Genomic DNA, 72,089 nt, shown 5'->3' with positions numbered 1-72,089 from the left:
TTGGCTGGGTCCTTGCTACTCTGCCCATATGTGCAGGATGGGGGAGGAGGGGTAAGGAAGAGGTCACTCTGGGAAAGGAAAAGCCTTTTAGGGACGTTGGGGCGATAAGAGGGAGGAGTAATGGGAATTGAGGATAAGGAAGTGGTTTTTGGAGGTGTTTGTCTGCTGGATTTGGGTGCAGGTGGATGGGCTGTATGCTGTTGTGTGGTGGTTGGGTGTTGGGTGTCTGAGTGCTTGCGTTTGTGTACCTTAGGAGGGGGGACAGACATGATGGGAGAGGACACAGTGGACTTGTGCATGGATGTTGTGGAGGTGTCTGCCAGTGAGGTGTGTGTTCTGCTTGGTGTGGTGATGATGCTGGTAGAGGACGATGACGTAGTGCATGCAGGTGTGAGTGGGGACGTAACTTGGTGGGAGATGGAGGAGGAGGAGGAGGAGGGATAGTCAGTGGAAATAGTGGATATTGTTGTGTCTGCAAATGAATGGTGTTTGTGTGAGTGGCTGTGGGATGAATGTGGTGCTTGTGTTTGTCTGTGACACTCTTGGGTGTTGTATTGTGTGCATGCTCATCTGCCTGTGTGCTTGAGATGAGTTGGGGTTGAGGAGAATGGGACAGGGAAGTGGTAGTTGGAGGGGGGACGGTAGAAACAGGGACAATGACTGCCATCAGAGAGGAGGCCAGAGCCTGAATCGATCTATGTTGGGCCACCAATCCACTGTGAATGCCCTCAAGGAATGCATTAGATTGCTGCATCTGGGCTGCCAGCCCCCGGATGACATTCACAATGGTTGTTTGCCCTACAGAGATGGATGTCAGGAGGTCAATAGCCTCCACACTCAGGGCAGCACGGCTCAATGGGACAGGGCTTGAGGTGTCTGGGGCCAAGGAGATGCCCACCCTCCTGGGTCAGCAGGTGTGGGCAACTCGCTGAGGGGCTACTGGGAGGGCGGTGCTGGTACGGGGGTGGTGGCTGTACCTGCAGCTGGGGTGGTCACAGAGGTGTCCGCCACCACCAGGGAGCTTCCATCGGAGGAGGTATCCGAGTCTGTATTGTCCCCTCCAGTCTCCGCTGTGGTGCTCCCCTCACCCTCTGTCCCACTGGTGCCCTCAGCATTGGGGGACTCTGCCTCACAGGTCCTGTGGGAATCAGCTTCCTCTGTGCCTCTACTCCTCTGCCAGATGAGGCTAATGCAAATAAGGACAGGATGGCAAAACAAGAAAGTGGGGAGAGAGACAAAGGATACACTGGGTCAATGACTGCACCAACACCACCATTGGCGTACACAGCACCCTCACACACAGGGAACAGGCCGACACACTATGCATGGCCCTTCCAGTGGGATGGCTACTCAACAAGGAATGAGGAGGGGAACACACTGCCAACTGCAACACAGCTGGGACCCACGCAGTCCTGCCCAGTAGTGAATACTAAGAACCTAGGTAAGCAGTATTTCACAAACAAACCCTTGGCCACCAGAGGACCTACACTGCTATGTCTGGCTTGGCCTAGCAGCACCCACTGACACACAACCACCACTCGAATACTAGCCCTCTGGCCATGAGTTTCAATTATAGCCACTGTACTCATCCCCTTGTGGCTGCTGTGATGCCCTCAAGCGCCCATCCAGCTCAGGGTAGGCCACCGCCAGTATGCAGGCCATCAGGGGGGTCAGGATCCGATGGGCACCTCATCCTACCGACCCCTGGTGGACTTGGCTACACTGGAGGACAGGCACATATTAATTACCTATAGACTGGACAGGGCCACAATCACAGAGGTGTGTGCCCGATTGGAGCCGGACCTGATATCTGCTGTCCGTCATCCCACTGGGATCCCCCCTGGTGCAGGGAAGCAGCTCTGCTGCTTCGCAGAAGTTTCTGGGTCTTTGTTGAAGGCAGGCAGGCCTCTCAGGCTTTTGGAGGTACAGCAGCTTTGGTGAAAATCAGAGGGAACAGCAGACAGACTGGTAAGGCTGCGACCAAGTCAGATGCATCTTCCTCGGCTTTACTTTTGCATTTCTTGGGTGTCCTTCTTTTTTATAGGTCATCAGGGTTCCTGCTTTCCTGGTGGCAGGGGCACCCCTAAATACTGAACGTAGGGCTGTTTTGGGGAGCATAGGGTAGTAGCCAGTGAGCTACTTACCCTGGGGGTCGCTATACTCCCTATATGACCCACTTTCTGTGGGAAGTGGGCATAATCCTGCTCCAGAGTTCCTAAATCTGCAAACATCAAGATGGCAGATTTTTAAATGTTGTGTCCACACAAGGAAGCTCACCTTGGGAGTGTGACTGATCTGAGGGCTAGACACACCTCTGAATACTAACTTTCCCACCTGTCCAAGTGGCAAATGGGCCCCGGAGCAGTGGGATGGGCATCTCTCCTGTGAGTGAAGCCAGTTCTACATACCAAGGGCAGTGGGCTTCTTTGAAGCCCCCATACCTGGAATGCAGACTCGTAGGTCATCCTGTAGGGTTGGGTGTGTAAACACCTCTCCCGGTGGAGGCTGGGTTTATAACCGCACTAAGATCAAAGGCTCTCACCCTGGTCAGTCCGCACACAGTAGATGGTAGGTTTTCAGGGGGCACACCTAAGGTGCCCTGTGGGTCCATGTATCAATAAATCCATCAGTGAACGTTTAATAATACCAGATTGATGCCAAACATCCCTATTTACAGTGAAGTGATCATGTAGCTGGGAAACTGGTAGTGACCAGTATCCAGCACATGTACTTAAAATGGCTTCCCTGTTATCTCACTATGGTGGTCATTACAACCCTGGCGGACGGTGTTAAACCGGCGGTAAGACCGCCAACAGGCCGGCGGTAAAAAAAATTGCAATTACGACCGTGGCGGAAACCGCCAACAATGACAGCCACTTTAACACTCCGACCGCCCCAGCGGCAGTCACCTCCAACAGACAGGCGGGAAACAATGTACCGCCGACACTATTGTGACAGGCCAATCGTCCACCTTTTCTAGGGCGGATTCACCGCGGATAAAAACACAGCGGAAACAGGAATCCCGAAGGAAAAACGCTCACCTCTACACACCCCACGAGGAACGAGGACGCCATGGATACGGAACTCCAAATTCAACCTGCAATAGTCTTCCTGCTTCTCTACCAGGAGCACGAACGCCGGCGGCGAAGACCACGGTGAGTACTGCACCTACGACACAGAGGAGGGGGGAGGGAAAAAACAGGGACATACACACGCAACACCCCCACCCTCATCCACTACAACACACATACTAATCCATATCAATACATCACAGTTACACCCCCCAAACCCTTTGGAAGAATGCAAAGACAATAGAAAATGAGTGTAACCATTGTAATATATTAAAAACAAGTAGGCAGAAAAAAAAATATATATATATATATATATATATATACACCATGTACAAAATATATTCCAAGCATAGTAGTCCAGGTAGTGCTTTAATAAAGTCCGTGGAACACTGGGACCACACGATATGGGCGAGGCCCACACAAGATCCCCGACCATGACAGAGAGAACACTGCAGGGGCATCAGAGAGCAACTAAACAGGGACCTCAGGGGGAGGGAAAGGGGGGGCACCTCAGCCGCTTGAGTGCACGATGCCAAATCCACGAGGGGGCCACATGCCCACTGTTACATCCTGGGGAGTGCAAAGCCACAGTCTCTCAAGTCTCTAAAGTGGGTGGTTTGCCCACTGTTCAATCCTGGGGAGTGCAAAGCCACAGTCTCTCAAGTCTCTACAGTGGGTGGGTTGCCCACTGTTCAATCCTGGGGAGTGCAAAGCCAAAGTCTCTCAAGTCTCCCAAGTGGGTGGTTTGCCCACTGTTCAATCCTGGGGAGTGCAAAGCCACAGTCTCTCAAGTCTCTACAGTGGGTGGTTTTCCCACTGTTCAACCCTGGGGAGTGCAAAGCCACAGTCTCTCAAGTGGATAACAGTCTCCACTGGTTCTGGAGGGGGCATGGTGCCCAGAGTGCTTCATCCTGCTAAGGACAGAGGTAGTGGATGACAGTCTCCACTGGTTCTGGAGGGGACATGGCGCCCAGAGTGCTTCATCCTGCTAAGGACAGAGGTAGTGGATGGATCTCCCCACTGGTTCTGGAGGGAGCATGGTGCCCAGAGTGCTTCATCCTGCCAAGGACAGAGGTAGTGGATGGATCTCTCCACTGATTCTGGAGGGGGCATGGTGCCCAGAGTGCTTCATCCTGCTAAGGACAGAGGTAGTGGATGACAGTCTCCACTGGTTCTGGAGGGTGCTCTGTGCCCAGAGTGCATCATTCACCCCTTGACGGACTCAGTTGTGTCAGTGCCCTTGCCGCTCATGGGCCAGCGGTGCTTGAGACATCGGTGCCCTGTTCAGTGGTGCTTGAAACAGCGGTGCCCTGTTCAGCGGTGCTTGAGACGGCGGTGCCCTGTGCAGCGGTGCTAGAGACGGCAGTGCCCTGTGCAGCGGTGCTTGAGACGGCGGTGCCCTGTTCAGCGGTGCGTGAGACGGCGGTGCCCTGTGCAGCGGTGCTTGAGACGGCGGTGCCCTGTTCAGCGGTGCTTGAGACGGCGGTGGCCTGTGCCGCGGTGCTTGAGAAGGCGGTACCCTGTTCAGCGGTGCTTGAGATGGCGGTGCCCTGTTCAGCGGTGCTTGAGACGGCAGTGCCCTGTGCAGCGGTGCGTGAGACGGCGGTGCCCTTTTCAGCGGTGCTTGAGACGGCGGTGCCCTGTTTAGCGGTGCTTGAGACGGCGGTGCCCTGTGCAGCGGTGCTTGAGATGGAGGTGCCCTGTTCAGCGGTGCTTGAGGCGGCGGTCTCCATTGCAGGGACTCAGCTGCTGGTGGTCTTTCATGGCCCAGCGGGGCTTTTGCTGGCGGTCCTTCATGGCCCAGCGTGGCTTGTGCTGGCGGTGGCCACTTGGGCATGTGGGCTGGTTCTGGCGGGCCCCTCCTGGGCAGGTGGGCTGGTGCTGGTGGGCCCCTCCTGGGCAGGTGGGCTTGTGCTGGCGGGCCTGTCCTGGGCAGCTGGGCTTGTGCTGGTGGGCCCCTCCTGGGCATGTGGGCTTGTGGGCCTGTCCTGGGCAGGTGGGCTTGTCCTTGTGGGCCCCTCTTGGGCAGGTTGGCTTGTGCTGGCGGGCCTGTCCTGGGCAGCTGGGCTTGTGCTGGCGGTCCTGTCCTGGGCAGCTGGGCTTGTGCTGGCGGGCCTGTCCTGGGCAGCTGGGCTTGTGCTGGCAGGCCTGTCCTGGGCAGCTGGGCTTGTGCTGGTGGTCCTGTCCTGGGCAGCTGGGCTGGTGCTGGAGGTGGCCTCCTGGGCAGTGGGGATGATGGCGGTCTTCTCCGCCATGCTGCTCTTCCCAGACTTGCCGGGTTTCTTGTGGCCCTTCCCCACCTTGGATGGTGTCACAGCTGACTCCACACTCCCACCGGGACCCCTGGGAGCGGCTTTGGTGGCTGGAGTCTTCCCCCTCTCCCGCCGGGCACTGGCCAACTTCTGATGCTGCACAGGAGGGGGACTGTCTGTGCTGTGGCTTCGTGTCACACTGGCTGCCCTGGTGGCCGGTGCACTCCAGATTCCAGTGACTTCAGGCACCACTGGTCCCAGAGATGTTGTGGGTGAGGTGCTAGTTCAGGACCTAGGAGACGGATGGGGTGGGGGAGGTGTGGGAAAGAGGTCAAGGTTGGACAGGAAAAGTTTTTTGGACACACTGGGACGGGTAGCTGGAGGGGGTTTGGGAGTGGAGGAAGAGGTGGTGGTTGTAGGAGGGGTTCGTTTGCTGACTTTGGGTGCAGGTGCATGCGCTGGAGGCTGTCATGAGGTGGATGGCTGTTGGGTGGGTGTGTGCCTGCGTTTGTGTATCTTGGGAGGGGGCTTCACAGACACACTGGGAGAGGACACAGTGGACGTGTGAATGGTAGTGGGGGTGCTGACTGCACGTGAGTGGGGTGTGGTGGTGGGTGTGCTGGAGAGGGACGTAGTGGCTGTAGAGGTAGTGCATGCAGGTGCGAGTGTAGACGATACTGGGAGGGAGGAGGGAGACGAGGAGGAGGGGGACACAGTGGAGGCAGTGGATGTTGGTGTGTCTGCATGTGTGTGATGCTTGCGTGAGTGCCTGTGGGATGTGTGGTGCTCATGTTTGCCTAAGCTTGCCTTGTGTGTTGAGGTGTGTGCATGCTGGTCTGTAGGTGTGCTTGGGATAGGTTGAGGTACAGGGGATTGGGTTGGGTGGAGGAAGTTGGAGGGGGAGGCTTGACACAGGGACAATGGCTGCCATCAGTGCTGAGGCCAGAGTCTGAAGAGCTTGCTGAAGGGCCGCCTGGCCAGAATGAATGCCCTCCAGATATGCATTTGTTTGTTGCAACTGCCTTTCTACACCCTGGATGGAATTCAAAATGGTAGACTGCCCAACAGTGAGGGACCTGAGGAGGTCAATGGCCTCCTCACTGAGGGCAGCAGGGGTGATGGGGCAGGGCCTGTGGTGCCTGGGGCGAAGGAGATGCCCACCCTCCCGGGTGAGCGGGCACGGGTCGAAGGCTGAGGGGCTGCTGGGAGGGCGGTGCTGGAAGGGGGGTGGCACCTTTACCTGTAGATGGGGGTGGCACAGATGATGCCGCCGGCACAAGGGAGCTCCCATCAGAGGACGAGTCCGTGTCACTGGTGTCAGCTCCTGTCCCTGCCGTGGAGTCCCCCTCGCCCTCCGTCCCAATGGTGAAGTCCGAGTCCGTAGTCTTGCCCTCCAGGGCCATGTGGGATGCAGCTCCCTGGTGCTCTGGTGCCACTGCTCTTCCGCCTGATGATGATAATGCACACAAGAACAGGGAGACCACAAAAAAAGGGAGGGGGATGACAGAAGAAAGACATGTTGAGTGCACGACAGACACAGAAGCCCCCTGCACTACGCCGCGCTCTTGGGCTCCACTGTTCAATTCCTGGGAAATGGCCTACAAGGCTATGGATGACATCTGCACACATAGATGACACAGGGGCATGACTAGGTGTACTTGGCACTCTACAGAGGTGGGTTGGGGTGCCACATGGCCTGCCTTACGGAGGGGCCTTGCCTACGGAACTCGCCCTGGCCTAGGGAAACCCACAGCCCACCTCCCCCACCCAGACACCTCCACTGCGCGCAAAGTCAGCAGAATGAGAGTGTACTCACCCCCTTGTGGCTGCTGTGATGCCCTCACGTGCCCATCCAACTCCGGGTAGGCCACCACCAGGATCCTGTACATCAGGGGGGTCATGGTGCGATGGGCACCCCTCCCACGTTGGGAGGCCATCCCCAGCTGAGCCTCCGCCGCTTTCTTGCTCCAGCGGCGAATGTCCGCCCATCTTTTCCGGCAGTGGGTGCTCCGTCTGTGGTAGACCCCCAGGGTCCGGACGTCCTTGGCGATGGCACGCCAAATAACTTTTTTCTGGTGGGTGCTGACCTACATGAAATGTACAGGAGGAAGAGTAAGTAATTACCAACTGCACCGTCAAATTGATTGGTCCCCATCCCTACCCTTGCCATGTGGCACATGCATTCACCGTCTTTCATGCACGCAGCACTCTCCCCCTTCCTTCTTACATCCAGCCCTCTCCACACAGGCACAGCCCATACAATATGCTCCCTGTGTACGTACCTGTTTGTCTGGAGGACCGTAGAGTAGCGTGTACTGGGGGCAGACCCCATCCACGAGTTTCTCCAACTCCTCCAATGTAAAGGCAGGGGCCCTTTCCCCAGACACTCGAGCCATTGTCTCTTCCAGACCGAGGTCACAGCAGCACTTGCAGTGTAGGTCCTCTCCTGTCGAAGATCAGGTATCGAGTGATTGAACAGATAGAAAATGGCGGTCACGTCCACGGCGGTGCGTACCGTCACCGCCGGCGTACATCGTCATTGGCTCCTGGGACCCATATGGTCCAATGTTAACCAATGCAGCATTGAGCCGCGATATTCGACCGCCTACCGCGACGGTGTACAATGCCAGCGCAGTTACCTCACATCCTATTGTCCCACTTTAGAGGTCAGGCAGCCGCCATTTCAGGGGCCCACATGGCTTCATTTTCAACCGCGTCACACATACCTAGGCCTAGACTCAACACACATACAGGCCACCTTTTGTGTATGAATGGTGTTCTGGGTAAACTGTGGGTACGTACCTCTGACTTGTTTGACTCTGTGCCCGCTGTTGTCCTTCATAGGCACCGTCCGCTGGGACATGTGAGGAGATGGCGGCATCCTCCGGTGTACCGACCATTGGTGGACCTGTCGACAATGGAGGAGCGACATGTCATTATCACATACAGGCTTGACAGTGCCACAGTCCAGGAACTGCGTACCCAGTTGGAGCCAGACCTGATGTCAGCAATCCGCCATCCCACAGGAATCCCCCCTCAAGTGCAGGTGCTATCAGTGCTCCATTTCCTTGAAAGTGGGTCTTTTCAAACAACAGTGGCCATAGCATCAGGGATGTCCCAGCCTATGTTTTCCAACGTATTGTCCAGAGTGTTGTCTGCCCTTCTGAAACACATGCAGAGCTACATCGTTTTTCCTCAGGTGGAGAACTTGCCTACAGTGAAAGGTGATTTCTATGCCCTGGGACATATCCCCAACATCATAGGTGCCATTGATGGGACCCATGTGGCTTTGGCCCCCCCCCACAGGAGTGAACAGGTGTACAGAAACTGGAAGAGTTATCATTCAATGAATGTACAGATGGTATGTTTGGCAGACCAGTACATCTCCCGTGTGAATGCCATGTTCCCTGGCCCAGTGCATGAAGTCTACATTCTGCGGAATAGCAGCATCCCTTATGTGATGGGTCAACTCCAGAGGCACTGTGTGTGGCTATTAGGTGAGCACCTGGAAGCCAGACAGTGGGAATGGTTGTCTGGGTCTGGGGATATCCCTACAGGTTAGTGTGTGTCTAACAGTTGTCCCTCGCCATTTGCAGGTGACTCTGGTTACCCCAACCTGTCATGGCTACTGACCCCAGTGAGGAATCCCCAGGACAAGGGCAGAGGAACGCAACAATGAGGCCCATGGGCGAACTAGGAGGGTGATCGAGCGGACCTTCGGCCTCCTGAAGGCCAGGTTCCAGTGCCTCCATATGACAGGTGGATCCCTATTCTACTCACCAAAGAAGGTGTGCCAGATCATTGTGGCCTGCTGTATGCTTCACAACTTGGCTTTGCGACAACAGGTGCCTTTTCTGCAGGAGGATGGTCCAGATGGTGGTGTTGTGGCAGCTGTGGAGCCTGTGGACAGTGAAGACGAGGAAGCAGAGGAAGAAGACATGAACAACAGGGACTCAGTGATCCAGCAATATTTCCAGTGAGACACAGGTAAGAGTATAGACCTGACTACTACATGTACTTTAACACTACTACCTCCCTACTGTCTGTCGTTTTCACCCAGTGTATGGTCACTGAGTTGTCACTTTCCCTTACGATTTCACAGATGTGGGTCCCACTGTGTGACATCTGCTTAGATTCCTCATGGACTAGAGCTGTGTGACATAGGTATGTTGACATTACAATTGAAAGAGCATTTTGTCACTGTAATTGCTAATACACTATTTCGAAATCACAGACAGACTCCAGATTGTTTTGTGCTTTAAGTGTGTTTATTTACGTGCTCAATTTGCAGGGGGTAGTGAAATGGTGAGGGGTGATGGCGGAGGAATGTCCATGGCAGAGTCCAGTCTATTAGTCTCACAGGTGCATTGCCCATATGGGCGTAGGAAGTGGAGCTGGGGCAGTTTAAGTATGGACAGGGTGACAAAGTGGGACAGTAGGATGACAATCAAGGTGGTCTCATTTCTTGGTGGGGGTCTTGGCATCGTGCTCTGTCTTGTTCCTGGATCTCAGGGACCATTTGCGGGGTGGTTCTCCCTCTGCAGGGGGTGGGGTGCTGGTGGGGTGGTCCTGTGGCGGGGCGTCCTGTCCACTAGTGCCGGCGGAGGTGGTGGGCAGTTCATTGTCCATGCTAGCGTCAGGGGCCCCTTGTAGTGCCACAGTGTCCCTCCTGGTGTTCACAAGTTCCTTCAGCACCCCTACGATGGTGCCCAGGGTGGAGCTGATAGTTCTGAGTTCCTCCCTGAAGCCCATATACTGTTCCTCCTGCAGGCAGTGGGTCTCCTGAAACTTGGCCAGTACCGTTGCCATCGTCTCCTGGGAGTGGTGGTAGGCTCCCATGATGGAGGAGAGGGCCTTGTGGAGAGTGGGTTCTCTTGGCCTGTCTGCCCCCTGTCGCACAGCATCCCTCCCAGTTCCCCTGTGTTCCTGGGCCTCCGTCCCCTGAACCGTGTGCCCACTGCCACTGCCCCTAGGTCCCTGTTGTTGTTGAGGTGGTGGGTTAGCCTAGGTTCCCTGTAGTGGTGGACACACAGCTGATTAATGTGTCCTGGGGACGGAGGTATGGGCCCGCTGGGTGGGTGCTGTGCTGGTGTTTCCAGAGGGAGGAAGGTCTGTGGTGGCCTGTGACTGGGTGAGGGGAACCGACTGTTCAGAGGTCCCCGATGGGCCGGGCTGGTCATCTAGATCCAGTTGGACAGAACTGCTGTCATCACTGTGGGCCTCTTCTGTTGGTGGTGTGGACATGTGTGGACCCTCCTGTCCGGTGACGTTGGGTAGGGGTCCTGCAGGGGTATAAAAGGATGGTTATTACATCTGTGTGTGTCATGGTGTGCAATGGGTGGGTGACCGTGTACCCCAGTGATTGCATTCTTGTGTGGGACCTTGTGTGATGATGGTTTAGGGGGTTGTATGGGTATGTGCAGTGGGCATGCTTTAGTGATGGGTATCCATGCTTTGTTGTTGCATGCAGGGCTTGGTGTTGGGATGGGTGGTTTGTGATGTTGGGACATATGTGAGGAGTTGGAGTGCTGGGGGTGAGTGTGAGGGTGGGGGTATGTTCTGGCATGCAGGTTGGGTGGGGGATGTAATAGTTAAGATTTGATTTACCAGAGTCCATTCCTCCACCTACTCCTGCGAGGCCCTCAGGATGCAGAACCGCCAAGACCTGCTCCTCCCATGTTGTTAGTTGTGGGTGAGGAAGTGGGGGTCCGCCACCAGTCCGCTGAACCGCCATGTGGTGTCTTGAGACCACGGAACGCACCTTTCCCCATAGTTCGTTCCACCTCTTCCTGATGTCCTCCCAATTTCTTGGGTGCTGTCCCACTGTGTTGACCCTGTCCACTATTCTTCGCCATAGCTCCATCTTCCTTGCAATGGATGTGTGCTGCACCTGTTATCCGAATAGCTGTGGCTCTACCCGGATGATTTCCTTCACCATGACCCTGAGCTCCTCCTCCGAAAACTTGGAGTGTCTTTGCTGTGCCATGTGGTGGTGTAGGTGATGTGTGGGGTGGAGTGTGTGGTGATAAGTGTGCTGATATGTAGTGGGGTGTTGTGTGAAGTGCGCGGAAGTTCTGTGGGTGATGGTGTTGTGTGCCTATGGATGCTGTTGTTCTTGCTGGTGTTGTCTCTCTCTGGCCTTCTTTCTGAATTTTTGGCCGTAGGGGTTTGTGGGTGATGTGGGTGTGTGTTTTATATTGTAATGGGTGTGTGGGAGTGGTGTGTGTATGTGTATCAGGTGTGTGTATTTGGAATTGTCCAATGTGGTTGTGTTTTGTAAAAGTGTGTGTATTTTGAGCGCGGCGGTGTGTACCACCAATGGAATACCGCGGTTGAAAGACTGCCGCGTAGATTCGTGTGTCATGACAGTGTGGGCGTATTCCTGTTGGCTTGACGGTGGAGGTTTTGTTTTTGCCAGTTTATCACTGACCTTTGGTGTGGCGGACTTGTGTGGGTGTCTAGATTTTGGCGGATTTCGAACTGTGGGTCATAATAGCTGTGGCACAATTCCGCGGCCGCGGCGGTGTGTTGGCGGTCTTCCGCACGGCGGTAAGCGGCTTTACCGCCAATGTTGTAATGAGGGCCTATGTCTACAAATTGACTGAGACACAGCAGTGGCATATCTCCTCTTGCTGATATGTCCTCACATGTGAAATAATGCACCCTGACATAGTACTGTAAGGCCTGCTGGAGGGGTGACTTACATCTATTGCATGCAGTGTTAGGGGACAGGGCACACAGGCTGTGTTTCATGTCATATTTTCACTTTTAGCTGCACCAAGACATGCAGCTTGCAATGGCAGTCTGCACATGCTAGGTGAGGGGTCCTTGAGGGTGGCACAATGAATGCTGCAGCCCTTGGGGACCCTTCTTGGTACCTATGCCGTATGTTCCAGGGATACCATTTACTAGAGACTTACAGGGGGGAACCTTTGCACATTTGTAGGGAAGGAGATCTGCACTGTGGACCTGGTTAGCAGGAATTCAGTGCACACTCAGTCAAAATTGCATCGAATAGCAGGCAAAAAGTGGGGGAGACCATGTCAACAAGCATTTGCATTGCAATAGGTCTCACATTTGCTTGAGTTAGAGCTATTGGCATCGTAAATGCCTTACAATTTGGTCTTTTTCTGCCACATAATTCCAGTGGCCCTGATTATAACTAATGCATTTACATTTACCTTCTTCCTCTATCTGCCGCACAAATTGAAAATTATGCCATTTAGCATCCTAATTTCAATCTGCCATGCTACTTCGTAAAAGTTCCAACAGAATCATAATTTCTAAACATAAAGGGAATTATACTTTTGTGTATTTGATATCAAACACTAAAGCAGCAGCTAGGGTCCAGTAAGCTGATTAAAGAAGGATTGAAAAGAAATCAAAAGATTAAAACAATTATTTCCTAGTAGACCGTGGGTTGCCAGTGGAAAGAATATCTTGGCAAACGGACGCATGTTCTTTGGGAAGCCCTTCGCTCGAGGTGCCATAATCTGAAACAATGTTGCAGGCAGCAGCTTGTAGCTGCCTGGAAAGCAGACACTAGCAGGGCTGTCACTAAGTTTACTTAACACACATTTGTCTCAGTCTCTTTCACAGCAGAAATGCAGGTGCTGAAGATGTATTTGGGCTCTGACAACAGTGATTTGTAAAAAAATAAAGATTGTACTTAGGAGATTCCTATTTTAGCCAGCACACAAACTTGCATGCTATCTCCTCATTCGACCTAGAAATTCATACGAAGGCCTGTTTTTTTATTCACAACAAACATGATTTAATTTCAAACTGAAATATTTTCCACAAATTGCGGTGTCTTTAAGCTCACATGTTCAGAATCACATGGATTAATATCAGTCTCTATATCTATTAAGACACAAAACTGTGTGTCTTTTGGTTGATGCATCTACTTTAAAAGTATGACCTGTGAGTGTGTGTGCAGTTTTGTTCAAGCATCTGTGATGATCACGTGACATAGGGCGCTCACACGAGCAAAGTCCCAGTTCCCTACCGTTAAAGAATAACAGGTTTGAACAAGTAATTAAATAAAAAAACTGGAGGAGCAAAACATAAAGCGCGGCGTGCTGCGCTGTCACAGTTAAAGAAACTGGAATGCCTCCTGCGCTCCATGGAAATGTGGTAGAACAGGGAGAAGATATTGCACAATGACTAGAGCTGATGACTTTGGAACTGAGGACCTGGGTTCGATTCATGGCGTCTGTTCAACATCACTTAATCTTGCTGTGATACAAAAAATGTATATGTCCTTGTCTATTGTAGCTGGTACTTATGTGAAGTCTCCAATACCTTCAAGTGGATTTTGGGCTACTTAGGAAACAAGTAATTAAATAAACACACCGGGCAGGGACTCTCGATAAACAGAATCCAAACCAAGGAAGGGTGGGAGACAGGCAACTGAGAGAGCAGCAAAAGAGGGAGCAGAGCGAGGAAGAGCAAATGTAACCAAGATAACAGCCTTGTTTACAGTGAAGTTAACCTGAAAGCAAGAATACTCTGCAAATGAAAAGGGAAGTTTCATCGAACAGGAGCAGGAAACAAAGAGAAAAAAAATCCCCCAAAAAACAGATGTAGACAACAACGCTTAAATATATAGTAGTTGATCCCTGCTCCCAAAGAGAAAAAGGAGGGACCAATAGGCATGGCTGACCACTAGCAAGCCAGGATCTTTTAATGACTCATACATGAACAAATGAAATGACTTTAAGCCCACAGTACAAGTATACTTAAATGTATACTAGAGGCTGTATGCTTACGCTTAACATAAAAAGGGGCACTTTCCTACACCCTTGCAACCTTTGCCAGTCATTGTTACCCCTTTTGAGTGGGCTGGTATTGACGTTGTGGGGCCTCTGAATCTCAAGTCAGCTATGGGCAACATATCTGTTCTGGTCTTGGTAGACCACGCCACTCCGTACTTGGAAGTTATCCCTTTGAGAACAGTGACTGCGCCATCGAGGCAGGGGCACCAAACCGCCAGGAAGGAAACAACAGGCACCAAGGTGGTAGCCGCCAAAAGCCAGGCGGAAGACAAAGTACCGCCCACCATATTTTGACCCTGCAACCGCCACCTTTTCCGGGGCGGTTCCAATGCCATCAAAAGCGTGGCGGCGGAAACAGAGCACAAAAGTCAAAGGACTCACCGTTGGAGACACCGGGAAGAACCACACCACCATGGAACCTGAACTGCAAGTTTTCCCGATGATCTTTTACGTTATGCTCCACCTAGAACACCCGTACCGGCGAAGACGACAATGGTGAGTACAGCCGCCTAGCACACAAGGGGGGGAAGAAAACAAGAGTGACACACACACGCACAGCACACACGTGACACACACACACACACCATACACACAACCATATGCAATACAAAAATAATTTGATCACGGAAATCTTCAGAATAATGCGAAGGCAACAGGAATTTATGAAAATGATTGTAATCAGTCCAACAATAAATTCAACTATCCGATTTGCAGATTAAACAGATCTGTACACATGTATAAAAAAATGACACTGCCCAATCCATAGTTCACAGGGCCCACATGGCCACAGGGCAAAGTCGAAGGCCCCACTCAAATCCTGCTCATTACGGAGAGAACACTGCAGGGGCATCAGTTGGCATATAGGCTGGCACCTCAGGGGGAGGGAAGGCACCTCAGCCAGATGCAGAAACAAGTCCATTGGTTCTGGAGGGGGCAACACGTCCTGTGCTTGGTCCTGGGAGTGCAAGGCCACTGTCTCTCGAGTGGGTGACTTGCCCACTGGTTCTTGAGGGGGCAGGCCGCACAGCAGCCCTTGGAGGCTGGACTATATGGCATCCACAGGCGGTGACGGCTGCACTGTGGTGGTGGTGGTTGTGGGAAGCGCCTGCTCAGCCCCTGCACCCTCCGATGGCTACGTTATGGTGGTGGTTGTGGGAGGCTCCTGCTCAGCCCTTGCACCTTCCGATGGCTGCACTGTGGTGATGGATGTGGGAGGCTCCTGCTCAGCCCCTGCACCCTCCGATGGCTGCACTGTGGTGGTGGATGTGGGAGGCTCCTGCTCAGCCCCTACAACCCCCGATGGCTGCACTGTGGTGGTAGTTGTGGGAGGCTCCTGCTCAGCCCCTGCACTCTCTGATGGCTGCACAACAATGGCTGGTAGAGGGGACCCTGTGACAGCTGCTGGTGCAGGCTTCTTCCCTTTCTCTGCAGCTGGTGCATTCTCCTACCCCTTTATTGTAGCTGGTGCAGGCTTCTTCCCCTTTTTTGCAGCTGGTGCATGTTCCTTCCCCTTCAATGTAGCTGGTGCATGCTCCTTCCCCTTCTTTGTTCCTGGTGCAGACTCCTTCCCTTTCTTTGTGGCTGGTAAAGGCTCTTTCCCCTTCCTTGGGGCCGGTGCAGGCTCCTTCCCCTTCAGTATTGTTGGCCTGGAATCCTTTCCACCATGAGTAGATGCTGCTACCACTGGGCCCGTGGAATTTTTGGCTGAGGTGCTTGGCTGGGTCCTTCCTACCGTGCTCATACGTGCAGGACGGGGGTGAAGGGGTAGGGAAGAGGTCAATCTGGTAAAGCTTTTTAGGGATGTTGGGGCGGGCAGAGGGAGGATTCATGAGAGTGGAGGATGAGGGAGGGGTTGTTGAAGGTGTTTGTCTGCTGGATTTGGGTGCAGGTGCATGGGCTCTATGCTGTTGTGAGGTGGATGTCTGTTGGGTGTCTGAGTGCTTGCATTTGTGTACTTTAGGAGGGGGGACAGACACGATGGGAGAGGACACAGGGGATGTGTGTATGGATGTTATGGAGGTGTCTGGAGTGAGGTGTGTGCTCTGCTTTGTATGGTGATGATGCTGGTAGTGGATATAGATATACTGCATGCAGGTGTGAGTTTGAACGTAACTGGGTGGGAAGTGGAGGAGGAGGGGGTGACAGTGGAAATAGTGGATGTTGTTGTGTCTGCAAATGAAAGTTGTTTGTGTGAGTGCCTGTGGGATGAAGTGTGGTGCTTGTCTTTGCCTGTGACACTCTTGGGTGTTGTCTTGTGTGCATGCTCGTCTGGCTGTGTGCTTGGGATAGGTTGGGGTTGAGGAGAATGGGACTGGGAAGTGGAGGTTGGAGTGGGACGGTTGAAACAGGGACAATGGCTGCCATCAGAGAGGAGGCCAGAGCCTGAATTGATCTCTGTTAGGCCGCCAATCCACTGTGAATGCCATCCAGGAATGCATTAGATTGCTGCATCTGGGCTGCCAGCCCCTGGATGGCATCCACAATGGTTGTTTGCCCTACAAAGATGGATGTCAGGAGGTCAATAGCCTCCTCACTCAGGGCAGCAGGGCTCACCGGGGCAGGGCCTGAGGTGCCTGGGGCGAAGGAGATGCCCACCCTTCTGGGTGATCGGGCACGGGCAACTCGCTAAAGGGCTACTGAGAGGGCAGTGCTGGTATGGGGTGGCAGCTATATGTGCAGCTGGGGTGGTCACAGAGGAATCTGCCACCACCAGGGACCTCCCACCAGAGGAGGTATCAGAGTCTTTGTTGTCCGCTCCAGTCTCTGCCGTGGTGCTCCCCTCTCCATCCATCCCACTGGTGCCCTCAGCGTCGTTGGACCAAGCCTCCAGGGCCCTGTGGGATGCAGCTCCCTCTGTTGCTGGTGCCTCTGCTCCTCCACCAGTTGATGCTAATGCACAGAAGGACGGGATGACAAAACTAGAAAGGGGGGGAGAAACAAAAGATACACTGGGTCAATGACTTCACCAACACCTGTCAGAGTCACCAGATCCTCGGGGTCTGTGCACGTTCCCAACACGTCCAACACTGAACATCTCCAAGACTCTGATAGATAAATCACAGAGACTGAGAGACTTCAAGAGGGGAAGAGGGGATTAGGAAGGGAACAGCTGGGAAGGAGACCTGTAGTAAGAAAAAGGTTAGAACATACTAGACTATGATTCTAAGCCTAGTCACTCTGAAAACATGAACAATCAAAGAGTTAAGTTTAAAATGACTAAGTTTCAAGATGGCCGGATGGTAAGGGAATCAAGATGAATTAAATGAAAACTTTCTTATTCAAGTACTTTCCTTTACATGAGAATTAGAAAACACATTCTGACTAAATTTTAAACCAGTCATATAAATCCTGTTTTGAGAATGTATACTAGGACCATACAATATTGCATCTAGAAACTCTGGCCTTCTGTGTACTCTTAAAATGTTTCAACACAAATTGCGCATATTGCAGATATACATATATATATATATATATATATATATATATAGTAAACACCATAAAAGGATTGTGCACCATGAATAACACAATATGGATTCAGGAAACAAATCACATAACTTGTCACCTCGAATATTACATAATAAATATCTTAGAATAGTGGCATACAATAAACAACATGAAATAAACTCGAGGAGAGAATCGTGCGTCTTGCCGATTCGAGTGTCACCATGTAAAATACCAGGAAATGGTAGCACACAATGAATATCAAAGTCAAATCATCATTAATCGAATCACGCGTCTTGCCGATTCGTAAAACCCGATGTAAATGTCAAGAAATAACAGCTCACAATAAATAACAAGATCAAAGTACAATGAAACGAATCGCGCTTCTTTTGCCGATTCTTAAGCCACCATGTAAATGTCAAGAAATGGTAGCGCGCAATGAACAACAAAGTTAAATCCTCATGAAACGAGTTGCGCGTCTTACCAATTCGTAAAACATCATGTAAATGTCAAGAAATAGTAGCGCGCAATGGACAACAATGTTTAAACACCATAAAACAAATCGTGCGTCTTGCCGATTCTTAAGCCACTATGCCAATGTCAAGAAATGGTAGCACGCAATGAATAACAAAGTCAAACCTTTATGAAACAAATCGCGCGTCTTGCCTATTTGTAAACTACCATATAAATGTCAAGAAATGGTAGCGCGCAAGTAATCTGTTACTCATTTAAGAATTAAACCAAGAATATGAAAATTCTCAATAACGGTGTCGGAACAGTCCAACCGCCATCTTACCGCCTGGATCAATGATCACCAATGAAGGATGAAGGGCAGAAGGCTGGAAGATCCAAATAGGCCGCCGGGACAGGAGCTCAGGAAGAAGCTGCTGCTCTGCACCGGGACCTCTGAATAGTGAGCACTGGGAGTTGGGCTGGCTCTCTTTTATAGAGTCTTGGCCCAGCCCAGAACCACGCCCAGGCATGTTGCAGGGAAAGTCTCTGGAAGGCCCTGGAAAGGGGCCACACCCTAACACACTCTGAAAACCTGCAGCAATACATTGCAAAGGAACAGTATTTGTAAGCATATTAAAAATAAGTTTCCAGGATTGAACTCTGCAATGCAAAAGGTTAAACCACAACATATCAGCACAATGCATAAATTACGTTGTTTTGAGAGTGCTGGGTTTTTGCATTTTTGTCACCAATAGAGTGCGTACTGCTCTGGTGTTGACAGTACTCCCCTCTCCCAGACACGCTCTAGGGCCTGGTTTGCTTGGATTAAGACGATGAAAGCGTCTCAAAAGTACTGGAGCATGAACATCAGATGCGGAAACCCATGAATTACTTTCAGGACCATAACCTTTCCATGAGATTAAGTACCATAGATTACGCCCTCTCAGTTTAGAATCCAACACTTTCTTGACTTCGTATTCTTCTTCCCCTTGTACTAGAACAGGAGCTGGATGAAGGAGGACCTTTTGGACTGCCTTTTTCAAGAGGGAAGTGTGGAACACTGGATGAATCCGTAAGGATCTGGGCAATTGTAGTTTATAGGTCACCAGATTGATTTGCTGAAGGACATTATAAGGACCTATGAATTTGGGGTTAAACATGTGCTTCTTCTTGAAGTCTAAATGTTTTGTGGAAAGCCACACTTTGTCACATGGTTCATATTACGGTCCCTCACAATGTTTCTTGTCATAATGCCTTTTATATTTTTGTTTGGCTTTTTCTAAATGCTGTTGAATCAGTTTCTGGGTTTGATGTAAATGCTGAATGGTTTCTGACACAGCTGGAGTAAGAGAACTTTCTTGAGGAATTGTGATGGGCAGGGTGTCAGGATGATAGCCAAATAAACCAAAAAAGGGTGTAACGCCAATAGAAGTGTGGAATGAGTTATTGTAAGCTAACTCAGCTAACCAGAGCAGAGATGTCCAAGAATGAAATGCCTTTTCAGCGTAGGCACGTGGGTATTGTTTCAAAGTCTGATTTAGTCTCCGTTTGCCCATCTGTTTGAGGATGGTGATTAGTAGATAGCGTAGATGTTACTTGGAGTGTTTTACACCATGTCTTCCAGAAATTGGAGGAAAATTGTGAACCCCGATCGGAGAAGATAACCTTTGGCAGTCCATGATAACGAACCACTCTGTTCAGTAAAATAGTTGCCAATTCACTAGAAGTGGGCAATTTTTTACAGGCGATGAAATGTCCATATTTCGTGAGACTATCTACTACCACCAGAATTACTGACTGCTGTTGAACCACTGGCAGACCAGTAATAAAGTCTAAAGAAATGTGCTCCCATGGACGACTTGGGGTTGGAAGTGGATGTAACAACCCTTTTGGTTTTGAATGACTTGTTTTAATGCGAGCACAAACTTCACACTTGTTTACCATTGCTTTTATATCTTTTGTTAGGGTAGGCCACCAAAAATAGCGTTGGATCAGTTCAAGAGTTTTAGGAGTACCTGGGTGACCTGCCGTAGGTATAACATGCAACCAATGAAACACTATCTTGCGAAGTTTGGTAGTGGATACGAACAAACAAGCGTCATGAAAGGGTAAACCTTGCTTGATTAACCTTTTGGGATCTGCTTGGGCCCATGTTTGCCATTTTTCAACAGTGAAAGAGTTGCGAATTTCTTCAAAGAAATCTTCAGTTTTTATGATACAAAGAACCTTGTCAGGAACAATGATAGCTCTGAAGGCTTGAAATGCAGGCAACGTGGTAGACTCTTGACGGGATAAGGCGTCAGCCTTGTGATTATCTTTACCAGGCCGGAAGGTTACTACAAAATCAAATTCAGCAAAAAAAAGCATCCAGCGTAATTGCCGAGTTCCAATATAAATGGTGTGATTGACGGAACACATATTGCATTTGTACCCCCCAGCAGAATGAACAGGTGTTCAGGAATCATGAGAGTTTCCACTCCATGAATGTGCAGATGGTCTGCTTGGCAGACCAGTACATCTCCCACGTCATTGCTAAGTATCCTGGGTCAGTGCATGATGCCTTTGTCCTGAGGAATAGCAGCAGCCCAAATGTGATGTCCCAACTACAGAGGCACAGGGTGTGGCTAATAGGTGAGCTCTGGTTCCCACCCAGTATACGTTGGTGTATGCCTATGGTGTTGGCCATATAGGATAGTGTGTGGCTAAATGTTGCCCCTCAATATTTGCAGGTGATTCTGGTTACCCAAACCTATCATGGCTGCTGACCCCTGTGAGGAATGCCAGGACAGGGGCAGAAGAATGTTATAATGAGGCACATGGGCGAACCAGAAGGATCACTGAAAGGACCTTTGGCCTCCTGAAGGCCAGGTTCTGGTGCCTCCATCTAACAGGTGGATCCCTGTGCTACTCACCCAAGAAGGTCTGCCAGATAGTAGGGGCATGCTGCATGTAGCACAACCTGGCTCTCAGACTACATGTACCTTTTCTGCAGGAGGAGGAGAGTGAAGATGCGCCTGTGGCAGCAGTGGACTCTGTGGACAGTGAGGATGAGGAGGCATAGGATGAGGATGTGGACAACAGAACATCTGTGATACATCAGTACTTCCAATGAGGTGAGACAGTGCAACTTTACATTTCTATGACTTTGGTTGTATTCTTTGTGGCATTGGCATGCTGGTATTTCCTACTTCTTTGCCCACTTACTGTTACCTCTGGATATTCATTTTGCAGAGGTTGGTGATTTGACAAAAACTCCTGGTGTGATCACAACAGCCAGCTACAGGTCATTAATTCTATTCTCATTCTATGTACAGTTCATTTGCAATGGTTGTACCTGTTTCAATCAATACATATTTGAAATACATGACATACTTGATGTCGATATTTATCCAAGGGTGTTTATTGTAAGGATAATATATGGAGGGAAAAGTGCAATGGAATGGGGTGATGATGTAGGAAAGTCCAGGCTATTGTTCCAGTCTGTTTGTAGCACAGGTACATTGTCAATGGGGACATAGGAAGGGGAGCAATGGCAGTTCAAGGTGGACAAGGTGACTGAGTGGGACACAAGGGTGACAATCAGGAGCGTCTCATTTCCTGGCGATGGTCTTGGCAAGTGTCTCTGGCTTCTGTCTAGTTCGCAGGGAAAGTTTGCGGGGTGGTTCACCTTCCGCAGGGTGAGGGGTGCTGGTGCACTGTTGGTCCTGTGGCAGGGCGTCCTGGCCACTAGTGGAAGTGGAGGGCTATTCAGATGACTGGCTAGTGGCAGGGGCCCGCTGGTGCGACACTGCCTCCCTCATAATGGTAGGCATGTCTGCCAGCACCCCTGCTATGGAGATCAGGGTGTTGTTGATGGCCTGCAAGTCCTCCCTGATTCCCTGATACTGTCCCACTTGCAGCCGCCTGTTCTCCTGCACGTTGCCCAGGATCTGGCCCATCGTGTCCTGGGAATGTTGATAGGCTCCTAGGATCTCGGAGAGTGCCTCCTGGAGAGTCAGTGCCCTGCTCCTGTCCTACACTTGGTGCACATCAGTACTCCCAGTGTCCCTGTTGGCCTGTGCCTCTGTTCCCTGAATCGTGTGCCCACTGTCACTGACCCCCAGATCCCTGATTGTCTTTTGTGTGAGGTGTGGCCTGGGGTCCCTGTACAGGTGGGCACACTGCTGATTGACGTGTCCTGGGGACAGAGGTTTGGGGATGCTGGGTGGGTGGTGTGATGTTGGTTCCTGATGGGGAAGGCTCTGTGGTGGTCTTTGACAGGGCTTGGGTGACCGACTATCCAGTGGTCCCTGATGGGCCAGGTAGATCGTCCAGATCTTGAAGACAAGAATAACTGTCATCACTGTGGGCCTCTTCTGTTGCGGGACTGGATAGTGATGGCACCTCCTCTCCAGAGACATTGGCTGGGGTACCTGTGGGGATGTAAATGATGTATTATGCTTCATGTGTATGACATATTGTTCATCCCTGGCTTCCTCTCTATGGTTTTGCCCTGCCAGCTTTTACTTGTGTATTTTGCTGTATGGTGGGATTGTTAGTTTCCCTATGCTGTGCATGCTTTAATGATGAGTGTCCATGCAGGGCTGTGAGAGGTGTCAATGCATTAGTTCAGCATGCAGGGCTTGGCATTGGGATTAGTGCAATGTGATGGTGGAGTGTGTGGGATAGAGTGGAGTGATGGGAGTGAGGGTGTGTGATGGCATGCATGCAAGGGGGTGATAATTGTTGAAAGTTGACTTATAAGAGTCCAGTCCTCCTCCAACTCCGGCCAAGCCCGCAGGATGCAGTATTGCCAGTACTTGCTCCTCCCATGATGTGAGTTGTTGGGGAGGAGATGGGGGTCCACCTCCAGTCCTCTGTATAGCGAGCTGGTGTCTTGCTACAATGGAATGTACCTTCCCCCGTCGGTCGTTCCACCTCTTCCTGATGTCATCCCTTGTTCTGTGGTGCTGTCCCACAGCGTTGACCCTGTCCACGATTCTCGGCCATAGCTCCATCCTCCTTGCAATTGATATTTGCCACACCTGTGCTCCAAATAGCTGTGGTTCTACCCTGACGATTTCCTCCACCATGACTCTTAACTCCTCCTCAGTGAAACAGGGGTGCCTTTGTGGTGCCATGGGTGTTATGTGATGTGTGTTGGTGAGGTTGTGTTGGGCAATGTGTTGGGGTGTGTGATGTGGAATTCGTGAGGGGTGTTTGGGTGTGAGTTGTGTGTGCCTCTAGTTGTTGCAGTGGTCTTGGTGTCAGTCTTGTACCAATGATTTCTATTCGTAAGGGGTTTTGAGTACTGTGAGTGGGTGTTTTTTAGTGGTGTGGTACTGTGGGTGTGGTGTGTGTATGGGTGTCAGGTGTGTGTTGTTTGAATTGGCCAATGTAGTGTTATTTTGTCTGTGGGTGTCTATTGTGAGCGCAGTGGAATGTGCTGACACTGGTTTACCACCATTGAATGTCCACCGTGGTGACTCGTGGGTCATAATGTGATGGACGTTGTTCTGCTGGCGTAACGGTGTACGTTTTGGGGCCACCAGTTTATCACTGACCTTTGGTTTGGCGGGTTTGTGTATGTGGCTGTATTCTGTCGGATTGGTGTGTGTGTGTCATAATATGGCGAATGGATATCCGCCAGCGCGACGGTAAGTTGGCAACCGTCAGCGTGGCGGTAAGCAGGACTTACCGCCAGTGTCACGATGAGGGCCATAAGCTTTAAAAATGTATTTTTTGTTCTTCTGGTCTTGTTTTAATCCAATAAATATTATACATTTTTCTAAAATGGTGTTGAGTCTTTTTGTGTTATCTTTCACTGGGTTACTGTAATTAAATGTTGCACAAATACTTTACACATTGCCTCTTAAGTTGAGCCTGACTGTTCTGTGCCAAACTACCAGAGGATGAGCACAAGTTAATTTAGGGTGTGTATCTAGCTTACCCTGACTATGACTGTGGTCCCTACTTGACATGGTGCAAACCTCTGCAAACTAGAGACCCAATTTCTAACAATCAGATGACATAAAAACTTTACAGTAGTGATTTTAGACACATATATAACAAAATCCATAAAGGTTTCCTTTAAGCAGTCCATAATCACAGAAAAATGGCCACTCAGTACTCCAAAGACTACACATTTTTTAAGATGGATCAGGTTACTTTGAAGTGAAGACCCAAAGTGTTGAAAACCTCAATCTTTATGGTGAATGGTCTCAAAAGATTTGAGTAAATCCTTAACAACTCTTTTCTTTCCTTCTTTTCCATTTTGGTATGTTCAATTTGCTATGTTTAGATCAATGCTTCCCAAACCTTTAAGAACTATGACCCACTTTTTAGAACAACAAACATTTGTGTCTCACCTAGCTTTAATGGACATAAGGTGGACAATGTTTTAATGTAACTAAAGCATTGTGTACGATTGAATTGTCATTTACAGACAGCCACAATATTTGCACAGACACACAGTTTTACTGATAAAGCTATATTGTACATAAATGATAATGTGGGGAAATCAGTGACTTTATCATTTGTGCATCACCAAGCAAAGTGCCTTGGTTTGTTTGATCCTATTAAAATTGTTACTCTTGTCACACTTCATTACAAAGAAAGTGTTTCCCATTTGCTTTCCTAACTGCTGAATGTGTACATTCTACTTACGTTTCGGTGTGTGTTACAAAAAATTACATCCTACAGCCTTTCCTTTCACACTCTCTATAGCAGGCAAGATTCTCTTTACTTTTTTTTCTCTGACTGCAAAATGAGAGGGGTTGTAAACTGTCCCCAATTAAAAAAATTAAAAAGCAATTTTCCAGAAGACATAGCATGACATTTAACCTCTGTCTTTCAAGGGAAGCAAATGTGACAAACTAAATACAGAACATAAAGGCATCTTTATTTATTGCATGGACTTTCACGAACCACCAAAACCAGCTTTCAACTCACCAATGGGTCACGACCCAAAGCTTGGGAAATGATGATTCAGATCATTGTGTGGCTCTTGCAGTACACAGACCAACAACTAACTAACTAACCAAATCATTTACTCACTCACTCACTTACTGATCCATGCTCACTCACAACGGTCAGGTTTTGAGAATTAATTTTGCACTGTCACCTGTACCACAACAGACTTAAGACTGCTCATGCTCTTTTAGGATCCCCCAATGAAAACCATTTTTAAGTAAACATAAAATATAGAAACTTTGCATTGCGCCACTTTGTAACTCTTTGCACTACATGATGCCTGCGCCAGGCATAATGTATGTTAAGGTGGCATTTCCCCCGGGGAGGTTAAAAAAATGGCGCAAAGAAATCTGACAGATTTCTTTGCGTCATTTTTTTCCAGCACTTTTAACGCTACTCAGAGCACACATTAAAAGAAGGCTTCCATTGGTTGCAATGGGCCTCTGTGTGCTTGGCAGGATTAGCATAAAAAAATGTTATGCTAATCCTGCAAAGCGCCTGACTAGTGTAAAAAATTCTGACGCTAGTCCCCTAACTACTGCCATGGTGTGCTGTATTTTAAACACAGTGCACACATGGTGACGTTAAGGCACACATGAAAAGTGGCACAGCACTGTGTGCAGCACCATTATTTTCAAATATGCCCCATAGCGGCATGTTTAAGAGACACTTGTGCCATTCTAACGCCACATTAGTGTCATTTTGTTTACGGTGCTGTATTTTAAATATGACGCATAAATGGTGGCATTAGGCGGGGCACTAAGGGGTGCAAGAAAAGTGGTGCTGCATTATGTGCAGAGCCACTTTTCTTAAATATGCCCCATAGTTCTGTTTTTTGCAGCAAGCATATTAACCCTCTAGGCTACTTTATGGTGAGGCAAAGCTGCCGCTAGGCAAAACTCCCACTCCACGACTCTTGGGTACAGATGACATTGAGGTTGTTAATAATATTATTCCACTCATCTGACCCTATCTTGTTGTGAAGGCTTCCCACATTCCATGTGGCAAATGTATAACTCCCATCCTTATATTGTTTACAATCCCCGCCCCAGATACCACCCCGAGCAATCTGGAGATGGACAAATTCCCATCTAATACTTCCCTAGTAATGCTGTCAATACATGGCGTACTGACAGCCTCAACTAGCCCTGTAAAAACTTTGAAGTCCCTTCCAGAACCACTATTCGTGAATCCCCTTTGGGACCTCTCAGAGTTAAACCCCTCAACTTTATTATCCTCCTGATCGCAAAGGCTTGATCAATCATTAGCTGATAATGAGCTCAGAACCTGATACCTATTACTTAAAGGCACAGGGGGTGAGCGGAATAAGAGTGCTCTACTGATCTCCTCTTAGCAGGCACCCTCATTGGCTCAGTGCGGCAATAGACCAAAGATTGAAGATTATGATAAAGGAAACCTAGGGGGAAAAGCAACAGGGACATGCCATATGGTAGACATGGTACTGCCCTAGATAATATTTCCTTCACACCTAGGACTCTGAAAATATGCAATAACGCAATCACCCCCAAAATTATTTGTTAAAGAGCCGACCCATCCCACTCTCCAAGTTAGAAGAATTTGATGTGTTCTATCAGCTGAAAATAAGTTATTTAAAGCCAACCAATGGATAACTTTATACTTCAAGGTCTCAGGGAATTGGGTCTGGTCTAGCTGCAAGGATGGGACATTTACCATGACAGTTACATAAGGGCAACAAGCTAGCAGTAAATCAATTGTATTAGGCTCGTTCAAGGAACGCATGGCAATAGAGTCATCTGTCTCACTATTACAAGGCTGTGGTGAGTGGCCCGTTATGGGAATTGGGCTAGATCTTAAATTACCCACAGAAGGTACTTGTAGTTGTTTGGAGAGAGTTGTGTTCTGCTCTAGGGTACGTCCTATTACAAACAACTCACTTGATTGTCCAGTGTGGGGGGCCCTCAAACAAGCCCCATCTATGTTACCTACTGCATTATCTACAACCTGCAGGGTTGTTATCTTACCCTGACCATTTTGTAGCACACCTGCTGAACAGTTAGAAACCAATGTAAGCAAGGATAATTTCTGACATAAAGCAATGACCTTCCCAACCTCCTCTTCTAATTTGTACAGTTTGTTTTTAAGTGGCGTCAGCAAGTCACTAATAACAGTTAGGTGTTTATTCCAAGATGACCCTCCTGTAGCCCTACCTAGAGAAAGACATTATCTTCCATGCTGGCTAGGACAGGAAGACCCAGATCTCCAGTGGCCCCCTTTCTGCAGCGTTTTTTCCATCTGATAGAAAGTGATTGAACAGCTGATATGGAGGCAACAGCAACAAGATCCAAAGGGCCTGATGCCTCTTCACCACAACTCCCTACCTCTTTGTCTAATACATGGACAGTATCAGTTGTTAAATCCACTGGGCTAGTTGGGATCCTTGTGGCTTTACTAAGCACAGCCACCTAAGGGATAAACGCCTTTCCACTTAGTCTGTTTCCTTACTGATAACTCCCATTGCCTGTACTAAAAAGAAGTCAGTGGTAGAACATGTTGTCTCAGGGGCTGCCTTTTGGCTTTCTGCTTTGTGTCTACCAATGGCCACAACTGGGTGCAGGCACAGGACCCCACAGATAACAGTTAGCACTTATATGATACAGTTAGGGTTCTCCACACCAGAAGAAAGAAGGAAGACATTAATGGAAGTGGCAAATGCTACAGCTTCACTTACTTCACACACCTTGGTGCATCCCCCTGTGGTATTAGGGCATGCAATAGTCTATGGGGCTACCAGGGCCCAGGACGAGGAGCCAAGAGAATAGGCCCAGTCCAGCCTCGGCCAGCTGCGGATGGGCCTGCTCTTGGCCCAGCCTTCTCCCCGGCACGTGCCAGCATGCGTCCCACATGCGTGGTGTGCAACAGGCCACCTGCTGCACTTAAAAGCACCTCCAGGCGTGAATACTAATGGTGGGGGCCTCCTGGGAGTAGTAGTCCTCTGTGATGCATGACCCCCCCTCCCGGCCCCAACAGCTAGCATCCCGTGCAGCGGGCTGCCTGCTGCATTTAAAAGTGCCTCCGGGTGCAAAGATTGGTGGTGGGTGGCCTCATTGGGTAAAGGCTCCTGGGAGCAGTAGTCCTGCGTGATGTGCAGCCCCCCAACCCCACAACTAGCATCTCGTGCAGCGGCTACCTGTTGCAATGAAAAGTGCCTCCGGACGCAAAGACTAGTGGTGGGTGTCCTCAGTGGGCAAAGGCTGCTGGGAGCAGTAGTCCTGCATGATGCAGCAGCCCCCCGCCCCAAAAACTAGTATCTAGGTATGGTTTACTGAGCTAACTATAACTTGCACCTCCACAATGCACTGCGGAGGACCTCACATAATACTTCACCCATGACATGTTAAATTACATCATTGATGACATCACTTATGACATCTCAACTTAGATCACTCTTGGCATCACTGATATCATCCAAATGATATGTTAGTTTGCTATAACCTTTTCATATTGGAAGGTATTCTGTAAGGTATAAGTAGACCCAATTTTCTATAAACTCTGCAGTACTTGTAGTACCTTTTCAACATTAGGAACAATCTTATTACCTTACCTAACTATTACGTCACATTACCCTTTGTTTTATTTCAGTGAATTTCTAGGTTTTTTTTCATGTAAAGTGACATTTTAATACCTTACCTAGCAATATTTTTAACTCGACATTCCACTGGTTGTGATAACAGACATAAGGACTCCAGTTAGGATCCTCAAGTTGGCGGACCGACTGAAAGGTTAAAATAATGTTTTGAAGAGTGCCTTTTGTGTTCTCATTTTTCAACTACTAAGCGATTGAGTCGTAACTTGATGTGTCTTGATAGCATGATCTCAAGTTTTGCAAGTCATTATCCAAGGAAAGTGTGTGTGATTGTTTACCAAACAATTTCTGCATCCTATAACAGAAAGCTTAAAACCATGGCAAACCTAAATGCACAATGCAATTTACAATTATTTACTGTACCAAAGGTTATTTACTAGGATAAACATGCATTTGTTGTTTACCATAGATGTGCTTAAAGGGATAAATGTTTTGGCTTTTTCCATTAAAGAAGAAGTAAATAGAACCTGTAAAATGTTGCATTGTGCTGGGAAAAAATATTGCTATTGCAGTGCACGACCTGGTTTCTACCAACACCAGACTACTAAAAGTAGCATATAGCATTTGATGACTACGATTCAGAAGCTTAACTCAATTCACAAGCCTTGAGTCTGACAACCCAACCAATCACAAATACAGCATTTCTGCAGCGTGATCCAGGGTACATAATTCCTAATATAACTCCAAACTAATATGACATATGAAACCGACTCCATAGGAAAGTCACACATCAGCAGAAACATCTGGTGGTTGCAACATCTAAAAGGCTGTGGCTCTACGATTTAACAGTCACTTCTATCCCTGTGAGCGTAGATATTTCTTGTTTCTATACATAGTTTCAAAGCTTCTAATATTATTGTCAGATCCCAGTGGATTCCCATATAGCTGTCAAAGAAATTGTTTTATACTATAGTACAGCACTCTTAAACACGTTGTCAGATAAAGCATTTTTCTGATGCCTCTTTGAGTCTCAGAGGCTTCAGCAGAGTTTATCACAGCACTCATTTCATTGCTGATAGAGCAAGTGCACTGAGGAGTGGTAATTTAGAGGTCAAGGCTGTAATCAACAGTGGACAGTGATGTCAACCAATTGCTATTGCTTGAATCCCAACAGAGTATCATGGTGTGGGTATTATGCTCTGTGCAATACAGTAGTACTATGTAGCTTCCCAATACAGGTCTATCCTACTTTAGGCTGGGCCAAATACAACCATTTCTGCACTTGACTGCAATAAAGATAAGCAGTCAGTCAGCAGATAAAATAAGGTATTGTCAATGTTGGTGCATATCTATCAGTTAAACAAATTTACTAATCCAACAACAAAACAAAATACTACACAGTTAAATATGAAATACAATTACAGGGATGCATCATCAGTTACAATCTTCAGTAAGATGCTACATTCCCTCTTCCACTATTCTCTCCCTGCTCTAGGATATTTGTAATTACTCCAATCTCTGGAGTACTGTGGGTATTGGCACTAATTAGATATAAATACAAATTACTTTTGGGAACCCTGATGATCAGATCCTATTTCATTCAATGTGTTTCAACACTTTATTTTCCCTCAGGCATAAAGTCTTATACCCACATGGCAGACTCTTTTGTGTATTCTAGTCTCTCATTCCAGTTGCTGGCTCAGCCTCAGCTTTTGATTTGCAGTTCTAGTGTTGTCGTGGTTTGCAGTGGCAACTCCACTCCTGGCGAAGCTGTGGTCTTGTCTTTGTGTTTACATAAAGAATTCTGGATGGAGGCATGACTGCACACCAGTGCTTGTCCTCAGCCGACTCTGTGAGGATGTTGCTTCAGCCGTTGCAGTCTCCAGGCTGGTCAGTGCATCCTCTTTGGTGGTAACCATCTTCATTGTCAACATTGGCAGGGGCAGCACAATTCTCTCAGGCTCACAGCAGATCACTAGACAACACAGTGGTGCTACCTCTTGAAATGTTCTGGCACAGTTCATACAAAAACCATTCAGAGAAACTAGGAGAGTCACTCATAGTTCGGGTCACTCCTTGCTTTTGATATCTGTTGTAGTCAGCTTTCTCTGGATGCTCATCATGCCAGGAACATGCTAGGCTTCTCCTCCCGGACGACCATCTTTCGTCCTGCAGAGCTAGGCACTCTCTTACCCTTTTTCATTAGCAGGTAGACCTCAAGACACTTTACAGCTCCTAAGTTCCGCCAACAGGATATTCTAACTTCAGATGTGTGTGTATATTTCTGGCAGACATCAGTCCAGGTTGGACAGTCTTTGTGCAAGCTAATAAGTCTCACAGAAGGTATGAATGAAGCCTGCTCCAGGAAGGGGTATCCAGATTAAGGAGACTATGAAGTTTTAGGTCTCTGTACCCAGCTGTCATTATCCTTCCTAAAGCAACAATCTGGGACAAGCAAAAGAGATTTGAACAACATAAACTTCAGGACCATCCCTCTCCCATACCATCCGCCATATGGAAGTGCTCTAGAAGAACTAATCAGCAGCCTTTTGTTAACAAGGTCCTCACAGAATTTCTAAAGACAACCTTGTTTCCATCCTCTCTTACTTCAGTGTCTCGGTCTCCACACTCCAGCCACAGGAATGCAAGCAATACACTTTGTTGCCCTCATCCTACATCTTGAGCCATGCTGAACTAGGGACATCCAAAATGAGCCCCACTGGTGACAGTACTCAACTCATACAGAACACAGAGTCCTACTGCCATACAAGTACTACACACTTACTACAATTATACACACTCAACATGCACATGGACATCCAGCACGTAGTTCTGGGGGTTCACTTCACAGTGAACTTTATGTGAGAGGTGCACCAGACTCCCTCTGACACAGAGAACAGTTCCCCTCACACTTCAGAATCAGACAACACACTATGCTGCCACACATCTTTATTTGAATTACCCAGGGCATAGATAGTAGTCCTAGACTGTTATCAGAGCACACCTGGAGCACCTCTTCAGGTCACTGAGCAGGTTTTGGGCCTCATGTTTCCTGGGACAGGCCTAAGCCTCTGTGCACATGCTTGATTAGGGTGCTACCAAGGCTAGCCAAAAAGTTGGGGCACTAGTTAGACATGCAGTCCGGTACTCAGGGCAGGAGTGCATGCCAGGTTACCAGGTAGGGTGTGGAAATGTGAGATTGAATGCACATCTGTTGCAGTAACTTTCATGGCAATGGGGATGACATATCCATGTTTGAGCTAAGCAAACGTCTATTGTTATCTGACTATATGAGTCCCCTTCATCCCTGGAATTTCAAAGTTGATTGTTAATGACTTGAAAAACAGGCTTGTCAAAGTAGGAAACATATATACTGAATAACTTCAGTGTTCTTATGTAGGGAATACATACTATCACTACACACCTGCTCTGGCTGTAAGTCATACAAGAATTCATAATTGGAGCCCTTTAGAGATAATGTACCCTATCCTGAAACAGTGCCCCAGGAACCAGAAGAAGGACATGGTTTTAATGAGTTTGGGATATTCCTGAACCATTTGGGAGCATGAACAAATTAATCTGGTTTCCAAGATCTTTCTGAGGTATCATACCCTTTCCAGGCCACCATGTACTGCAACTGACTCCCATGCACCTGGAAATCAACTCAGAGGAGCCCCTACTGTCACTGGGGGTGGAGGTGTGCCCAAGGTGTTTGAGATGTTTTTTTATTTTGATTTTAGACACAAGGAACACTGGGTGAATGTATCAATTCAAAGGGAATGCAGGACAAATGGCTGATGTGTCCATCTTACCTGTGACATGAAAGGGACCTACAAAGTGGGTTGTGAACTAGATATAGAAACCAAAGAGATAAAAATGTCTAGCATACAAATAAACCTTTCCCCCATTCTGGTATGAAGGTGCTAGGCTCCTGATGATAACAGCAAAATGATTCCAGTACCATAGCCTGCAGTAAATGATGGCAAGTTGCTTGGATAGTCTGGCTATGTTCTAAGAGATTTGTGACAGAAAGGACAGAAGAGAAAGTGATGGCAACCACCAGCATTTGTATATTGAACTCAATGCAATAGAATAGTGATCTTCCCAAAACTAATGTAATGGGTCACTGTAACAAAACTCTCCCAGTACAATCCATCTGTCCCAGCTGTTCGTATGGTTCTTTAAAAACATTGAATACATTTTTTGATAGACTGGTTAGGCATTTTGTTTGCTCATTTATTTATGGATGGTAACTGGTGAGTTTGAGATGGTTTGTGGTTTTTCAGTTTATATGTCCTTTCCCAAAATGCTCTGAACTAAGTTCCTCATTCAGTGATAATAACATTTGAAGATCATGTAAGAGCTAAATGTGTACCACAAAGATTATAGCTAACTACACACCCACAGGTAATTTCTTCAGCAGAATAAAATGTCCCCTCTCTGTAAAGTAGTCTACTGCAATTAACATTGTTGAATAACCATTGGACAATGTTAACCCTACAATGAAGTCCACGGAATGCATACTCAAAGGATGTGCCGGAATTGATAGACTTGTAGTAATCCAAATGAAAGATTACATTGTTGAAAATATCTCTGCACTGACTGCTTTAAGTGAGGCCACCAGAAATACCTGGTTGTGAGATCTTGCATTTTTCTCAATTCTGGATGCTTACACACTGGAGAATCCCGATGCCATTTTCATTGCCTGATCTACATTAGTGTTACTGGGTATGTACACTGTTCCCTGTTAACACAACAATTGTTTCCCACAAGATATCTTGCCATGCTCGTTATCTCTCCATTATTGAACATTGATAGGTTATTGTGTTAATTTCACGGGTTTTAGAAAGCTGGCCAGGTTATCTAGTTTCTAGGATCTAGAAAGGATGGATGATGTTGGGTTAGATAGTCAAGACCTGACTTAGTGTTTTTGTGGATTGGTTACTCCGTCACAAAGTGACAGATAGTGTGTCTGCCTTATGACAAGTGTCACTGGGTATAATGCACTTGTACTAAGGCAGATGGGGAATCTGTCACGTTTGTGATGAAGCAATCTATCAGTAAAACAGTAATGATGTAACCCATCTGCCAACACTAAGGTGGTCATTATGATATTGGGGGTCTTTGCAGAAGACCGCCGTGCTGGTGCCCGCCAAAAGACCATCGCGAGGGCGATAAATGTACTGCCGTATAGTGAGTCACAAACACAAAACCACCAGAAAGCACCGACAAATCTGACACCAGCAAGCCGAACTATGGCGGGAGAGAGGCTGTCCCACCACCCTCACTGCCACGGTGTGAATAGACTGCCCTCCAAATTACGATTCACAAACCAGCACTACGGTCATTCAACGGCGGTAAACCATTGGCGGTGTGGACCGCCGAGGACCCAATACTGACTTCCCAACAAAACCGCCCCACATTGGCCATTTCAAATACACCATACCTGATACACATACAAACACCACACACATCCACACCCAGAAGTACAAAACACACACCACACATCCCACAGTTCTTTGCAACAGAAAACATTTGCCACACAACTTGCGGCCACTCACAGCAAGGAACTGTACATACTCAACACAGCATCCTGTACACACCAAACACACACCACACAACAGCATTGCACACAAACATGCACCGCACCATTGCACAATAGACCACCAGCACTCAATCCCACATAATCACACAATCACCACCTCCCACAAAACAAACCACCCTCTGCACAGCTCATTCACTACACACACATCAACATCACCAGGTCCCCACAAAAGCACCCCCGTTTCACAGATGATGAGTTGCATGCCATGGTGGATGAAATTATGAGGGTAGAGCCACAGCTCTTTGGTGCACAGGTGCAGCAGACATCCATATCCAGGAAAATTGAGATATGGCGGAGGATCATCCACAAGGTAAACTCAGTGGTAAACTATTCGCGCACAAGGGACGACATAAGGAAGAGTTGGACCGACCTACAGAGGAAGGTGCGAACCATGGTATCACAACAACAGATTGCCATCCACAGGTCCGAAAGTGGACCCGAACCTTCTTCCCCAGAGTTAACATCATGGGAGGAGAAGGTCTTGGTATCCTGCATCCAGAGGGCCTGACTGGAATCACCGGAGGAATTAAGAGTGGTAGGTAACAATACTCCCCTACCACTATGAACACCTGTATTGCATGTGCCCCCATCACCCTATCACTCCCCAACCCACCCAAACCCACACTTAAACCCACCCCCTAACTTGCCATACCCATTACCCCTGCATGTCCACACCACTAACACCTTACCAAGGTCTGCACTCACAATTATTGGTAAAGCATGTTCAGCATGAAGCACTACCAATCCCATAATGCATCACCCTTCACTGACCTAAAAATGCACAACACCCATCCATAGGCACACCTACATAGGGAAAGGATGACATTTCAGATGTAAAATTATAAATTAAACTCCATTTGTCACAAAGCAAATAATAAACTGCCTAATGGAAATGTCATACCTGGGGAGCAACTATCCGGCACCATGTTCCAGGTCACGTAATGTGTAAATGTGAGGCAGATGTGAATGTCTCTTGTTCCTGTCCACAGGTACCACTGCTAATGTCAGCTAGCAGCAGGTGCCACAAACATCCAGTCCTCCACTAGACGAAGGCCACAGTGATGACAGAAACTCTGGATGGTTGGATCAGGAAGATCTCCCTGGCCCATCTGGCACCTCTGGTCAGTCACACTCTACAAGCCTCACCCAGGATATGACAGACCCCCGACTACTGGGGCAGATACAACACCAGTGGCCCAACGCCCCCAGACCCATTTCCCCAAGACATGTCAATAAACAGTGTGCCCACCTGTACAGGAACCGGAGTCAACACCTACCAAGCTAGACGATGAAGGACCTGGTGCAAGTTGGAGTGGGCACACAGTTTCGGGGACACATGCACAGGGTGCGAGGGCCAGTGGGAGGTCATCTTTGGGCCAAGGGGTGGGGCAACCCATGGAATCGACTGCCCAGGAGGCACTATCACAAGTCCTGGGAGCCTATCAAAAATCCCAGGACAGGATGGGCCTGGTACTCACTACTTTGCAGGAGAACCAGAGGCTGCAGAGGGAACATCGCCAGGAGGCCATGCAGCAGTGGCAGGCCCACAGTGCCACCATGGCCTCCATTGCAGGGGGGCTTAGGGATAGAGCCACCAGTCTGCGTGAGTCCTCCACCCATCAGCAGGCCCCTTCCACTGGCCAGAGTCATGGCCAGCCCTCTATTTCTGCTGCAGCCAGTGGACTGAAGGCCCTGCCAGAGGACTCACAGGCCACCAGCACCCCTCCCTCTGTAGCTGAGGAAACCCCCCACAAATGTTCCCTGCGAGCCAGACATCCAACAGAGACTGTAGCCGAGACCAAAACCACTGCCAGGAAGTGACCCTCTCCTAACATATCTCCCTTGTGCCCCATGGATACTGGACCTATGATACCAACTGCTTGGGCCACTACACTGAAGACTTTGTGCACCATCAGCCCACTCTTTTGCACTATCCCTTCCTATCTGTAATGACAATAAACACACTTAAACACAGCTGATGTATTTCTGCGTTCATTCAATCACTATCCAATGTCTGTACTACAATGTGACAGTGTAAATGTTACAGGACATCAGTTTCCAACCAAAGTATTGTCAGCTTCTTGTAATGTTCCTCAGTGTAAGTGCATTTTACTATTTCCTGTCCACCAATCTCAGTGATAGCAGTCAGCAGCTATTCCATGGGTACACACTAGTGACCACTGCAAGTTCTGTAAAAAGGGTAAAAATCCATGACATACACATTGGAAATAGATGATTGTCAAACAACATGACCCGGTGTCAAATACCATACTAGGTTCACAGGCCTTATGTCATACAAATACAGCACTGTAATGAACTATCAACATTACTACACACATGACAGAACCTCAGTAACTGTCTTAGAACACACACCAAGAATAGCGCCATGCCATGTTGTCTGCATGGCACACTCTCCTGCATGGCAATCAGTACTGGGGAAACTGTCAGGGAGACCCAATCACAGATGTGAAATGTGAGGCCATCAGTACAGCCATTACACTACCAAGAGCACTTCCTGACTACAGAGGTAACCTGATATAAAAAAGTGGGTTGGCCAAACTAATCTGAGCAAACATCCAGTCAAAACATAGCAAAGGCAGGTAACAGTAACCCCATATCTCCCTCCTGTAGCACTAACCACACTGAGATGACTGAGGCACAGCAACCCACTTACTACTGAAATGAATATGAGAGCTGCCACATTGCACCTCACAAGGTGACTGTCAGATACTCAATTGCAAACCTACCTCACTGTCACTGGAAGTACTGATGAATCAGCTGAGTCCTGGTGTCCACATTATCCTCCTCCCCATCTTCATCACTGTCTTCTGTTCCCTCTCCTGCCAGCGGTGCATTAGAACCCCCCCTCCTCTCCCAGCCTTCTGGGTGCCAATCGGTGCAGCATGCAGCAAGCCATGACTATCTGGCAGACCTTATCAGGGGAGTACACCAGGGATCAACCGAACATGTGCAGACACCAAAATCTTGCTTTCAGAAGGTCAAAGATCCTTTCTGTCACTCTTCTGGTCCTTCCATGTGCCTCATTATATCGATTGTCATCCTCTGTCCTCGGGTTCCTCACCGGTGTCAACAGCCAGGATAGGTTAGGGTAGCCTGAGTCACCTGGGAATAGTGGAATGACACATAACATATATACAATAATATAGAGGAGAAGGGAAATGATAGACAGTGAATACAAACTTCATACCCACCTATGAGGCAGCCCCTCTCTGTCTGTAGTTGTGCCATCAGATGTGGGACAATGCTGTTCCTCATAATGTATGCATCATGCACAGCTCCAAGGAACCTGGTAGTCACTTGTGAGATATACTGATCAGCGAGGCACACCATCTGCACATTAATGGAATGATAACTTTTTCTGTTTCTACATACCTGCTCATTTATCCTGGAAGGCACCAAAGAAATATGTGTACCATCAATGGCCCCAATCACATGTGGGATGTGTCCCATTGCATAAAAATCTGCCTTAACTGTGGCCAAATCTATAAGGCAGGTAGAACATTCTTCAACACTAGACTGAACATTGGTTGAGATGTACCTTCTACCAAGGCCACTGTCACCTGAAATGAGCCAGTGTCCAAAACGTGGAGCAGTTCCTATTACAGTAGGAGGAATAGCATTTGGATGATGATTAGCTGGCATGAGATCTGGCTCCAAATGTGCACACAGTTCTCTGATTGTCACACTATTCAGATAGGTGAGCAGTACATGTCATTCTTCCATTGTAGCCAGGTCAACTAGGGGCTGGGACATGGGTGCATTCCTCTTCCTCCGCATTGGTTGGTATCTACACATATCAAACAATACAAGTGGAACACAATTAATACATATTGAGTACCATTGCAATCAATCAATGCTGAAATATCAACCTCACAGGCAACCTATTTGCCATCTCTACACTGGTTGCTCTTACATACTGACGGCCATAAGATACAACCCCCTTTTGTTATATTGCATGTCTACAGCTCAAATGTACAATGAATGAAGACATGTGAAGATATGAGTCACAAAACCATATAGCACACCACTGTTCCCTAGGTCAGACAGTTTTAACATCTTTCCTGCTGGCCCGTTTCCCCCCCCCCCCCCCACCCCCCCAAGTGCTGAGCCATTTTTGGGCTATTTGGGGTAGTTTGCGCTTAGGCCATCATAACTTTTTGTCCACGTAAGCTATCTTTGCCAAATTTGCATCCTTTTTTTCCAACATCCTAGGGATTCTAAAGGTACCCAGAGTTTGTGATTTCCCCTGGAGGAGACCAAGAAATTAGCCAAAATAGAGCAAAAAGTTTGTTTTTCTCAAAAAATTTGAAAAAAGGACTGCCGAAGAAAGCTTGTGGCTTTTCCCCTGAAAATGCCATCAACAAAGGGTTTGCGGTGCTACAATCACCAGCTTCCCAGCTTTTAGGAAAAGGCAGACTTGAATCAGAAAACCACATTTTCAACACAATTTTGGCATTTTTCTAAGACATACCCCATTTTTACTATTTTTTGTGCTTTCACGCTCCTTCCAGTTAGTGACAGAAATGGGTGTGAAACCAATGCTGGATACTGGAATCTAACTATTTTTGAAAAATAAACAAAATTCTGAATTTAGCAAAGGTTCATTTGTGTAGATCCTACAAGGTTTTCCTACAGAAAATAACAGCTGAAATAAAAATATTGAAATTGAGCTGAAAACAACAGCCATTTTTCTTTATGTTTTACTCTGTAACTTTTTCCTGCGATGTCAGATTTTTTAAAGCAATATACCGTTATGTCTGCTGGACTCTTCTGGTTGCGGGATATATAGGGCTTGTAGGTTCATCAAGAACCCTGGGTATCCAGAGCCAATAATTGAACTGCACCCTGCAGTGGGTTTTCATTCTATTCTGGGTATACAGCAATACATTTGCTGAACTATAAAGAGTGAAAAAAAAGGTATCAAGAAAACCTGTGTATTTCCAAAATGGGCTCAAGATAAGGTGTTGAGGAGCAGTGGTTATTTGCACATCTCTGAATTCCGGGGTGCCATATTGCATGTGAATTACAAGGCATTTCTCAAATAGACGTCTTTTTTAAACACTCTCTTATATTTGGAAGAAAATATGTAGAGAAAGACAAGGGGCAATAACACTTGTTTTGCTATTCTATGTTCCCCCAAGTTTCCCGATAAAAACGGTACCTCACTTGTGTGGGTAGGCCTAGCGCCTGCGACAGGAAATGCCCCAAAACACAACATGGACACATCACATTTTCCCAAAGAAACCAAAGGTGTTTTTTGCAAAGTGCCTACCTGTGGATTTTGGCCTCTAGCTCAGCCGGCACCTAGGGAAATCTACCACACCTGTGCATTTTTTAAAACTGGAGACCTAGGGGAATCCAAGATGGGGTGACTTGTGGTGCTCTCACCAGGTTCTGTTACCCAGAATCCTTTGCAAACCTCAAAAATTGGCTAAAAAAACACTTTTTCATCACATTTCGGTGACAGAGAGTTCTGGAATCTGAGAGGAGCCACAAATTTCCTTCCACCCAGCATTCCCCCAAGTGTCCTGATAAAAACGATACCTCACTTGTGTGGGTAGGGATAGCGCCGCGTGACAGGAAATGCCCCAAAACACAACGTGGACACATCCCATTTTTTTACAGAAAACAGAGGTGTTTTTTGCAAAGTGCCTACCTGTAGATTTTGGCCTGTAGCTCAGCCGGCACCTAGGGAAACCTACCAAACCTGTGCATTTTTAAAACTAGAGACCTAGTGGAATCCAAGATGGGGTGACTTGTAGGGCTCTGACCAGGTTCTGTTACCCAGAATCCTTTGCAAACCTCAAAATTTGGCTAAAAACCACGTTTTCCTCATATTTCGGTGACAGAAAGTTCTGGAATCTAAGAGGAGCCACAAATTTCCTTCCAGCAAGCGGTCCCCCAAGTGTCCCGATAAAAATGGTACCTCACTTGTGTGGGCAGGCCTAGTGCCCGCAACAGGAATGGATCACACAAGGGTCAATGGTAGTCCTTGCATGAGGGCTACTGTTAACCCTGGAGTGATCCATTCCTGAAGCAGGCACTAGGCACAGGCACACAAGCGGGGTTGTGTTGTTATCAGGACAAGTGGGGAAACACTGGGTGGGAGGAATTTTGAGGATCCCTGTACATTCCTGTAATTTCTGTAATAAAAAAGAAAGGAAAAATAGTGGTTTTAATCAACTTTTCACTTTTGCAGGTTATTCTGGGTAAGAAAACTTTGTTAAATCCAAACACGCCACATTTACGTGGGCTGCCTTTGCTGTCTAGTTTTCAGAAATGTCTACGTTCGGTAGGTTTCCCTATATGCCGAGCCCAGGACCAAATACTTAGGTGACTGTCTTAAAAAACTAGGCTGTTTTGTGATAGGTAATTTTAATGTCTCCACAATCCGTTTTGGGTACTTCCGTATTGTGGTCACTTGCCCACTCACTAAAGTGAGGCAGTTTTTCGCTGGAGACTTAGTGGAACTTGTGGCTCCCTGCAAATCCCTGGACTTCTGCTCATTGGAATGCAAGGCAAATGTGTTTTTTTAAGCACATTTTGTGATTTCAAGGGGATTCTGGGTGAAGGAAAACTGATGAGAGCCACGCAAGTCCTGCACCCTTGGTCTCCCCTGTTACTAGTTTGTTAAAGTTAACCCACCACTCACACTGGTTGGTTTTAGCACCTCCAGAAGTGATGGTTTCAAAGCATGAATACTTATGAAAGTATCTGAATGTTGAAACCAAGCCTTCTGAAGGTGGGCCATAAAGCCGCATCCAGGCACCAACCTCTTTATGGTCCATTCACACGCCATTCACGCACAACAAACAACCCTTTTTATATCTCCGGCCACGGGCCCAATCCAACCAATCACTGCACTCACATTAACTTACCACTGCCAGACAAGTGCCCATCGCATTCACACGCCACAGAACAGAATAAGTTTGACTACATTTTACCACCTGTCAAGTAACTGCCTCCTTCTTCCTTAACATTACCAAATGCATGCGTAACGAACCTTTACTAATGACTCCTGTGACAGCCACCTGAGGCTCAGGAAGACATGTTTTTCAAGTGCCTTTAACGCACTCTTTGTGCTAAATCCAACTCCTTCCAGTTTGTGGATGCAAGTTGGGGGTGTCCGAGTATGCCGTACAAAGCGATTCCTCAAACTGAGTGAGCATATCTACCTTTGAAACTAAGGGAGACATGCTGGGGATTTCTCATGATGTTCCCTAAAGAGAAGGTCATAGGCTATGAAAAAGGGTAGTGTTTGGCACACAGGGGAGTCCATGAGAACGTAGCATATGTCCCAGCCAACATTATGTGCAGTGATGTGACTGTAATGCACTTATACAGCAAACTGAACATCTAGTAAGTTCTGATGGAGGATGAACATGAAAAGCAGGTCAAACACTGACCTATACAAAAGATTCTCCTTCAGTGCTGGGATGGCACCAATGGGTTTGAATCCATAGGTGAAGATGATGTACATCTGAACTACCTTTACTATCTGCCTTCTACCTGTGCAAAACCCTGTGAAGGCACACCTACCATAAACTTTCCTTACCCATTCATGTCTCTGTTCTCATCAGAATCAGAGTCCTGGCTAATCCTGTATAATTGCCAAGTGAAACTATACTAGTTTGTGGATGCAAGTTGGGGGTTTCCAAATATGCCGTACAAAGTGATTCCTCGAACTGAGAGAGCATATCTACTGTTGAAAGTAAGGTAGCCATGCTAGTTCTGTCCACTAGTATAAGCATGTAGCCGGGCGATCCCGGCTACAAGCACGGCGAATGACGTATCGGCCTCGGCCGATACGTCATTTCCGCGTCTTCCCGTTGCCGGGGAGACGCGGCCCGAGAGCGGCCGGCAGGACGGCGTTGCCCGGGAAACGATGTCGGTTTCCCGGGCTGAGGAGATAGAAAAAAGAGACGCACTGGAGAGGAGGGGCAAGGAGGAGAACACGGAGAGACACGCTGGGAAGGAGGAGAACACGGAGAGATGCGCTGGGAAGGAGGAGAACTCGGAGAGACGCGCTGGGAAGGAGGAGAACACGGAGAGACGCGCTGGAGAGGAGGAGAACACGGAGAGAGCGAGGAGAGAGGAGGAGAGCAAGGAGAGAGCAAGGAGAGAGGAGAAGAACACGGAGAGAGGAGGAGAGCAAGGAGAAAGCAAGGAGTGAGGAGAGAGAGAGAGACGAAGAGCTCCAGGACCAGGAACCAGGAGACCAGCAGGAGGAACACTACCAAGCCAGCCACGACCCTGGAGGGTCGTGGCTAAACAAGGTACGGTCCTTTTGGACAAGAAGAAGGGAAATTGGGGAGAAGGGACTGGGGAGGGGTCATAGAGGAGGGTTGGAAAGGGAGGTAGAGGGAAGGGCACTATAATTAACTCACCAGTGTCACTTATTCCTACACTAAGAATAGATGTGTTCACACTAATCCCTAAACCACTCCTCACTGGCACCAACCCCCTCCTTTTGTGTGTACCGCCTCCCAGTCCAGAGATAAGAGAAAGGAAAGAACCCCAATTTCAAATCCATACTTACCTTAGCGTTTTCCCTTCTATTTACGGTACCACCCTGGACTCCGACGAGCGAGCAAGGCAGCTGGGTCCCCTGTAAAATAAGAAGCAAGAACATACAATCACGAACCTGGGGAAAAGACACGAAAGAAGAACAAAGCGCCTAAGAAAGACGAAAACACTTGTGACTCTTTTTTTTTTTTTTAGTAAACCTACCCTATTTTTCGTATAATTACAAAATAATAAACCACATACCACTAACTAAACAAACGCCTCAGTGGTCTTCATACTGTTCGACCTGCGACAGTGGTGTCAGAAGTGGGATTCAAATCTGTGTAGCCTCCTCGCAGTAATCGAACAGTATAGCCATGAGTGACCAACCCTCCTTGGAGGATATGAAAAAGCAATTGGCCGAGGGACAACGTCATCTCCAACTGGTGTGGGAGGCCCACTAGCGAGAGGATAAAGAGGACAGGGAAGCATTACAGTCAGCTTTGAAAAGTCAGGCGACCATCCTTGCGAATAATCAACTGGTCCACGAGACGGCCATGAAAACATTTACTGAGACCATTGCTAGTTGTAAAGTACATCCCAATGTCCCCAGTTCCGTGTTACAGAAATATCAAGAAGGAGAAGACCCCGAAGCCTTTTTTACTAATTTTGAGAGAGTGGCATCATCCGCCCAATGGCCTGAGGATAGATGGGGTCAGTATGTCGCCCCCTTACTTACAGGGATCTTACAAGCAGCCTATCAGGCAGCAAACCCGGGTGGAACCACGCCATACCAAGAGATAAAGATTAGTATCTTAGAACGTGTGGGACATGCCACGGAATACTATAGGGTTAAATTTAGAAAAATCAAATGGGGACCGAATGAAGATCCCCGAACCTTTTATTATCGGGTAAAGGATTTAGCCTTAAAATGGTTGGGTTCTTCCGGAAATAGTAGGGAGGAAGTGATCCAAACAATTGTTCTTGAACAATATTTAGAGTCCCTGCCTACCACCACTAAACACTGGATCCGTCAACATCCAAAGGTGACTACTGACATTGCCATTGATCTAGCGTGTGCTTATCATCGCTCCACCGATGTGAGAAATATGTCCACCTGACCCAGCCTAAAGCCAGGACCTTCCAATCCTAAATTGACGCCAAGAACCTTTTCGGAAGAACCAGTACCTCACCGATTTCCTAACCCTCCACCGGTAGCAGGACCCCAATGTTACAACTGTGGGGAATGGGGCCACATTGCCCGAATGTGCCCCAGAAAACAGGATAGTAGTGAGCCAATGGAAATCGGAGTTACTAGGCGACGGGTACTGTGTACCGGAAGAGGTAACCAGAAGTTTAAACAGCTTCTAAAAGTCAACGGAAAAACAATATGGGCCCTTATTGACTCAGGGTGTAGTCAGTCGGTGGTGAGACAAGACATAGGGCCTCATTATGACCCTGGCGGGCAGCGGAGGCCGCCCGCCAGGATCCCGCCCTCCATTATACCGCTCCGCGGTCAGAAGACCGCGGAGGGTATTATGAGTTTTTCCCTGGGCTGGCGGGCGGTCTCCAAAAGACCGCCCGCCAGCCCAGGGAAAAACTCCCTTCCCACGAGGATGCCGGCTCGTAATCGAGCCGGCGGAGTGGGAAGGTGCGACGGGTGCAGTGGCACCCGTCGCGTATTTCAGTGTCTGCAAGGCAGACACTGAAATACTTTGCGGGGCCCTCTTACGGGGGCCCCTGCCGTGCCCATGCCATTGGCATGGGCACGGCAGGGGCCCCCAGGGGCCCCGCGACCCCCCCTACCGCCATCCTGTTCATGGCGGCTTTCCCGCCATGAACAGGATGGCGGTAGGGGGGGTCAGAATCCCCTCGGCGGCGCAGCGAGCTGCGCCGCCTTGGAGGATTCTAAGGTCAGTGGAAAACCGGCGGGAGACCGCCGGTTTTCCCGTTCTGACCGCGGCCAAAGCGCCGCGGTCAGAATGACCAAGGGAGCACCGCCGGCCTGTCGGCGGTGCTCCCGCCCCCGTTGGCCCTGGCGGTAGAGAACCGCCAGGGTCAGAATGAGGGCCATAGTCCCCATAGTAGATGAAAGAACAGAACAGTGGGTGAATATATGTTGCATACACGGAGATAAGGAACAATACCCTTTATATGATGTCACAGTAGAATGGGGAAAATACCGGGACGTCCTACCGATGGGTATTATGTCCAATCTGATTGAGAAGTGTATCATTGGAACTGATTATGAACATTTCCAAGACATACTGGATTATGTTCGACAACCCAAACTGACACAGGATTGGTGGAGAGACGCTCCTTTTTCCGATAGCAGCATAGAAAGTCCCACAATTCGGAGGAAGTTATCACGCAGAGAGAAACGACTAGAAAAATTTAATTACTTGGGAAAGGAGAGATCAGGATCAAACACAGGCATTATTGCAGAAATTCATGAAGTCCCTGTCAGTTTTCCCCAACAGCAAAGAGTAGATCCTTCTCTCGCCCACGCCTGGAAGTCGTCCAGAGAAGAAGAAACCGAAGAGGTGGGTCCCTACTTCCTCATTAAGAAAAACCTCTTATATCGGATAACCACTACCGGTACTGGAGAGCATAAACAACAATTAGTGGTACCCGATCATTATAGAAATCAGGTCCTAACGATGGCACATTGTCAACCGGGGGGAGGTCATTATGGGAGGGAAAAAACAGAAGAATATCTTCTTAGACGGTTCTATTGGCCGGGGGTGTTTGCTCACATACGTAAATATTGTTCCCAATGTCCCAGATGCCAACTCACTGAACCCGGCAGACCTAAGAAAGTACCTCTGATGCCCCTACCCATTATAGACATCCCCTTCAGTAGGATAGGAATGGACCTGATTGGACCTGTAGTACCATCCACAAAGGGTTACACGTATATCCTAGTCATGGTTGACTATGCCACACGATACCCCGAGGCCGTTCCCTTAAAAAGTATGACAACAAAGACAGTGGCCCAAGCGATGATAAACATTTTTTCCCGAGTCGGGTTCCCTCATGAAATACTCACCGACCAGGGGACTCCTTTTATATCCACTCTGATGAAGCAAGTATGTAAAACTTTAGGAATTTCCCAAATCCGTACCTCGGTATATCATCCACAGACAGATGGACTAGTGGAACGATATAACCGAACAATAAAAACCTTATTGAGAAAAGTGATGGAAGAGTCAGGGAGAGACTGGGATCAAAAATTACCCTTAGTATTATACGCTATTCGAACACATGAACAGTCCTCTACAGGTCACAGCCCATTCGAGCTGGTGTTCGGAAGACAGCCGAGATCTCTTCTTGACATGGCCATCGAAACATGGGAGGAAGAGGCAGAAGAAGGGGGAAGGCCCCTTCTAGAGTATGCCCACAACTTAAGGTCACAGCTACAAAGTCTATGGGACACGGTCAAAGTGAATATGGAACAAGCTCAAACCATTCAAAAACAATATTATGACCGAGGGAGCAAGTTACGAGTTTTACAACCAGGAGATCAGGTTTTAATTATGCGTCCCACCTCAGAACAAAAACTAATCGCCAAATGGCAGGGCCCTTATAAGATAATAAGAGCAGTATCTCCGGTTACCTACCTGGTTGAATTATCGAACACTCCCCAGAAATCACAGATTTATCACATAAATCTCCTAAAAAAATGGGAAGAACCACACCCCTCGAATACTGCCAGCGTGTTGGCAGGATTCCTATGTCCTAATAATAAGTCAAGTATTGAGTTCTGTCCAACCGAGCACAGAAAAGGGGAAGAGCTACCCCCTGTAAATGAAACCTTAACAAAAGCAGAGAGGGAACAGGTATACAGCTTACTAGAACACTTTCGGGATTTTTTCTTCAGCATTACCAGGTAAAACCACCATGATAACCCATAAAATAAGAACTATACTAGGGAAAATTCTGAGGTTACGGCCGTATCGTATTCCTGAGGCGAGGAAGCAGATTATGGAGGCTGAAATACAGAAAATGTTAGAACAAGGGGTAATTGAACCATCAAATAGTCCCTGGTGCTCCCCGGTTGTTTTAGTGCCAAAACCCGATGGTACTATTAGATTCTGTATTGATTTCAGGAAGCTTAACGAAAACTCCATGTTTGACACATACCCTATACCCAGAGTTGATGACGTATTAGAGAAACTAGGAAAAGCCAAATATATGACTACCTTAGATTTGACAAAAGGGTATTGGCAGATTCCCTTAGCCACAGAGGATAAAGAGAAAACAGCGTTCGCCACCCAGTCCGGTCTTTATCAGTTCACTGTGCTACTCTTCGGTCTCCATGGAGCACCAGCTACATTTCAGAGGTTAATGGATAAACTCTTAAATCCCTTCCAGTCTTTTGCAGCAGCATACCTAGATGATGTAGTAATTTTCAGTGAAACCTGGAATGATCATCTAAAACATTTACACCAAGTTTTCCACACTCTTGGCACCGCTGGGTTAACTGCCAATCCTAAAAAGTGCATCATAGGAACACCCGACATATCATACTTGGGCTACAAAATTAGTCAAGGGAACCTAAAACCTCAAACAAAAAAGGTAGAGGCCATATTAAATGCACCTAAACCGACAACAAAGAAAGAGTTACGATCCTTCTTAGGGTTAGTAGGCTATAATAGAAGATTCATACCTGATTATTCTACATTGGCCGCCCCTCTCACGGACCTTCTGTCTAAATCCCATCCTAATAGGCTAGCACCCTTTTCGGATCAACAGAAAACCAGCTTTGAACAATTAAAATCCTTCCTGACCAAAGACCCAATACTCCGATGCCCGGATTTCTCGAAACCTTTCCATCTCTATACTGATGCCTCAGATGTGGGTTTAGGGGGAGTATTGGCCCAACCCGACGGGGAAGGTAGGGATCATCCGGTAGTATACGTTAGTAGGAAGCTGTTTCCCCGGGAACAACACTATCCGACCATCGAAAAAGAATGTCTGGCCATAAAATGGGCCGTGGATACACTACAATATTACCTTCTAGGCCGACCCTTCGTACTTTTTACGGATCATGCTCCCCTCACTTGGTTGTCTGCTCATAAGGATACCAATTCTCGGATTTTACGATGGTTCCTTGAATTGCAACCCTTTTCCTTTCAGGTCCGTCACATTCCCGGTCACCAACAGGCCCCAGCTGACTATTTATCTCGCTTCCCAGACGCTGCTACGGTCCTCGAGCAGGACCTCTCATGGGGGGAGGTATGTAGCCGGGCGATCCCGGCTACAAGCACGGCGAATGACGTATCGGCCTCGGCCGATACGTCATTTCTGCGTCTTCCCGTTGCCGGGGAGACGCGGCCCGAGAGCGTCCGGCAGGACGGCGTTGCCCGGGAAACGACGTCGGTTTCCCGGGCTGAGGAGATAGAAAAAAGAGATGCACTGGAGAGGAGGGGCAAGGAGGAGAACACGGAGAGACGCCCTGGGAAGGAGGAGAACACGGAGAGACGCGCTGGGAAGGAGGAGAACTCGGAGAGACGCACTGGGAAGGAGGAGAACACGGAGAGACGCGCTGGAGAGGAGGAGAACACGGAGAGAGCGAGGAGAGAGGAGGAGAGCAAGGAGAGAGCAAGGAGAGAGGAGAAGAACACGGAGAGAGCGAGGAGAGAGGAGGAGAGCAAGGAGAAAGCAAGGAGTGAGGAGAGAGAGAGAGAGACGAAGAGCTCCAGGACCAGGAACCAGGAGACCAGCAGGAGGAACACTACCAAGCCAGCCACGACCCTGGAGGGTCGTGGCTAAACAAGGTACGGTCCTTTTGGACAAGAAGAAGGGAAATTGGGGAGAAGGGACTGGGGAGGGGTCATAGAGGAGGGTTGGAAAGGGAGGTAGAGGGAAGGGCACTATAATTAACTCACCAGTGTCACTTATTCCTACACTAAGAATAGATGTGTTCACACTAATCCCTAAACCACTCCTCACTGGCACCAACCCCCTCCTTTTGTGTGTACCGCCTCCCAGTCCAGAGATAAGAGAAAGGAAAGAACCCCAATTTCAAATCCATACTTACCTTAGCGTTTTCCCTTCTATTTACGGTACCACCCTGGACTCCGACGAGCGAGCAAGGCAGCTGGGTCCCCTGTAAAATAAGAAGCAAGAACATACAATCACGAACCTGGGGAAAAGACACGAAAGAAGAACAAAGCGCCTAAGAAAGACGAAAACACTTGTGACTCTTTTTTTTTTTTTTAGTAAACCTACCCTATTTTTCGTATAATTACAAAATAATAAACCACGTACCGCTAACTAAACAAACGCCTCAGTGGTCTTCATACTGTTCGACCTGCGACAATGCAGTAGGGGGAATATAATGCATGTTAATTGAGCAGAACACCGACCACGTTTTGACTGTGGATTTAGCTCTCAAGCAGTCCAAAAGGAAGTCCATGATGAAGTTGATGAAGTAAAGTTCTGTGGCTCCTTGCCCAACGAAGCAGTGGCCCATGGACCTTCGGTATCCATGCACTGCCACTAAAAGGATTACCCATCGGCAGCTCAACCTCAGCCGATTTCCCAGAACTTTGCTTTAGCATGATACAACGTAAAGCAAGTAGGGATACAGAGGCCTGGTTGTGATAGACACTGGGGACAGTAATACTGACTCTCCTGCCGCTTTCCATGCTTCAAGCACACTTTACAGCGACGACATGGACAATCCTTTTTGGGTGCTTTAGGAATGTGATCAGCAAAGTGTGCTCCTGCAGCCTTGCTACATCCTCCAGAACATATGAGGTGGAGGCTGCTGCTGCTTCTGTAACAGCAGTGAGGCTTTCAATTACAGACAACTGGAAGTCAAGGAAAATCATGAGTCTTCCTGTGGTTGTCTGACGGTAAACAACATACGCACTATATGTTGCCATCTGAATCAGGTGGGTAAACAGTTTCTTGTACCAAGTGCGAGTTTTACGACATGCATTGTATGGTTGAAGAACCTGGTCGTTCTTTTCCACTCCACCCATGTACTTATTGTAATCAAGTATACAGATGGGCTTGTGGACTTCGGCCATCTGACCCCAAACCGTGATGGGGAAGTGCTCTCATCATGAATTGTAGTGAGCACGTATACATCATGCCTATCTAAGAACTTGACTGTGGGGAGTTCGTTAGAACGCAATGCAGTACTCTCTGATTTATGGAGCTTCCTGCCAACAAGCTCCTGCGGGAATCCTTTGCGGTTACAACGAACTGTACCGCAGGCCACAGTGCCAGCTTTGTAGAGCTCACTGAACAGCTCTACTCCTGTATAGAAATTGTCCACATAAAGGTTATAACCTTTGTTAAGAAGTGGCTGGACAAGTTTCCATACAATCTTACCTGTGACCCCTAACATAGGAGGGCAACCTACAGGGTTTAGGGTAGAATCCTTCCCTGTATACACTCTCAAGCTGTACACATAGCCAGAAGAGCTCTCACACAGCATGTACAGCTTTATGCCATAGTGAGCTCTTTTGCTCGCAGTGTACTGTCTGAAAAGCATCCGTCCTTTGTACAGGGTCAAGGACTCATCGACTGCTATATTCTTTCCAGGAGTATAGATCTCTGGAAACCTGGCAGAAAAATGTTCCACGACAGGCCGAATTTTGAACAACCTGTCATGGTCTGGATGATCCCGAGGCAATGCAGCAGAATTGTCATTGAAATGCAGCATGCGCTGCAATAGCAAAAAACGATCTCTGCTCATGTCTGGTGCGAAGATGGGAGTTACCCAAACCGTGTGAGTCGTCCAGTAGGACTGCAAGGCGGGTTTCTGCACTAACCCCATTTTGAGCATAAGGCCCAAAAATATCTTCAACTCTGCCAGCGAAGTGGGAGTCCACTGGCGTGCCCTAGAACGGGGCCCTAGAGTGCCTCCACGCTCCCTCAGAAATTGGTCTGCACACAAATTTGTTTGCTGCACAATTTTCAGAAGGAAGTCAACATCCAAAAATAGATGGATGTAGTCGACTGGCAAAAAGTTAGCTGTATCGACTTTACATCCAGTGTCACCAGTAAAAGGTGGAATTTGGGGATGAACTAAACAGGGGGGCAGCCAAGGGAGCACTCTCTCTGTGCTTGCGGCCGCAAGCACATGCTCTCTGGGTTCGGCTAACCCAATGTGGTCCTGCTGCACAGAATGTGCTTGCGAAGGGACAGCACGGCTGTCGTCATTGTCTCCTTTAGACTCACTGGAAGAGGTGTCGTCGGATGGGACTCTGCCGACTGAAAAATCACTCCCAGATTCTGCCCCATTGTCCTCTCCCTCAGATGCTGTCTCAGTCTCTGAGCCTACATCAGAACTGTCCTCCATAACCCGACGCAATCTCTGCTACTGGATAAACTGTCCCTCTAAATTACTAGCCTATGTAGAAGGCAGATAGTCACAAAATTGCTCGTGGGTATGTTTGTTGTGTACAATAGGAAATGTCGTCACCTTACCTTTGCTTCTTCTCCAATTCTGCAGATTCACAAAAAACACTGAAAAAAACAAAAAAGAATGTATTACTTCACCTTACCACATACCCATCATCACAGCCTTCAGTGCTGGTGGCACCCATTGCGACAGTCATTTTTTGTGCTCTGCCTCCCATTACCTCCTCTTCTAATTCCCTCAGTACCACCCAGCAAAAGTGCCACTCATATCTCCATAGTCCCCCTGGCATAACATTTGTTTGAAAGCGCAGGTAACGCTTGCCTTTACTAATCCACTCAGCTAAATACATATAAATGTATATCCTTTGCAGCAGGACAATAAACCACCTGCGCTACTTTATGGCAACTGCCACTACAGAAAAGACAAACATGCATGCATATATATATATATATTTTGTGAACAACAATCTCACTGCACTCCACGAGGTTCAAATTGGCATGTTTTATTGCAAGCAACAGACACCTACGCGTTTCGACTCTCAAGGAGTCTTGATCACGGTAAATGAGTCCCTCTTTTCTTAAATTTTTTATACTTGCAATAAAACATGTCAATTTGAACCTCGTGGAGTGCGGTGAGATTCTTGTTCACAAAACATTTTCGAGGTTGCTCTCCTCCATCACCAAGCACCGGCAGTGGAGTGTGCTGTGCAACAATCGTTTAACCAATTTGTGTTGCATATATATATATATATATATATATATATATATATATATATATATATATATATATTTAGAAACAAAGTGGTCGAAGGGTTGCTGGGCGGCCCACTCCACTGCCGGTGCCCAGTGACCAATCTCGAAATTATGTAATGCCGAAAAATTTCACCACACTCCACGAGGTACAAATAAATGTGTATTTTATTGCAGTCAAGAACCACCAATGAACGCGTTTCAACTCACCAAGGAGTCTTGATCACGGTCCTCGTGGAGTGCGGTGAAATTGTTTGGCATTATATATATATATATATATATATATATATATATATATATATATATATATATATATATATATATAACTTTTATGTATATGTGTGGTTTCCCTGGGGGGCCAATTGTGGCTCCCAGAAAACAACACACAAAAGAAAAAAAAGAAAAAAAAAAAAAATATATATATATATATATATATATATATAGAGAGAGAGAGAGAGAGAGAGAGAGAGAAAGCAAGACACTAACTCAACATAACTTTTTTTTTTCATACATGTGTGCTTTCCCTTGGCAAAGCACTCATGTATAAAAAAAAAAATGGCCCCATAGATGGTCACCCTAAGGGCTGACCACCAACAATTTCAAGTTTTTTTTTTTATGCAGTCTAGTTTTCCCTGGGGGGGCGATCGGGACCCCCCATGGAAAACGAGATTTTTTTTTTTTAACCCCAGGGGCCGGGCCGTGTTCGGAGGGCCGACCCCACCATTTTGTTTTTCTTTTCTTTTCAAATCTGGGGGATGTGATCGCCCCCAAAACAGTAACATTTAAAAAATAATGCCCCCGGGGGGGCGGCCCTTTTACAAGGGGGCCGACCCCCCAAAGAAGATCCCTGGTGTCTAGGGGCGTTTCCTGGCCATGGATCGCATCCGTGCTGCGATCCATGGATGGGAAACGGTGCCAGGGAGGCATCGATGGAAAGGGGAGAGTCTCCCCTTTCCATCAATGCCTCCCTGGCATCTGGGGAGGCCGTTTTGGCGTTTTTTTCCCCACCGGAGTAGAAGAGGACTCTTACCTGATCCGCTTCTGCTCCGGTGGGGAAACAATTTGACGTTTATGATGCAAGTGGTGTAAGGCATTATCATTATAGATGAGTAATGACACAACGTGTTGGGCCTGGCATGTAGTGTGCTAGATTGCACTATGATGCACATAATATTGGGTACAATGATAAATTACAGTGTAAAATGGCAGCCGCCTATGCTGCTTGCACAGGACAGATGGAAGTGACCTCACTCCGCCGGCGTTATTCATCATGGCAGTGGGCGATCAGAACCGCTGTGCAAATCCTAATTGGATAACATTGATGTCTATGGGAAACAGGGGACAATGAAGATCACCGCCATTTTCTAGATGCCAATTCACTTGACTCCTGACTGTCCAGCTATCAAGACCTCCACTGCGTGTGCTGTTGTGTCCTGTATCTGGAAGCCACAATGGCACGTTCTACCGGGGATAAGGCTGGGGCTCAGCCTTCACACCGGAAGAACTTGGGAAGCTTGTGGATGGGGTCTTACCCCTGTATGGACAGTTGTATAGGGCTCCAAATAAGCAGGTAAGCAGCTTTTCTGTATAGTATATGCAACATGGTTGCATGTAGTTACCTGTGTGTGCATGCAGTATGTCCTTTCAAGAGTGTTGTGTTGTTCAGCCTTAATGTGCACATGAGTACATGTAAGGTGTAGCATGACTGTGATATGTATACAGTATGTTGTCCTATGCTGTAACTGGTTTAAGATTCTACATAGAATGTGTCCTTATCTCTGTGGTTCCCATGCAGGCCAGTGCCGATCAAAAGAAGGGTTTGTGGCGAGCCATTGCCAAGGAAGTGCAGACCCTGGGGGTCCATAGCTGGTCGAGCACCCACTGCAGAAAGCGGTAGGAGGACCTGAGACTCTGGGCCTGGAAGACCTCAGAGGCCCAGCTGGGGATGTCCTCCCTACAATGGAGGGGTGCCCGTCAGCCTTTGACCTCGACTCTCCTAATGGCCTGCAAAATGGCAGTGGCCTACTCAGAGTTGGATGGGCGCTTGAGGGCAGCACAGCAGCCACAAGGAGGTGAGTACTCACAGTGCTCTTCATGTTGGTATTGAGTTTCATAGTTATTGTTTGGTTAGCTAATAGCTAGTGGATGCCCAAGTAACCTCAGGTTGGGTTTGTAGCAGAGGTCCTCATTGTAATGCTAATTGGTCTGTCTGATAGGTAGTTGCAAGTAACAGACATGGCTACATATGTTGAGGGGTACATCCTGGCACTAATGTGAAAATTGGTGACTCTCATGTACTGCCCTTTGAACTAGCTATGTGGTATGTCCAGGCAAATGCAGGTTGGGCACACACTGTCATGGGCTAAGAGTAGATGTCTCTCAGTTGACTCCGAAACCTGGTATGTTGAGTAGTCACAGTCTGCTGCTGTACAATTGTAGTGTTGTTGGTGGAGGATTGTAGGGGCTTCAAATAGGAAGGTATCTTGTTTTCAGTAGCCATTCCTTTGGTCTGGTGTTTGGCGCAGCATACTCTATATTCCTTGTGTATTCTTGTAAAGTGTGGCTCATACGTGGCATAAGTGTAATCATTGACCCTATGCCCCCTTTCTTTCTCCCCCACCCTCCCTCTTTGTCTTCCTCTGTCCTTGTGTGCTTTAGCATCATCAGGCAAAGGAGTAGGGGCACAGACGAGTGTGGAGGCTGCAGCCCACAGGACCCAGGAGGCAGAGTCCAACCAGTGGGTTGGAAGGTGAGGGGAACACCGTGGGGGAGACAGGAACTGCTACAGCTGATTCTGATTCCACCTCCAATGGAAACTCCCTGGTGGTGGCGAACCCCTCTGGACTACCCAAGCAACTACATAATCCACCACACCCATTATCAGCACCACCCTCCCAGTAACTCCCCACCGAGTTGCCCGTGGCCGCTCACCAAAGAGGGTGGGCATCTCCTTCATCACAGGCACCACTGCCCCTGCCCCAGTCAGCCCTACTGTCCTCAATGAGGAGGCTATTGACCTCCTGAGATTCGCCTCTGTGGGGCAATCAACCATGGTGAATGCCATCCAGGTGCTGGCATAAGGCCAAACCCCCACCCCTCCCAAACCACAGTCCTAGGACCCCCCTTCAAAACATAAACCCCAGCTACAACCCCCACCCCCAATCCCTGACCCCTGAGGTGCCTGCCTGCCCCATTGATGTCCCTGCCCAGTGGAGGCCATGAGGCTATCAGGAGTCAAGTTGGGCCGACATCTTGCCCATGTGTGCATTTAGCACAAGTTGGACTGGCCAATGGCCCATTCTTGTATTTTAAAGTTGAAGATTTCCGAGGAATACATCTGCCCAACTGATAATGTTGGTGTCGATTTCAGTGTTTTTTTCCGGCCTTTAATTTAGTGTGCTAATATTATTTCTGTATATTGGGAGCTGTTTTTATCCGTGTTTATGCTAAGTGTGTGCCATGTGTGTTGGGAGTGGTGTGTAAGTTTTGGTTGTGCCTGTCTATGATTTGTGTGTGCTTTTGTGTTTGTGGCTGTGTGTGTGTATCAGGACGGGTGATTGTGTATGTGTGAATATGTGCATAGCAGACCTTGGTGGGTGTGTGTGTTGTGTGTGGGTGTGTAACTCTCCCCTTCCCTCCGTTGTGTGCTAGACGGCTGTACTCAAGGTTGTCGTCTTCATCGATTTAGCTGTTCCTGTACTTGGATTGCATGGTAGAGCATTGGGAAGACTTCCAGTTCTGCTTCCATATCGGCTGCGGACTCGTCTGTGTCCTTGGAGTTGAATGTCACCTTATATACTGGCCATTTCTGCCAGGCTTTATGTGGCGGTCTGTCCGCCCCGGAAATCTTGGGGGTCTGCTGACTCGTTATACGGTGGGCAGGGATATGCCTTCTTCCGCGCTACTGGCGGTGTTGTGGCTATGTTCGGATTGGTTTACTACCGCAGTTGTACTGTGGTGGTCTTCACCGCCGGCCTGGTGGCAGACCGACCACCGCCATGGCGGTCAAGTGACCGCCAATATCATAATGACCACCTAAGTCAGGTTTTATCTAAAATTTAACCTGCATATCGAGCACCAGCAGATTCCATGGTTCTGAGATACAATTGTTGTGATCAGTACAGTCTGTGATGTTGTGGAGGGCTCATCCCAGATAATGCCTCCGATATGTGAAGGTTTCTCCCAGTTTCAGAAAGTGTCCATGAAATATGCTACCAGATGTAACGCTTGGGTATGATTGTCACATTGTGCTATTATTGCCCAGGCTCCAAAGGAAGATTCATATCTTGGCCACAAAAAGTATTTGCAGAAAGCAATGCTTTAAAATGGGAGCTAATGTAAATACATCTTTCAGTTTCTGGAGGGCTTGTTATTGTTCTTTCATCCAGCAAAAGGGAATGCCATTCTTGGTGCACCCAGTGATGAGATGAATAATGATGGGAGAGATGCTGAATACTTTCATACTTCTTTGTTGATCATGGAGAAGACCACTCCACTGTTGTTTATAATTTATAAGAATCCACACAAATTCTTTTTCCTGAGATTTCAAAACTTAAAATGTACTACTCAAAACTTTAAATGGACATTTCTCTGCTTTGAGAGTGTTTCCTTAGATGACGTGTTTTAAGGCATCTGAATAGATTAGAATATCTTTAAGCTATTCCACTAGGTGAACATCTAGTATGTAACTCTTGGAAGGCAGCTGCAGTATTGCATAGCTCAGAAATGGCCAAGGCACAAAGTGACATATTATGTTATAAGGGCAGTGTTCTATTGATTCCCCTCCTTTACTCCAGCCAGGTTATATACTCCTCATAGATTCAGTTTGATGGAGATCTTGGCAGTAATCAAATGTTAAAGTAAAACTGAAGTGAGAGGGCGATGACACCTGTTTCTTCTTCTGTATTCTGTAATACATTTATGGCTGGTACTTTACATCTGGTTTGTGGATATAGAACATGGGAGTGCTGATGGGCGAGGTGGAGTGTCGAATGAAGCCTTTCTCTACATTCTCTTTCAGATATTGGCACAATACTTATCTTCCTTTACTGTTAAGGAATAGATAATTTACCAGCTTGGTAGCACAGTCATATTCTAGATGGAGGATAAAATCATCTTCTCCTCTATTACTAAACAAATCCTAGAAACCTCAGTATGATGAGGAAAACAGGTTTCTCCCAATTTACCTTTCTTTTCAGGCATGTGTAATGCCTTATGCAAAGTGAGACAGAACATCCTCTAGGTCTGTTCTACAGCTGGAAAGAAGAAACAATGTTCCAAACAATGAGGGGGGGAAATGTCAGAGAGGGTACTTCACAATTTATATGAGGGTTATGAATTTGTAAAATGTTTGTCCCCAACAAAGTGAGAAAGGAAAGTACATTGATAAAACACCCCCGAAAAGATAAAGCTGTATCATCAATTCTCTGGATTTCTTCTGGAACATCCTTATCTGCTGCTTGAATGTTTTCCTCAGACGGGTAATTGCGATCCATAAAGCACGCTAAAGTTCCTGAGCATACCAAGATCAAGAAGAACATAGAGAATGGTCCTTTAGAAGTAGTCAGAAGTACGGGCAAATATTAAACAGTGTTGTTAATGATGTATGCTTCATTAGTAGTTTTGCTCTCCCCCCTACATTAACTAGGGATAAGCAAATTTGTTTCCTGGAATTTGATAACAAGAACATAAAGCATGGCTTAATTTTCCCCAACAGAGACATATTCCTCCTATCCTTGTTTCTTCTTTTACTTCTCCTAAGCAGGTTTCTGAGCCCCCCAACAAGCATGGATTCTTATTGAGGGGAAGATATTTCATAAATTTGGGGGCAAGAAGAAGTCAATAACACTGAGCCTTAAGTTCTGTTCTACGAGTCTTCTGTTGTGCATTGATATGTGCAGGTAAATCAAGCAAAGTCTTGGAGGAAAGGGGATCGTTTAACTTGGGATAATGCATCTTTTCACTTATCTTTTAAGCACTGGTAAAATGCCATAAAGACAGCATCCTCAATCCAAGATACTTCTGAGACCAATTGGTAGAAATGACTCACATAACTGACGACTTCCTTATCACCATTTTTAAGGTTCATTAACTAAGTGCTGCTTGAATATTGTATTTGTTTTGTAAACGTAAATAAAATTAGGCACAAAATTGGTTCCAACACGAATGCCAAGAGCTCTGATTTAGAATTAAAGGCCTAGCCCAGGGCAGGACATCTTTAGGTAGGTACAACAGTACTTATGATAAATGCATGTCACACTGAGCAAAAAAAAGATTAAAACAAATGGAGTCATCTGCATATTTGTCCAGAAATTCCTAAAGGTAGTGAAGTGAAAAGAGGTTGGTTCTCTATATTGCTGGTACCTTCAGAGGTATTGCTGCTGAGCATGGCAGAAGATTCTGTAACTCGGGTCAGAGTAATCATAGTGTTAGGCATAGGAGTATGTTGGTTAAAATGCATTAATAAAATGTCATTTCTTGGCGGGCCATCTATAATTCTACTTGTTTTTTAGTGATGGGTTGTGCCATCGCTTGAAGGGATATTTTCGGTTAGGTCCCTAAGCCTGGCAAACTCTCAGGTCCCCAGTGGAGAGACCTGCTGAAAGCCACAGTTGTGCATGAATCCTTGTACGGACATATTAGTACTACAACATCCATGTAGTAGGAATCGGGAAAAGTAGGTAAAAGAATAGGAGAAACAATTAATTGGAATATCCCTGCATTGCAACTGTCCCAGGTACAGGCAAGTTACAGAAGTTCAGGCAGCATGGATTTGACTCTTTCAGGACTACAGCACTGGCTCTGAAAAGCAGTACACATAAACAAAGAAGAATTCTTTATTGCAGATTAATAAAAATCAACTCATATATACACCACAAAAATGAAACGTTACATGCTGTCATTGATTAGAACAACAGCACTCAGTTTGTAAGAATACGCATAGTGCACAAAGCCTAAATGAGTTAAAAACGTAAAGATTTGTAAGTAACAACAGCAATTGTGGATCCACTAAGGGGCATATTTATACTCTGTTTGCGCCGGATTTGCGTCGTTTTTTTTTACACAAATCCGACGCAAAGCTAACTCCATATTTATACTTTGGCGTTAGACCCGTCTAGCGCCAAAGATCTTGGAGTTTGCGTCATTTTTTAGCGTGGACACCTACCTTGCGTTAATGATATGCAAGGTAGGCGTTCCCTTCTAAAAAAAGACTCCAAGGCATGTGCGCCTTATTTAAACTCCTGCGCAAAAATGACGCACGGGAGTGGGCGGGCCAGAAAAAATGACGACCAGCCGCTTTTGCGTCATTTTTTAACACCTGGTCAGGGCAGGCGTTAAGGGACCTGTGGGCTCGGAAGGAGCCCAGAGGTGCCCTCCCATGCCCCCAGGGACACCCCCTGCCACCCTTGCCCACCCCAGGAGGACACCCAAGGATGGAGGGACCCATCCCAGGGAACTTAAGGTAAGTTCAGGTAAGTATTATTATTATTTTTTTGTAGCATAGGGGGGCCTGATTTGTGCCCCCCTACATGCCACTATGCCCAATGACCATGCCCAGGGGACATAAGTCCCCTGGGCATGGTCATTGGGCAAGGGGGCATGACTCCTGTCTTTGCTAAGACAGGAGTCATTTCAATGGGGGTTGGGAGTAAAGAAAAATGGCGCAAATCGGGTTGAGGCCAATATTTTGCCTCAGCCCTGACTTGCCCCATTTTTTGACGCCCAAGCTCCATTTTCCCCTACGCCGGCGCTGCCTTGTGTGGGTCATTTTTTTTTATGCACACCAGTCCGCAGCGCCGGCTAACGTCATTCAATAAATAAGGCGCCCGCATGGCGCTTTGGAATGGCGTTAGCCGGCGTTAACTTTTTATACGCACAACTGCGTTGGCGCAGTTGTGCGTCAAAAAGTATAAATATGGCCCTAAAAGTGCTATGTAGTGCAAAAAGTCATATTTCCCAAAGGTTCACAATTCTCCCTTCAATTAAGTAGCCCATTCTAGGATTAGATTGCTTTGAAGTGGTGACAACAAAGAAAAATCTCTAGAATGCAATATGTATCAGAGAAAACAATGTGATTTTTCATAAAACTTAACAATTCCCCCTTTGATTAGTGGAGCCGTACTAAAATCGTTGCCTGCCAGGCACAATCTCTAAAGTGCATTAGTGAAAAAAAGGTTAACATTGCGCATGAAATCACAATTTGCAGTAGCAGCAGCAATAGCTGAACACTAAAGTGTAAAAAGACCTGTTTCAGGCTATTACACACTTCACCTTACAGTTAAAAAGACCCACGCTGGGTCACATAGACTATATAGCATGTGTCCCCCAGAGTGTCAATGCTAGTAGGAGAGGTTGAATCATATTTAGTCATGTCATCAGATGAAGTTGCTATCGGGAGTATTCAACAAACCTGAATACCAGTCAAAGTTGAAGTCCCCAAGACACCAAAAAGACAAGCTGGAGCCTAGTAGAGAAGCTAAAAGTTAAATAGATCAAAGTGGTAGAGAATACACTGCCCAGCAACCAGTTCACTCAGATACATTATGGTAAATGTGCCACATGATAACACTTACTTCAATTAAAAGTCTTTTGTTTTCACAATAGTTGAAGCAGCCAGTGCTGTGTATCTTGAGACAAGTGTTTCAGAATAATTTACCTTTTTCAGTAGTGAGGAACTCTTTCAATTTCAAGGATACTGGCCTTGCTGCTCATAGTCTTCTTGGGTCTCAGTACCACTCACTGAGTGCAGATGCATCAACCAGAGCTCGTCAGCTCAACAGCTTAAAGGAGCCTAATCAATCAAAGGGGACAGGGAGCATGTTGCCTGACATCCCAGCACCAGATAGCTGAAGGTGTCTTGACATGACAAATACAGCAAAAGATGGAGAAAAGGAGAAACTGAAAAGGGCAAAATCCACAAAAGCTGGGGGAATGCAATGGTTGAATGAGAAATCAGTGAACCAGAGAGCCAACCAAGTAAACAACATGTTTTCAGGCATCTGCTTCATGTTGTTTTGTTCCAAATACTGCTGCTGCCTAATCTCACCCAGAAGAGCATCCTTAATCAGGAATTGAGTATGTGAAGGCAAAAAATATTGTGCTGTCTTTTGTTTCTAAAAAGATCACAGCGCCAACACGAATGCTTTTTTTCCTTCTTTATTCGTTTGCTCAGATGTATACATCCATCCCTGGCAGATCTTGGGAACAACTGTCTGCCTTACAATCTATCACCAACAGTCCCCCGCATCCACCCCAGTTGCTAGGCAGCCAACAGAGCTTACCCAGCATTAGAATACAACATATCTCCCCTTCTTACAAATAACAAAACTATGTACAAATTTAAAAGGAACTCAAAATAAGGATAAAAAACACTTTAAATGCAACTACTCAGTATAATAATCCTTCATATATTCCGGTTTCTTGATCACTCTTTGTGACCTTCTCACCCCCTTTGACTTCTCCCCACCACGGCTACCCCGTACATACTTCTTCCACTCCACCACTTCCTTATCACCACATTTGACAACATCAGCCATGTTCCATCTTTTACCATCGCTTAAGACCACACTATAACACTTCACTTCGACTACCATTTTTGGTTCTGACCATTTCGACAAACCCTTCCTGGTGCCCTGCCATAATCTGGTTCGCACCCAGTATCCAATTGAAACATCACACTCTTTCAGTTTCTCTAAAGTTCTTTCATCATACTTCCCTTACATCTTCTCCACTCTAAATAAAAGGTTCCTTACACTTTACCGTTCTCTACCTGCTCTACTCATCCAACCAGGAACAGCTTTAGTACATGGTTTCCTGCCCTTCAACAAAATAAACAGGGTTTCTAAGGTCATCGAATACGGAGTAGTACGATAATTCCACAACATATTTTTCACTTCAGTCCTCCAACGCAAACCATTCTGGAGTGACAGCTGAATATTGTCACACAACACTCTGTTAAACCTTTCTACTAACCCATTCTCTCTTGGATGTGCCACGGAAGTCTTCACATGTTTAGCACTACATAGTGTTAAATAGTTCTCGAAATCATGCAAAGTAAATTGAGTCCCATTGTCAGTCACCACCTCTTTGGGATAACCTTCTCTTTTCCAAATTTCCTCACAAAACTCAATCACCACACCAGCGTTAGTGTCCCTCACGATACTAACCTCTGGCCATTTAGAGTGGTAATCCATCATAACCATAGCATAAAAACTTTCACCATCACCAAAATCAAACGGACCACACACGTCCATTGCCACCTTTTGCCATGGCTTGACCGGAAAAGGTACAGGAATGACAGGTGTTTTCTCACACGCGTGCATCTTATCACTGCAAGCACAGCTTACACAATTCCTGACATATCTTTCAACATCCTTGTCCATGCCAGGCCACCAGAAATCCTCCCTGGCTTTCCTCTTCATGCCCGACATACCGCCATGTCCATCGAGCAAAATCTCTAATACATCCTGCCTCAACTTATGCAGCACTATCAACTTATCACCTTTCCTAAGCAAATTATTTTGCACTGACAAGTCAGACCACACATTTTTGAAATTTAGAAACACACTGGTTTCATCACCTAAATCTGACCAACACTTATGTAGATTCCTTATTATTCCCTGAAGTTCAGCGTCTTCTTGAACCGCTGTACTCCAAACTTCCTCACTGATTTTGTCTTCATGTCTTGCAAGTCAGCCACAACCCACTCTTCCTCTTCTTCCACACACATGCCTTCTAACGGCAACCTCGACAAACAATCAGCATTTACATTCATTATACTGGGTACATACTTAACTGTGAACTTGTACTCCTGTAATCTATACAACCACTTTGCGATACTCGAAGAAGCACGACTTGCACCTGAGGTGGTAAAAATGTCCACGAGTGGTTTGTGGTCCGTACGCAATTCGAATCTCCTTCCCCACACATAATTTTTAAAATACAGGATACCCCACCAACAGGCAAGAGCTTCATTCTCCACGGCTGAGTAAGTCGTTTCAGCTCCCTTCAATGCACGTGAAGCAAAAGCCACCACACGTTCCTTTCCATTGTGCACTTGCATCAACACTGCGGCCAACCCATACATACTTGCATCAGTTGATATTATTGTGTGATAATGTGCCACAAAAGGGTTTAATTAAACTGCCTCTATAATGTTTTTCTTCAATTTATCAAACGCTTGCTGGCACCCATCCGACCAAACATATTTTTGATTTTTCTTCATCAAAACTCTAAGAGGATATGCTATATCAGCAAAATTTCTCACAAACTTAGCATAATACTCCGCTAACCCAAGAAATTACCTCAGTTGATCTTGGTTAACTGGACTAGGTGCCCACTCAATTGCTTCCATGAGATTAACTTTAGGCGTTATACCCTTCCATGAAATAGTCTGGCCCAAATACTCTACACTGTGACATGCAAATTTACATTTGCTAGCTTCAACAGTCAAACCTGCTTCCTCAAGGATACAACATACTTTTTCCAGAATCATATCATGCTCCTGTAAACCCCTTGCCCATACCAGCACATCATCTTGAAAAAAACCTCACACCATCTACGCCACCAAGTAAATTCTGCATAATCCTCTGAAAAACAGCTGAAGCAGACGCAAGCCCGAACGGTATGCGTACAAATCTAAAAGCTCCCTCAGGCGTAATCAACGACGTGAGATGTCTGGACTCAGGATGCAACATTATTTGGTGGTATGCATTGGATAAATCCAGAGTTGAGTAGAAGCTCCCCCCTTGAATACCACTCAATAGATCATTAATATTAGGAATAGGATGACTGTCTACCCATTTATTATTGTTTAGGTCCCTCACATCTACACACATCCTAATCTTTCCATTAGACTTGTGGGCCAAAACTACTGGTCTCAACCATTCTGACGCCTCAATCCTTTCAATCACACACAAATCTATTAATCTTGCCAACTCAACCTTTAGTGCATCTCTAAGTACAACCAGCACACTCCTGACTTTATGTACACTAGGAACAGCCCCACTTTTCAACACAATGCGATGTGGAACTTCTGCAAACAACCTAACTCACTATTAAAAGGATTTGGAAACTTCTTTCTCCATTTCTCTGTACTCTCCTCCCAACAGACAAAACCTGTTTTTCACTGTTAGGATCTAACACTATCTTCAACGTTTTTTGTTCATTCCAGCCTAAAAAACACCGACCATTTTTGACTACATACAAATCACAAAGTGTTTGCCTTTGACTAAATAACACCCTCCCTTGGAAATACCCTAAAAAACAGAAATGTTGTTGCCTCCATAACCCACTAAATCTACTTCTGTACTGGTCAATTCACCACCCCTCACCGCCTTCCACATTGCCTTGTCAATGAGACTATAAGGAGAACATGAGTCGGCCCACATATCTATCATCACAACATTTATGCTTATCTTACACTTAGGAAGTTTATAGGCATTCGCTTGTTCTTCCATGGACAAAACATTAAGCATTAATATTTCAAACTGGTTATCCTTTTCCTCCTAATCAGTGGAACTCAACAGCTGATCACTAGAACTCAACTGCTGTAATTGGTTACCATTTTGTAAACAATTTACACTTCTCCTTTTGTATGTTCCTTTTTTCTGGTTACAAATTTTCGAAAAATGTCCCTTCCTGTTACACTTGAAACACTTGGCATCTCTTGCGGGACAATTCGTCGAGGATGCTAAATGTTTTACGCTCCCACACTTAAAGCATTTTCTTCTTTCATCTACCTTAACTATATTCTTGCTTATTTTAACAGAGTTAACAGCCTGTACTAACGCACGCTCAGCATAATTTCTACTTAACTCCTTTACATATCTTGAAGTGTTTTCAACACGTTTAGCCACTGCTATTGCTTCCTCCAGAGATTGGTCTTTTAAATTTAACCACATTTCCTGAATCTTCAGACAACACGTACAATTTATTAATTGATCTCTAATAGTCTCTAAACCTGCACGAATTAGCTAACGTATGTAATGCACACACAAATTGATCAACAGATTCATGAGGTGCCTGGGTTCTAGAAAATAATTTGTGACGTTCTACAACAATGCTTACTTTCTTGCTAAAATGCTCCTCCAACATTCCCAAAGCCATTGTATACACATCATCCTCATTGTCATTCTCCTCATCTTCAGACCTCCCATCGTTATTCACTAATAAATTTGCAGAGGGCAATGTTTTCAAAATCTCTCTACCTTCCACACCCAAATTGTGTTTTAATAAAGCTAACTTCCTCTTATCTGTAAAAATGGCTCCTCCCAAAGCCTCTAAGTATGTTTTCAAATGTTTCTCTCCTATCTTCCCAAGACATGCTTGGTTCGCCAGGCGTACTCAAAAATGTAGGTGGTGGTGCTATCGACTGCATATCTGCTTATGTAAGTTTTAAAATTGTGTGACTAACAAATAACAAAGAAAAAAATGAATGAATTTCCAAAAATGTAAAATTAAAACAAAGAAAGTAGTCACAGTTGTCACTGTCCATAGGCTATTTATATACTTCTGCAGAAATGAGAACTGGTATTGTATTGGATTCAATGCAATCTAGAAACGTCATGAAACATCGACATCCGAGCTATCAGAATCATTGTTTCTTCAGAAGTTGCTTTGTCTTCTTTCCGCGGGTGGTTTCCCTTGTTTTGCTGCACCAAAGGCGTTTCCTTACTGACGACACTTCCTTTGTTCTTCTGCCGATATCTGCTGCAGTGCCGAAGCCGTGTAACAATCCAGACTGACGATTCAGCACGAGAACTCTTCAGGAAAGCGTCCTCGAGGATATCCTGGTAAACGCTTTATTTAAAATAAAATTCCAACAGCCTCAACCGTTGTAAATGAGGAGTAATAGTCATGCGCTGCCTCTACCATTGTAGTCAAACTTGAAATCAGCCCAAAACGTACTCAAGTACTTGCCGAAAATGTGTGCCGAACAACTGCTTCGACACTGGTCGTAACAGTCCGTGCAGTCCGTGCCAAGAGTCAAATCCCAGACCTGTCCAAAATCCATACAAAGTCTATTTCCATTGCGACAGGAGTTAGAACAGGTATCTCACGTGCCAGGGTTGGTCCATATCCTTCGTATCCCACCCTCGTCGCCACTAAAAACATCACAGCACCAACACGAATGCTTCTTTTCCTTCTTTATTCTTCTTCTCAGATGTATACATCCAACCCTGGAAGATCTTGGGAACAACTGCCTGCCTTACAATCTATCACTAACATTACCCCGCATCCACCCCATTTGCTAGGCAGCCAACAGAGCTTACCCAGCATTAGAATACAACAGTTTCTTTGTTTTCTTTTTCCATTGGCCCTGTTCTTCGGTTTTTAAATTTCTTTCAGACCTGCACATGGGCTTGTGTCTATGCTGTGGATAGTTCCTAACACTGTATTTGAAATCTTGTCTTTTAGTAATCTGCAGAGAAATTAGTATTATGAATTTAAATGCAAGTTTTACATTTCGATAAGTATCAAGAATCTCAACCTCAGTAAAGTATTACCAACCCATGTCTTTAATATTGAGCGAGGAGTGAATCGGCATAGCATTATGGGGAAATTTACACTCAGTCTTTTTAATTTTCTTTCAAATTGAATACTTTTCATTTTTGCACCCAGAGCATAATATGTCTAGAATAGTGCAGTATATTATATACAAGACTAACACGACTCCATCAATAAACAGATTTAATCGAATTATCTGTAGAATGTGGCCACCGGTCACATATGAATTTTACTGATCACAACATTCTAAAACCTTGGGACATATTCCTTGAAAAATTTGCTTTTGGATTCTGACGGAGTAGTATACTCTTTTCAAAGTTGCAAAATTTTGAGAGTTTGTTTACATAGTCTTTAACACTTGCAAAACTCTTACTTTTTTACTTTTCTTAAAACGTGTTTATTGGTTAGGGGTCCGTTTTTCTGATACACATATACCTGTTCCCACATTTAAACTGACACTGATTCTTTTCACCACAGATTTCCTAAGAAATGTGTAATAGGACATTGAGTTAGCATGTGGTAGTAATTCCTAGAAGCTAAATTATATTTTCAGGTAATCACAACTTCCTCCTTAGGTCTGATGTTATTCGTACATACATGTATAAGGACTTTCATCTGTCCCTCTTCATCCATTGGTTTGGTCTTGTGTCATTACGTTTTTCGTCCTATACTACAGCATGGGGTTATGGGTAATGAAAGTCAGCCCACTTCAACCATTGGATAACTTCACCATGAGTTATAGCATTTTGCTTATCCGCACACAAACTAGTTTATTTCTGTGCCAAGGGTTAGTATGACAATGTGCGATTTTTTAGATTCAACATATTTTCACTCCATTTTTACTTTGCTTCATTCCTTGCTTCATATAGGCATAGTACAATTCAACTGTCTCTGTCTAAACTTCTTCCATGGTCCACCAGTCCATGAGTTCCAAAACTTCCACTCAGTATTGCTTTATTTTTCTTCAGCTCTGTTGCCCTTTCTGACTCAGTTTCCTGTTTTTACTTAAATTTTTGACACCGAGTCAAGGGTCTATCCTTTCTTTGCTGTAATAAGCAGTTCTTGATGTTGTCCAATAGTTTCCTTCAACGTTGCTCCCCTGCCTTCTGTCCAGAAGAAAATGACACTTATATAAAGTTGTAATTTCACTTCCTAGGCCAAAAGTGCCTTTCTGCCAGTGTTCAGTACCACCTTCTGGTGAATGGCTCTTGTGGTAAAATGTGGTGTGCTCTCAGACAGTGGACAAAAGACTTGGGTATGAAAATGTGTGCTCCATGAGCAGGATGGCCTGATTATGAGTTTCAGTGTTACTATTGGCACATGATAACAATAACATGGGCTAGGTTATTTATTGTATGTGATAAATAACACCTATTACGAGTTTGTGGGGAAAAGTATGCAGGCTTTGGAGTTTAATGCACCAAAATCTGCATGGTATAGTAAATACCGTCCAATTTCCCCCATTACACTTCAACAGGTTTGACCTGTCTAAATTCAACAACAGTTGAGGTATTTAACGCAACTGATAATTATTGGAAGCTTTGAATACATACAAACTCGTAATTCTGACCCTTGCGTAAACAGGTCACAGTTATGCTTAGCCTTCATTCTGAGCTCTACATAAAATGGTCTGTAATTACTTGACTCTGTAAATGCCATTAACGCTTGGTGTGTATTTACTGGGTGTGGTAAACGCCACCAGCCTGGGTTACGCAGATTGAAATGAGGCATAACATGTAGTACTAGTAGTTGCACACCGATTATCATGATTAAAAAAAAATCTAACCATTTGCTCATGGATCAATTTCACCACGGTTTTCATCGTGAAATGTGTCCGGGGAAAATTGCTGCTATGTGGTGACGACTACCATTGAAGAATTACCAGGCAAAATGGTATTTCCAATTACTCCTTGTTAGACATGACCTCTTTTGCACTGTGTTCCCCCAGCTTCTCTAGCTGAACCCATTTTGTTTTGGCCACGGACTCTGTGCACTTTACTTATGCGTGTGCTTTCCCTTTTTGAGCATGACATAAATTGCCATCTACCTAATTGGCACATTTAATATACTTGTATTTCCCTAGTGTATGGTATAACATGTAGCTAAGGCCTACGAATGAAATGTTACTAGCAGACTGCAGCACTCGTTGTGCCACCTACTAAAGTAGCACTGCAAAACACATCTGTAAGTCTGCTGTTGCAGCCTGTGTGGCCAGTTTAAACAGCCATTTCAACCTAGCAAAAACATTTTTTGCCAGGCCTAAACCTTCATTTTTAATACTTAGAAGTCACCCCGAAAGTAAGCCCTAAATACCCACTAGCCAGGATGCATTGTATTTAAAATGAAGGACATGTATATTGAGTGTTTTAAATGTCCTGGAAGTGAAAACCCTCCAAATTGTTTTTACTATGGCAAGGCTGGCTCTCCCACAAGGAAACACTGGGCTACACTATAACAACATAGAATACTTAATTTTATTTTGGGAGTAGCTAGAAAACTGACTCAAGGAACTATTTTAATAGTAATTTAAAACCCAACTTAATGGTGAAGTTGGATTTTATGTTACTATTTAGAAAATGACACTTATATAAAGTTGTCATTTTCCTTTCTAAAACAAATGTGCCTTTTTGCCAGTGTCCGGTACCACCTTCTGGTGGATGACTCCTGTGTTAAAATGTGGAGTGCTCCCAGACAGTGGACAAAAGACTTGGGTATGAAAGGTGTGTTCCATGAGCAGGATGGCCTGGAGATTGTGCTTAGCCTATCACTGGCAGGTGTAGCTAACAGTAGGCCTGTTTACCCTTCTCGTCTTAGTCAGTTTGGCCTCAAACCCAGTGAGATGGGGGAGCTGCCTCAGAACTGATTTGGAGAGATGACAGAGGGGGGTTTGCCCATTATCACAGCCAAACCTGAGATGGGCACAGTGACCATTGGGGTGGTGGGGAAGGGCACTGTAAGATAGTTTATAATAAAACATGCAGAAAGTCCTGAAATTGGGTACAGTCACCCCTGGGAACTTTGATCCCGTGGTTAGGGAGTGGCCAAGAGTTTCTCCCACACACAGGTTTGTACTGGGCACAAAAGTGGCATCCCCAGTAGCCCTCTCAGAGCACTCCGGAACCTGTGATGATCAGGAGAAGGACTGTGCTGCTGTCTGAATCCTGAAGGAAGGCTGGGCCAGCTCGCCTTGAATCCAGAAGTGACTCCAAGTGGCCGTTGGCTGACCTATTTGAGCTACAGGGATAGAACATGCTTCCAGAGGCCTTACAGCAGCTGCCCAGCTGACCATTTCCACCTGGACTTGCTTTGAAGCCTGATGAAGGGCTCTGCTGGAATGAATCTTGACCTCCATTGCTGTACTCACTGTCCCGGCCCCTTGCCTGGTGTCAAAGTGCACTCCTCCTAGAGTTTCCTGAAACCTGGGACAGGTTGCCACTTAACTATTTTGGTGTTGTTTTGAGGCTTAACATTTAAAAAAATCATAACTCTGGTTCTACATGTTTAATTTTTGTTTTGATGTCGTTTTATCTTTAAAAATATTCTCTACTTTTCTACATTGGTTTGGAATTTTTCATGTGTTGTGTTTTCACCTTATTACTGTTGAGTGCTGCATAAATGCTTCACACAGTGCTTCTAAATTTAGTATTTGTACCAAGTAACCATAAGGTTAAGCTTCGATTTAATTACTGATAACATCAGAATTTTCAGAGCAGCTGTAGTCCAGTTACACCCCCATCTTACCACATGGGGTGATTATCGTTACCAGGGGACTTGCATTGTCCTACCTGTCATCCAGTTAACTTTATTTTCTGGAGTTACTATAACGGCCTTCACCAGATGACTTGTAACACGCCCTTAGTGTATTACTTAAAAGAAAACTTGCATTGCACACTTCAGATTCCCTGTCTAGCGGATTTCTGGGCAGTTTACAACATCTGTGCAACTGAAACCCAGTTTTATAGTTAAAGGCAAATTCCATGCGTCCTCCTGACGTTTGAAACCTTCTCATTGTCAGAACGTATTAGTGATGTCTGATGTGCAACTCCTTACGTCTGCATATCTTTTGCATCTCGGAGAACTTGAAACATATGGTTACATTGTGCTTTGTTTCTTATAAAGTAATTGAATTCCATTTTGGCGAAATCCACGTAGATCCCTGGGGAAACGTATACTTTCTAGTGAGGTCACTGTAGACAAGATGTATGAGCTGTGGAGAAAATCATTATATCCATCCAAAAAGGTATGTTTTTCCCCCGAGTGTTTCCAGGATTTTATAAGTTGTGACAATGACCTATGAGAGGGAATGAGTCACATTTTATTTTCTATACTGTACTCTTTTCTTGCGAAAATGTAATGCCTGGGTAGATGGATTGCCCCTCAGGAAAAGATACTCAACCCCATATGACACAAGCATTGGCAGTGCCAATAGGACTGGATTATGAACACATTGTCTAACCAGACCTAAAAAAAAACATGCCAGGGAAAACCCCCTCAAATTATCTAGGTATCACAGACATTTCAATAGCATTACAATGTCATGTATGTGACCCTGAACGTTCAACCTCAGGCAGCTGGATAAATTAACAAACAGTCACACAGTGTGGAGGGCAAGCACCTTTTTGTGGAAGCACGCAATTTGTGCCCAATCAAAACATGTATTTCTGGTTCCCAACATGTGGGCAGAAACCAAGTCCTTCTCTAGAAATGCACACATAATGTCAAGCCAGACCATACAACTGCCTATGAATAACTGCTTAGGAAGAGCCAGGCACCAATACGACCATAGCAATAATATATATATATATATATATATATATATTATATATAGATATATATATATATATATATATATATATATCCAGTGGGAGCCCTTTAACCAATCAGGCTTGCACATGATTGCATGGCTAAGACTGCTCTCTTTCTCCCTTCATCCTCCGTTTTGGTTTCCCTGAGAAAATGTCTAGGGTCCCAGGTCACAAAATATCTCCTTTTAAAATAACTTTAAAACAGGAGGTAGGGCGGCGTGGCCGGGCCACGAAACAAGATGGCCGCTTAGAGCGAGAGCTCCACGCCGAGGCGGTCCCGGAGGGGCGACGGGGGCGAGAAGACAGCCGGACAACACACCGGGTTTGGTGCCCCCCCACCCCTACAACAGCGGCGACACAGAACCATGTCCGGGGGCCCCGTAGGAGCGGGACGCAAGGCAGGAAACTCGCGATTCGCCCCAGGCCGATAAGGCCTGGAGAAAGGGGGCGGAGTCGCGTCTTCAAACGCCAACAAACACCCGTGGACCTTCCCCCCCCCCCCCCACAGGGAGACGGGAAGACACAGCAAAGGGGTGCGGCTCCTTCGACAGCCGGGAGAGAAACCCAAAGAGAGGTAGGATCGAATCTCTTCAAAATAAGAACGGCATCGCCGGAGGCAGAGGCACGACTTCTCCCCTCTTTTCCATCACAGAGGGACAACAAAAACCCTCCCGCTGAGATAATAACCTTTCTCCCTCCCCCTCCAGACAACTAATACTGAGGAGGGCGGAGGGGCACGACGGGAGGCACGTGGAGGCGAGGGGACGAGAGGGGTGAGCGACTGGGGGGGCACCGGGGACGAGGAGAGCCAGAGGGAGCCAAGAGAACAGAGATACAGGAGAAGGGAGTGGACTGACACCAGTGTAAGCCACCGAACATCTATATTTTTATCGGAATCTACGGAGGGAATCTCGGGCCCCACGTGGTCAGACTCTGTAGACAATTGAGGCGATGCCCGGCAACAAACCGAACCATAAACCTGTCAGCAAGCCTGCACGACAAC

The sequence above is a fragment of the Pleurodeles waltl genome, chromosome 11 (genome assembly GCF_031143425.1).
Source record: "Pleurodeles waltl isolate 20211129_DDA chromosome 11, aPleWal1.hap1.20221129, whole genome shotgun sequence".
Taxonomy (NCBI): Eukaryota; Metazoa; Chordata; class Amphibia; order Caudata; family Salamandridae; genus Pleurodeles; species Pleurodeles waltl.
This window is presented reverse-complemented; position numbering follows the sequence as displayed.